The following is a 72,089-nucleotide window of genomic DNA, read 5'->3' on the forward strand; positions in this document are numbered from 1 at the left end:
TGGAGCATCAGAGATTGAGGGGTGACCTAAAAGAGGCTAATAAAATCATGAAGGGCAGGGATAGGATAAATAGACTAAGCCTTTTCCTGGGCGTGGAGGAGACCACAACTTGAGGCTGTAAGTTTAGAGTGAGAGGGGAAAGATATAAAAGAGCCCTAAGGGGCAACATTTTCGTGCAGAGTGTGATATGTGTGTGGAATGAGCTCTGAAATGACGTAGTGAAGGCTGATACTACTGCATAATTTAAAAGGCATGTGGATGGGTATATGAATAGGAAGGATTTAGTGGGATATGGACTGGGTCCTGGCAGGTGTGACTACGGATTCGGATATCTTGTCAGCATGAACAGATTGGACTGAATGGTCTGTTTCGGTGCTGTACATCTCTATGACTCTGAATCTATGACCTGGTCTGGCCTACATGTGACTCCAGACCCCCTAGCAGTGTGATTTATTCTCAATTGCCCCCTGAACAGCCCTGGCAAGCCATTCAGTTGTACCAGTCATTATAAAGACTCAAAGAAATGAAACTAGACGGATCACCTGCCACCGCCCTAGGCACCGGAAAATGCAGGAACAGCCCTGTTGATCCTGCAACGTCCTCCTTACTAACATCTGGGGGCTACTGCTAAAACTGGGAGAGCTGTCCCATGGGCTAGTCAAGCAATAATCTGTCATAGTCATACTCACAGAATCATACCTTACAGACTCTGTCCCAGTCACCACCATCACCATCCCTGAATATGTCCTGACAGACCCAACAGAGATGACAACACCATGGGGAACAGTCAGGAGAGAGTTCCCCTGTGATTCCTCAACATTGACTCCGCACTCCATGAAGTCTCATGGTTTCAAGATAAACATAGCCAAAGAAACGTACCATCTCCCTAGGCTTATGAATTGGTTCACTTCCAAGTTGAATAACACTTGGATGAAGCACTGAGAATGGCAAGAGCTCAAAATGTACCCTGGTTGGGGGATTTCAATGTCCACCATCAAGAGTGTCTCGGCAACAGTACTACTAATTGAGCTGGTTGGGTCCGAAAGGACATAGCTCTTAGACTGGGTCTTCAGCAGGTTGTGAGGGAACCAACAAGAGGGAAAAACTTACTCGACCTCATCCTAACTGTGACGAGGCTGTTCCTTTAACAAGGTGATGTTGGCCTTGGTTTTATTTTCAGGAGTTCGTAAAAACACAGATTCCGTAAAGACTGGGTTTGATGGGTTTTAGGGCCAGTTTGATTATAGCTAACAGATACTGCCTCAGGCAAAAGACTTTCAAGATTTAGAAAAATGTTCAAGTGGGAAGTGGCCAGTTCTCCAAACTCAGCTGCTCACTGATTTGGTCTGGTTTTTGGCAGCCTAGCTATTAACAGAAAGCAGTCAGGCAGGTTTAAAGCTGCTGGACCCCAAAGAAGCAGGTCCGTGCTGATCCTCCTCTCTCTCTCTCTCTGACATCTCTCTTGGAAGGCCCTGTGTTTGAGTTTGGAATAGCATCATTAAGTTAGAATAATTTGTTGGGTTTAGTTATTTGATATACTGCTATCTTTTATTTGTGTTTCATTTGGCAATCTTGTAAATAAATCCTGTTTTGTTCAAAACGATGTGATTTGACCAGTTGCATCCCTTCTGAAATATCTGTGATATACCTTCTTTAAACAACTGGCAAAATGAGGGTCTGGGCTATTTTCTTGTAATGTTTTGAGGGGATTGGGCCTGGTCTATAACAGATTGGGGCTCTTTGTGGGATTTGTTCTGCAGTTCCAGTTTGGGATAAGGGTTGTTGGTTTCGAAGACAGCGAGTGGTAGGTATTCATGCATTTTGTTCTAGGTGTTGAATTTGGTCAGGTCAATCAGTGCTTGGGATAGCAATGACTCTATCAGTCACCAAGAGGTTTCTGGGTATGGGAGAAATGACTTTGGGGGTTTTACAAGCTGCTGGAATGAGCAGACAATCTGGGGTTGGAGCTGTCTCCTTCCGTAAGGAAAGGAAAGATAATTACAGCAATTCAACACCTGGAACAGCAATAACTCAGCATTTCAATTTGCAGAACAAAAAGGAAAAGAGAGAGAAAGAGAGAACAGGGAGAAAACGAGAGTGAGAGTGAGGAAAAGTAGAAAGAGAGGGAGTTTGAACTTCAGAACATAGAACATTACCGTGCAATACAGGCCCTTCGACCCTCGATGTTGCACCGACCTGTGAAAACTATCTGAAGCCCATCTAACCGACATTATTCCTTTGACCATTTAAATGCCCTTAAAGTTGCCGGGTCTACTACTGTTACAAGCAGTGCATTCCACGCCCCTCCTACTAAAGAAACTACCTCTGACATCTAACCCTTCAATTTAAAGCTATATTCCCCCGTGCTGGAAACTGTCACTTCGACAGGAAAGTCAGTTTAAAGGGATGGTGATGAACACTGAAGGGAAGCTTGATGAGGAGGAGAGTGAGGATGAGCAAACCCATGGTAGCCAAGAGACTGGTGAGAAACTGTTTAAAAATATTCAAGCATGGCCTGAAGTTGATGAGGAGGATGAGGAAAGTTATTCCATCTCAGTTGAAAAGGTGGCGAAAAGAATGCAGTGGCCAGTGACAATGTGGGTTTTGTTGATACAAACAAAACCTATCGGTCGAGCTCTTGACGTATTTTCATAGCTATCAGAGGGGGTATCAGAGGAGGTATCTGGGGGATATGAGGAGTTATCAGAGGAGGTATCAGGGGGTATGAGGAGGTATCAGAGGAGGTATCAGGGGGTATGAGGAGGTATCAGAGGAGGTATCTGGGGGTATGAGGATGTATCAGAGGAGGTATCTAGGGGTAAGGAGGAGGTATCAGAGGAGGTATCTGGGGAGTATGAGGAGGTATCAGAGGAGGTATCTGGTGTTTAGGAAGAGGTATCAGAGGAGGTATCTGGGGGTATGAGGAGGTATCAGAGGAGGTATCTGGGGTAGTATGAGGAGGTATCAGAGGAGGTATCTGGGGGTATGAGGAGGTATCAGAGGAGGTATCTGGGGAGGTTATGAGGAGTTATCAGAGGAGTTAATTGGGGGTATGATGAGGTATCAGAGGAGGTATCAGAGGAGGTATCTGGGAGGGGGGTATGAGGAGGTGAACAAAGCCAGTTTAAGTCCATTTGAGCATGTACCAGAAGCCCACAGACAACGCTTCAGGAATCTAAGAAGGGATCCTGGTCAAACCTATACTAATTTTGAAAGGATCAAACAATTTTGATCGGTGCATTAAAAATGGAGAAAACATGCAACACTCAGAGAGAAATGATTATTTTAGAGAAGTTCAATACTTCACTTCTTGAGCGAGTGAGTACTCATGTGGAAGAGCAGAGAGTTAAAACAGCAAGGTTAGCCGCTGAAATGGCTGATGGTTATGAGTTGGTCTATGAATTAAAGTTTGGCTTCCAACATCGATATCAATCTGTGAGAGATGGAAATTGGGGAAAAGAGAAATCCTGACGTGGAAAGGGAAAGGTAGATCTCGGTGAAGATCATAAGGATAACTTACCCACAGGGTAAAAAAGAAACACTAGAAAGGGACCAAACAGCTCTGTTTTTTTCACTGTAATAAATAGACGGCATGAAATCAAAGTGTTGGTGGGTTAACAAAAGTACTGGGAAGCCAGATATAGGAAAACAGGATAAGCCAGTGAATTTTGTTGGAAAGATAACAACAAGCACAGTGGAAGACTCGAAAGTTGCACTCGGAATGTACAAGCAGGTCGGAGGTTGATTGAGGAGGAAGTGCCAGATCTTCTTCAACCACACAGCTATGAAGGTAAAGTTTACTCACATAGGCCAGGAGCAGCTGGTAAAGAGGTGACAATATTAAGAGATAGAAGATACTCTCAGTCTGCGATGATGAAAGATGAGGAGATATGCACCTATGAAGGACTATTACCAGGAAAGACACAAGTTACAGGAACTCACAGGGAGACAAGAAGCACTCAGTTTCACAAAGTGAGGTAAGTGTGTCCAGTGAAGGACGGACATGTTGTGGTGGGAGTACTGAACAAACTCGCAGCTCCAGCTTGTCCTTGCTAATGATACAGCTGTTTCACACGTAGGAGTGCTGCCTACTGTGGTTGAAAAACCAGTGGAATCTCAGGCAACTGAACTATTGCAGGACACGTATCCTGGGATTTTTCCTGACAATGTGATAACAAGGTCACAGAGTCACCAGTCGAAACAGAAGAGATCAAAGTGTAAAGATAAGAAAGTTGAAGTGGAATTAGTAGAGAACCTGTTTGATCACATGGTTGAGACAAGCCAGAATCAGATAGATGACACAGCAGATATCTTTAGCTAAGATGGATTAACAGAGTTGCAGGAGAAAGATGAAAATTTAAGGCAATTATATCAAAAAGCATACACAATAAACGAATCCCAACCTGTCCTTGAAAGTTATTATCTTAAAAATTATGTCTTAATAGGAAATGGAGTCCATCACATATTCAGGCAGATGAGAAATGGGCAGAGGTTCATCAAGCTATTTTGCCAGTGAGTTATAGAAAGGAGATGTTGCGAGTGGTGCATGAGCTACCTCTAGTGGGTCATTTAGGAGTGAGAAAAGATCACGCTGAAATACAAGAACACTTTTACATCGCCTGGACTGCACTGGTTGAATTGTGCCAGACACGTCACATTTGGCAGGTAATTGGAAAATCCCAGGCTGTAAGAAAAGCTGACCGTTTAATACCTGTTCCTGCATTTAAGGAACCTTTTATGAGAGTCATAATTGATTGTATAGGACCCGACCAAAACCAAAAAGTGGGAATCAGTATTTGTTATCAATACACGATGTGTCCACGTGATTTCCAGAGGCTGTCCCATTACGCAATATCACAGTTAAAAGGATTGTAGAGGAGTTCCCCAATTCTTTCACGAGGTATGGAGTACCCACAGAGAAAATCAGATGAAAGGCCAAACTTTACAGCATAATTATTCAAGGAGGTTATGCAGAGCTCAGGAATAAAACAATTCAAATCTACTGTGTACCATCCAATATCCCAGGAAGGACTAAAAAGATGGTATCAGACATTAAAGACCATGTTGAGGGCTTACCGTCAAAACTATCCAGATAGTTGGAATGAGGGAATTTATAGTTCTTGCAATCAGAGATGCACCAAATGACTCGACCAAATTCAATCCATTTCATAGAATCCCTATTGCATGGCAATAGGCCATTTGGCCCCATCATGTCCACACCGATCCTCCGAAGAGTAACCCACTCAGACACATTCCCCTATTCTGTATTTATCCCTGACAAATGCAAATAACCTCGACACCTGAACGCTTTGGCAATTTAGCATGGGCAATTCACCGAACCTGGACATATTTGGATTGGGGGAGGAAACCGGAGAACCCAGAGGAAATCCAAGCAGGCACAGGGTGAATGTACAAACTCCACCCAGTCAGTCACCCGAGACAGCTCAGAAGAAAGAACCAAGTCCAGAGGATTCTGAATTGGGCATTCCTCAAATTAAATTGGACAATGAGGAAGTTCTCAAAAATTGGGATAAATGATTGAGTTACCTTCCAGTGGAAAATCAAAATGACCTGAAAGTTATTGCTATCACATGGGGAGATATGTGGGAAGAAGCTGGGAAGTACTTCCCGAATTATGTATGTTGTAGATCGAGGAGATGCTGTTCCAATTAAGCAAACTCCTGACAGGAATAACCCTCTAAAGTTGGTGCAGGTTCAAAAGGAGATTGGACACATGCTCCAAGATGACATAATCGAAGCGAGTTACAGTGAGTAGAGCTGAGCCACAGTCATGGTGCCAAAACCAAATAGTACCCAATGGTAAGGTGTGGACTATTGCAAAGTCAACGCAGTTACAAAGTCTGATGTATACCCACTTCTGTGTTTGGAAGACTGTGCTGAAAGTGTGGGAGAAGGAATGTATATTTCCAAGTTAGATTGCTCAAAAGACACTGGCAGGTCGTTTGTGTGAAAGTGCAAAGACAATTTCAGCTTTCGTAACACAGAATAGATTGCATCAGTTTAAAGTAATGTCATTTGGAATGAAAATGTGCCAGTCATGTTTCAGAGACTAACCAATAATATCACTGCTGGATTACCCAACTGTGTCATATATATTGATGAACTGGTGATTTTTCGTCACATATGGAATGAACATTTGCAATGATTTTTCAGACTTATTCCATCAACTTTGGAAGGCAGGCTTGGTGATAAACCTGGTTCAAAGTAAATGGTCAAAGCCCAAGTCACCTTCCTGGGTCATGTTATTGGACTGGGACAAATGACCACATGGGATACAACAAACAAGGTAATTGGGGAGTATCCCATGCAATCGACAATAAACGCAGTACAACAATTCCTTGGATTGAAGGGACTTCACCAAATCTTAGCAGTATGGCTGCTCTCCTCACGGAATTGCTAAAGAAAGGCAAAGCATTTCAGTGGACATTGAACTGTCAGAGGCATTTGACAGCCTGATAACTGTGTTAGCTACTGTCGCAGTAGTAGCTACACCGAATTATGCAAAGCCATTCAAGGTGGAAGTGCAAGTGATGTGGGTGTTGGTACTGTGCTCTAGCAGGAAGATACGTATCTGAGACAATCATAACCCATTGAAATTTGTGGAGAAATGTAAGGGCAAAAAAAGCAGCTTCAGCTATTCAATTTGAAAATTGTGCACGTGGCAGGATGACAAAACATGATTGTGGATGCAGTGGTGAGATTTGAATGAGAAATGGAGGCATTCATGTCAGGAGTAAAATAGACTGAAACAAAATGTACCAATGCATGTTTGTGTGATTGTTGTCATTGTAACATATGTGTCTGTTATAAAGTACAAAATGTCTACAATTAAGGGGTTTTAAATTGAAGTCAGCTTTGGTTTTGTGGGTTCATTTCATTTTAGGGTGAGGTACAATGGTCTTGCTCGTTTAACAAGGTGATGTTATACTTGATTTTAGTTTCAAAAGATTGTCAAAACATACAGTCTGAAAAGTCTGGGCTTCGATGGGTTTTGGGGCCAGTTTGATTAAAAAATAACAGATACTGCCTCAGGCAAAAGGCTTTCAGCTTTTATATCAAAACAATGGAAGGGGAGAGGCCAGTTCTCACAACTCAGCTCTCAAGTGGTTTGTTTTGGGTATTTTGACAGTCTAGCTATTCAGGTTACTCCAGTGAAGAAAATCCCAGTCTTTCCACTCGATTTGTGTATCTCTGACCCTCCGAGCCTGGTAAAATCTTGGTAAATCCTTTCTGATCCATTTCCAGTTTAATAACATCCTTCCAACAACAAAGTGACATGAACTGGACACAGTACCCGGCCATCGCATGCTGCGGCTTTTTTTGTGTGGTTAGCACTGCTGCCTCACAGCGCCAGAGACCCGGGTTCAATTCCCGACTCAGGCAACTGACTGTGTGGAGTTTGCACATTCTCCCCGTGTATGCATGGGTTTCCTCCGGGTGCTCTGGTTTCCTCCTACAGTCCAAAGATGTGCAGGTCAGGTGAATTGGCCATGCTAAATTGCCCGTAGTGATAGGTAAAGGGGTAAATGTAGGGGAATGGGTGCGTTGTGCTTCGGAGGGTCGGTGTGGACTTGTTGGGCCGAAGGGCCTGTTTCCACACTGTAAGTAATCTAATCTAGTCTAACCTACTCCAGAAGAGGCCTCACCAACATCCTGTACAACTTCTACATGACGTCCTGCACTCTGCAGCAGATGTCCCTGTGTAAAGTTTCTGAAGTGCTGTTAGAAACCAAGATTCCATCAAATACTTCTTAAGTCATCCCCACGGATGTAACTTTAAGTGAATACAGTGCACAATGAAAAGCAAAGCTATGTCACAGAATAGCTACTGTAAATGTCATTGAAATCATTGCAGCAAATATTGTTTAACGTGCTCACAGCAAAGAACATTTAAACTGCTCACTCTGTGTGATATTTAAAAGCCAGAGATGACAATCACTGATGTGACCCCATTTGACCTTGCTCCATCCTTCTCAGAGGCAATTCAGCATCAGCAGCAAATACCGTCTTTACCAACGAGTGAATGTGTGTGAAAAAATCTTGAAGATGCTGTTGCATTGTTTTGAAACTTTGGGAAAAAAAGTCAAAACAAGAGCAACAAGAGCAGTTTAAAAGGGAAGAGAGCAGACAAAGGAAGCTCATGGTGTGGACAATGCAGGAGAGAGAGATAGAGAGATAGAGAGAGAGAGAGAGAGAGAGAGAGAGAGAATCTGCACAGTACCTTTGCTGTTTGAATTCGGGTATCGCTGGACATCGGAGTGCATCCAGGAATTTTTTTTTTATTTAACAAACAGTGAAATTCACAACCAGTCTTGGAGGAACTGTTGGGCGAAGGTCACAGCACAAAATCAGATAAATTAATTGTTGTTTTAAGTCTGTCCAAGAGAAAGGCTGCAGTAGTGAGTATACAGGATTCTTTCTTAATTATATGTTTTTGGAGATAAGTCTCTTGATTAAACCTAAAATATAAGAAATACCTGTTAATTTAACCTGGGGCAGTGTTTGTAGAGGAATAAGACGGTGTTATTTTCTGGGTCTGCAGATTGTGAAGGAGCAAAAATGGCCTTTGCAGTGATATGTACTTCTTGTCAGATGTGGGAGTTTAAAGAGAGTTTAAGGGTTACTGTGGATTATGTCTGCCATAAATGCTGTTGGATGCGAATCTATCAGATCGAGTGGATCGGTTGGAGAGGCAGGTAAGAGCGATGAGGAATTTGCAACAGCAACAGTATGTGATGGATGGCAGTTATAGGAACGGGGGAAAGTCTCAGATACAGTCACATGGATGGATTAACTCCAGAAAGTGTGAACATAGAACAATACAGCACAGAACAGGCCCTTTGGCCCACGATGTTGTGCCGAACATTTGTCCTAGCTTAAGCACCTATCCATGTACCTATCCAATTGCCACTTAATGGTCACAAATGATTCTGACTCTGCCACTCCCACAGGCAGCGCATTCCATGCCCCCACCACTCTCTGCGTAAAGAACCTACCCCTGACATCCCCCCCCCCACACCTGACACCCTTCACCTTAAATTTATGTCCCCTTGTAACACTCTGTTGTACCTGGGGAAAAAGTCTCTGACTGTCTACTCTATCTATTCCCTGATCATCTTATAAACCTCTATCAGGTCACCCCTCATCCTTCGCCGTTCCAATAAAAAAAGGCCTAGAACTCTCAACCTATCCTCGTACGACCTAATCTCCATTCCAGGCAACATCCTGGTAAATCTCTTCTGCACCCTCTCCAAAGCTTCCACATCTTTCCTGAAGTGAGGCGACTAGAAATGCACACAGTACTCCAAATGTGGCCTTACCAAGGTCCCGTACAGCTGCAACATCACCTCACAACTCTTGCATTCAATCCCTCTGCTAATGAACGCGAATACACCATAGGCCTTCTTCCAAGTTCTATCCACCTGAGTGGCAACTTTCAAAGAGCTATGAACATAGACCCCAAGATCCCTCTGCTCCTCCACCTTACTAAGAACCCTGCCGTTAACTCTGTATTCCGCATTCTTCTTTGTCCTTCCAAAATGGACAACCTCCCATTGACAGGGTTGAATTCCATCTGCCACTCCTCATACCAGCTCTGCATCATATCTAAGTCCCTTTGCAGCTGACACCAGCCCTCCTCACTATCCACAACTCTACCAATCCTCATATCGTCTGCACATTTACTGACCCACCCTTCGACTCCCTCTTACAAGTCATTAATAAAAATTACAAACAGCAGAGGACCCAGAACTGATCCCTGTGGAACTCTACTTGTAAATGGGCACCAGACTGAATATTTACCGTCTACCACCACTCTCTGACTTCGACTGGTTAGCCAGTTCTCTATCCAACTGGCCAACTTTCCCACTATCCCAGGCCTCCTGACTTTCCTCATAAGCCTACCATGGGGAAACTTATCAACTGGCTTACTAAAATCCATGTACACTACATCCACGGTTCTACCCTCATCCACATGCTTGATCATCTCCTTAAAGAATTCAATAAGACTTGTAAGGTAAGACCTACCCCTCACAAATCCTTGCTGACTGTCCCTAATCAAGCAGTGTCTTTCCAGATACTCATAAATCCTATCCGTCAGCACCATTTCCATTACTTTACCTACCACTGAATTAAGACTAACTGGTCTGTAATTCCCGGGGTTATCCCTATTCTCTTTCTTGAACAGGGGTACAACATTCGCCACTCTCCAGTCCCCTGGTACCACCCCCGTTGACAGTGAATGCGAAAAGATCATTGCCAACAGCTCTGCAATTTCCTCTCTTGCTTCCCACCTAATCCTAGGATATATCCCGTCAGGCCCGGGACTTGTCTATCCTCAAGCTTTTCAAAATGCCCAACACATCTTCCTTCCTAACAAGTATCTCCTCCAGCTTACCAGTCTGTTTCATACTCTCCTCTTCAACAATACGGTCCCTCTCATTTGTCAATCCTGAAGCAAAGTACTCATTCAAGACCTCTCCTATCTCTACCGACTCAATGCACAGTCTCCCACTACTGTCCTTGATCAGACTTACCCTCGTTCTCATCATTCTCATGTTTCTCACATACGCATAAAAGGCCTTGTGGTTATCCTTGATCCTACCCGCCAAAGATTTTTCATGCCCTCTCTTAGCTCTCCTAATCCCTTTCTTCAGCTCCCTCCTCGCTATCCTGTATCCCTCCAATGCTCTGTCTGAACCTTGTTTCCTCCACCTTATGTAAGCCTCCTTCTTCCTCTCTACAAGATATTCAACCTCACTCGTCAACCAAGGTTCCCTCACGCGACGTTCTCTTTCCTGCCTGTCAGGTCCATACATATCAAGGACAATTTGTATCTGTTCAAGAACACGTCGTAAGTGTTTCAAGGACACGTCGGATCTGTTAAAGTGAGTTCGGCAACTAGGACAGGAGTCTTTTGTGGATATACCCATTTCAAACAAGTATGCTGTTTTGGAAAATGTAGGGAGTGATGGATTCTCAGGGGAACGTAGCACGAACAGCTAAGTTTCTGATATTGAGACTGGCTCTAATGCAACGAGGGGTATGTTGGCTTCAAAGAGATCAATTGTGTTAGGGGATTCTGAAGTCTGAGGTACAGACAAACGTTTCTGTGGCCAGCAGAGAAAAAGCAGAATGGTGTGTTGTTTCCCTGGTGCCAGGATCAAGATTGTCTCAGAGAGGGTGCAGAATGTTCTCACGGGGAGAGAGGAGGTCATTGTCCACATTGGAACCAATAACATTGGAAGGGAAAAGGTTGAGACTCTGAAAAGAGATTGCAGAGTGTTAGGGAGAAATGTAAAATGGTGGTCCTCAAGTGTAGTAATATCTGGATTACTTCTAGTGCTATGAGCTAGTGAGGGCAGGAATAGGAGGATAGAGCAGATGAATGCATGGCTGAGGAGCTGGTGTATGGGAGAATGATCCACATTTTTAGATCATTGGAATCTCTTTTGGGGCAGAAGTGACCTGTACAAGAAGGATGGATTGCACCAAAATTGGAAGGGGACTAATATACCGGCAGGGAGATTTGCTAAGAAAGGGATCATCACCTTATTGGGATTGCATTATAGACTCCCCAATAGTCAGATGGAAATTGAGAAACAAACTTGTAAGGAGATCTCAGCTATCTGTAAGAATAATAGGATAGTTTTGGTAGTGGATTTTAACTTTGCAAACATCGACTGGGACTGCTATAGTGTTAAAGGTTTAGATGGAGAGGAATTTCTGAAGTGTGTACCAGACAATTTTCTGATTCAATACGTGGATATACTTACTAGAGAAGGGGCAAAACTTGACCTACTCTTGGGAAATAAGGCAGGGCAGGTGACTGAGGTGTCAGTGGGGGAGCACTTTGGGGCCAGCGACCATAATATTATTCATTTTAAAATAGTGATGGAAAGGGATATACCAGATCTAAAAGTTGAAGTTCTAAATTGGAGAAAGGCCAATTTTGACGGTATTAGGCAAGAACTTTCAAAAGCTGATTGAGACAGATGTTCACAGGTAAAGGAACGACAGGAAAACGGGAAGCCTTGTGAAATGAGAAAGCAAGAATCCAGAGAAAGTATACTCCTGTCAGGATGAAAGGGAATACTGGTAGGTATAGGGAATGATAGATGACTCAAGAAATTGTGGGTTTGGTTAAGAAAACGAGGGAAGCATATGTCAGGTACAGACAGGATAGATCGAGTGATTCCTTAGATGAGAATAAAGAAAGTAGGAGTATACTTAAGAGAGAAATCACGAGGGAAAAAAGGGGACATGAGATAGCTTTGGCAAATAGAATTAAGGCAAATCCAAAGGGTTTTCACAAATATATTTTGGTCAAAAGGGTAACTAGGAAGAGAATAGAGCCCCTCAGAGACCAGCCACGTGGCCTTTGTGTGGAGCCACAGAAAATAGGGAAGATACTAAATTAATATTTTGCATCAGTATTTACTGTGGAAAATGATATGGAAGATATAGACTGTAGGGAAATACATGGTAACATCTTGCAAAATGTCCAGATTACAGAGGAGGAAGGGCTGGATGTTGTGAAATGCTTAAAAGTGGATAAATCCCCAGAACCTGATCAGGTGTACCCTAGAACTCTGTGGGAAGCAAGGGTAGTGATTGCTGGGCCTCTTACTGAGATATTTGTATCATCGATAGTCACAAGTGAGGGGTCAGAAGACTGGAGGTTGGCAAACGTGGTGCCACTGTTTCAGTTGGGCAGTAAAGACAAGCCAGGGAACTATAGACCAGAGAGCCTAACCTCAGTGGTGGGCAAGTTGTTGGAGAGAATCATGAGGGATAGGATGTATGTGTATTTGGAAAGGGAAGGACTGATTCGGGATAGTCAAAATGGTTTTGTGCTTGGGAAATCATGTCTCACAAACTTGATTGAGTTTTTGAAGAAATAACAAAGAAGATTGATGAAGGCAAAACAGTAGATGTGAGTCAGTAAGGCATTCGACAAGGTTCCCCATGGGAAACTGATTAGCAAGGTTAGATCTCATGGAATACAGGGAGAACGGACCATTGGGATACACAACTGACTCAAAGGTAGAAGACAGAGGGTGGTGGTGGAGGGTTGTTTTTCAGACTGGAGGTCTGTGACCAGTGGAGTGCCACAAGGATCGGTACGGGGTCCTCTACTTTTTGCCATTTACATAAATGATTTGGATGCAAGATGTGCCAATGGGCTCAGAAGTGGCAGATGGAGTTTAATTCAGATAAATGTGAGGTGCTGCATTTTGGGAAAGCAAACCTTAGCAGGACTTATACACTTGATGGTAAGGTCTTAGGTATTGTTGCTGAACAAAGAGTTCTTGGAGTGTATGTTCATAGCTCAAGTGGAGTTGCAGGTAGATAGGAGAGTGAAGAAGGCGTTTGGTATGCTTTCCTTTATTGGTCAGAGTATTGAGAACAGGAGCTGAGTGGTCATGTTGCAGCTGTACAGGACATTGGTTAGGCACTGTTGGAATATTCCGTGTTGTAAAACGTGAAAGGGTTCAGAAAAGATTTACAAGGATATTGTCAGGGTTGGAGGATTTGAGCTACAGGGAGAGTCTGAACAGGCTGGGGCTGTTTTATCTGTAGCATTGGCGACTGAGGGATGTCCTCACAGAGGTTTACAACATTATGAGGGGCATGAATAGGATAAATAGACAAAGTCTTTTCCCTTGAGGTGGAGGAGTCCAGAACTAGAGGGCATAGATTTAGGGTGAGTTGGGAAAGATATAAAAGAGACCTAAGGGGCAACATTTTCACACAGAGGTTGGTATGTATATGGAATGAGCTGCCAGAGGCTGTGGTGGAGGCTGGTACAATTGCAACATTTAAAAGACATTTGGATGGGGATATAACAGGAATGGTTTGGAGGAATATAGGCCGTGTGCTGGCAGGTGGGACTAGACTGGGTTGGGATATATGGTCGGCATGGACATGTTGGACCGAAGGGTCTGTTTCCATACTGTACATCTCTGTGACTCTATGATTCTGTGAGCTGAAACTGACAAAACTGATAGAAACCACCTTGGTTGTATTGAGTTTACATATTTTAAAATATATGGCCCACAAATAATACCTGATACAAATAAGAGTTGGGAAAGAAAAATATTATTTGATCATTATTTGGTAATAATGAACTTGAGTATTGGTGGAAAAAGATGTCTGTTAGAGTTTTTTTTTCTCTGACACTCATCAGGACAATATGCAAGAATACAATTCAATGGGCACATTCAGATTGTTTATTCCTGATGATTGATATTTGACGTCCAGGCTTTGTTTAAATTTTAAACCAAGTAGATTGACTCTGACTAATTAGGATATTGCCCTTAATTAATGGCTGTGGTCTATTCTGTTTGAACTGAAACAGGTATGGTACATGTACGTGATTTATTCACCTATAAAAAACAGGGGTCTGTATATTAAACTATGTATCTTGCAGCATGCAAAAGCATCCTCCACTGTGAGTCCACTTGACAATCCGAACGTACATATAAACATACAAAACAGGTGCAAAAGTAGATCAATTGGCTCCTCAAATCTATATGTATCTCTGTGTGTATGTATCTGTGTATGTGTATGCTTCTCTCTCTCCCTACATATACACATATGTGTATGTGTGCAGGCCAGGGAGTGTGTATTGTTATCTCTACGTATACAAATATCTGTGTGCATGTGTGAACCACGATCTGTGTTTGTGCATAGTTATCTGTGTGTGTGCGTTTTGGTAACTATATATGTGCAACTATATATGTGCAAGTGTGTGTGTGTGTGTGTGTGCGCGTGTGCGTGCGCATGTGTGTGTGTGTGTGTGCGCATGTGTGTGTGCGCGTTTGCAGCCATCTGTTACAATGCTAGTTCGAAAAATAATGAGTGGGAATAACGAATGGTCCTATTTAAGAGAGAACGTGTTCTTTTGAGATTCAGGTATTGCAAACGCTGCCAGTATACAGAGCAGCTTGTACACAGGCTGTTCCAAAGCAGACATATGGAACAATTGGCTGTTAAATGGATACCTGAGTTTTGATTGCTGTTTTGACAACAATTCAAATTGGTTTAGAACAAATACTCAGCCCTTCAAAGCTAATCAAATTTAAATACTGATGATATTGACCCCCTGAAACCAATCTGGTGATAGGTATTTCAGGTGGAATCAGTAGAATAAAAACAAGTGTTTTCAAAAATCAGGTAAAAAGAGCAATTGCCAGCAAAAGAGAGCCAACAACTCTGAACTGCTCGGAAAGAAATCTCAGAAAGCACCCTCAGAAGGTACCAAGGAATTTTATATCAAGATACTCACAGTTAAAAAGAAAATCATTACAAAATAGCACAGGGAGAAGGATGGAAAGAAACAGCAGATTTGGAAGAGCAGAAGGAAGACAGCATGCACAACTGTATGGGCTTCGAGATATTAATTGAATTTAATGTTTAGTAACTGTGTTATTGGAGATGCATTTTAACAGGGTTGGGGTCAGATAGTCATTAATTAAGAAAAAAGAGGCTTGGGTTTGTTCATAGTTTTTGTTTAGTGTTCACAGTAAGAGTTAAGAAAATAAATTGTTACTTTTTCTTCGCACCATGAAAATCATGCGTTTTCTTTCACACCTTCACATTTTGATCAGATTACGAGGTGAGACGAGCTTCTCTGGTTGTTTCTGTTTTAATTAGAAGAGGGATTCGACCTCCATGTCATAATAGACTGGGGGCTTGGTTCGGACAGGTATGGGTGGATTTAGATGGATTTGCATAGATTAAGTATGGGATCTGAATGGATTGGAATGGATTTGGATAGATTTAAACACAGTTGGACATTAATGTCTTAGATATTTAAATAAATCTTAGGTGAGAAAATCTGTTTATTTTTGGATACTTGTCAGTGCTTCGGTTAAAAAGTGGTAGAAATGGCACTTTAAGGAACTTTGGGTGGCACATTGGTTAGCACTGCTGCTTCACAGCACGAGAGATCCGGGTTCATTTCCTGCCTCGGGCAAACTGACTGTGTGGAGTTTGCATATTCTCCCCGTGTCTGTGTAGGTTTCCTCCTGGTGCTTCGGTTTCCTCCGACAGTCTAAAGATGTGCAGGTCAGGTGAATTGGCCATGCTCAATTGCCCGTTGTGTTAGGTGAGGGGGTAAATATAGGGGATGTGTCTGGGTGGGTTGCTCTTCAGAGGGTAGGTGTGGACGTGTTGAGCCGAAGGGCCTGTTTCCAGACTGTAAGTAATCTCATCTAACTAAATGTTTTCAGGAGGTGGAAGACGTGACTTTGTGAGTTGTGGAAAAGGTAAGCAAGGAAAAGGTACTGCTATTGGCAGAAACATTGGAGCTGGAGTTGCCAAGCCAGTTCAGGGGGCAATTTAGAATCAATCACACTGCTGTGGGCCTAGAGTCAGATGTAGGACAGACCAGGTGAGGACAGCAGATTTCCTTCACAGTTGGGTATTCGTGAATCAGATGGGTTTTCCCATGGTCATCAGAACATTTTATTAATTTTTTTAATAGAGTACAAATTCCACCTTCTGGTGAGCCAGGTTTCAAACCTTGGTTCCCAGAGCATTTGTTGAGTTTCTGGATTGATAGCCTCATAATCATACCAGGTGGCCATCACCTCCCTGCCTCCACAACGGTTACAGGGTTGCACCGATGCCTTTAGCAGCCTCCAGCGTGTGAGTGGCTGTCTCCACAGGCAGGTTAGTGTCTGCCACAGAGAACGAGGTTCATAGGGTCTGCTGGATCTATGCACTACATCGACAATCCATCACTCTTACCTAAGGAGCTCACCACCAATGGCAATGCAACAGCAGATGATCAGCATTTGAGGTTCCTGCGAACAATCCCACACAGGGTCAGCCAACCAGACCCTCCAAGGGCAATGTACTCCAGTGTAGGGCAGGCTCCTTCTTCCCAGCCACAGACCCCAGGAAGGCACCTAGACCTGGTGGTAGAGCGGGAAGGAAGATGTCCTTGTGGCACAGTCAAGATGTTATTGTAAATAGGTCTCCGTGTTTATGTGTTTATGTTTTAAAACAGCTCTGTCTGAGACTGTCTGCCTGGTTGCAAATCCTTTAGGTTTTTCTGCCTCACATACTTTTCCAGTTCCATATTATTGAGTTGAAAATGTGTCACTCTATTTAACTGTGTATTCCAAATCCGAATATATTCATGTCACCTGACTATTGACTTCACTGTTCCAGCCTTCCCAATCTTTCCTCATTGCTTAACCCCTCCTGCCCAGATGACGTCCTGGTGAATCTCCTCTGTTTCATATCTAGTGCAATCACATCCTTTCTATAATGCGGTGACCAGAACTACAGGCAGGACTCCAGTTGTGGCCTAACCAATGATTTATACAGTTTCAGCACAAAACCCCAGCTCCTTTATTCCATGCCTAAGCTCATAAAAGACGAGTACCTTAATTTTTTATTTACGCTGTTATCTACGTGACCTGCTCTCATCAGTGATCAGTGGGAATGCATCCGATGTCCCTTTGATTTTCAGTCTTTTCCATGGCCCTAACATTCACAGAGCATTCCTTTACCTTGTTAGCCCCTCCTCAAAGGAAAGTGCACCCTTTTCCATTTTGAGTTCCTGTTGATCCTGCTCTGTCCAGCTGACCAGTCTATTGATATCGTTCTGCAGGTTAACAGATATCCTCCTCAATTTTCACTATCCTTCTGAGTTTTGTGCCATCTGTGAAAGTCTTTATCATATTCTCCTGAATTTAATCTAAATCATTCATCTACACAACAGACAGCAAGCTCCCAGCACCGAGATCTGTGAAATCCCACTGGAAACAGACTTCCTGTCACAGAAACATCCCTCAACCATTCCCCTCTCCCTTCTGCCTCTCAGCCAGTTTTACATCCAGCGTGTCACTTTACCTGGGATCCCATTGTCGCTGACTATCTGGACCAATCTGCTTGGGGGACTTTTGTAAAAGCCTTGCTGAGGCTTATATCAATATATTGGTACACATCAGTCATGTTTTATACCTGTTCTTGAGTGTTACCATTTGATGTCTAGGGCTTCCTTTTCATTCTCACGAATTCATTTATTAATTGATGCAGTCAACACGTTACCTGTTGTGTATGTCTTGCTGCAGTGGATATTCACAAGTGAAGATTAGATTAGATTACTTACAGTGTGGAAACAGGCCCTTCGGCCCAACAAGTCCACGCGACCCGCCGAATCGCAAACCACCCATACCCCTACATTTACCCCTTACCTAACACTACGGGCAATTTAGCATGACCAATTCACCTGACCCACACATCTTTGTGACAGTGGGAGGAAACCGGAGCACCCGAAGGAAACCCACACAGACATGGGGAGAACGTGCAAACTCCACACAGTCAGTCGCCTGAGTCGGGAATTGAAGCCGGGTCTCAGGCGCTGTGAGGTTGCCGTACTAACCACTGTGCCACCGTGCCGCCCACAAAGAAGTTCAAAGAAATAATCAATATTATCAATAACTATCAAACCACAATAAAGCGATAATGTACAGGGAAGAGATTAATTTCCTGGATGAATGCTGCACTTCATTTGGCAAAAGACCAGGCATAAATTGCAAAATGTTTTTATCCCCAAGATAACTGACACATACTTCACTATTCACAAAAAAGCTATTGCAATAAGCGTACTCCCTGTAGACTGGAGAAATGAACTTTCATCTGTTTCCACATATTTTTTATAAATTTTTAAAACTGTTTCACAATGTTGTGGCTACGGTTTTTTTTGCTGAGATGTCAGAAAATAAATGTTTACTTGTTTTTTCATTAAAACAAACATCTGAGATGTCAATTTCAGATTTAAATGTAACAATCACCACAATGTCCATTACAATAGAATCCATTGAAATCCCTCAAATAGAGTAGCTTCTGAGCATAGATGGGTTGATGCTAGATTAGATTACTTACAGTGTTGAAACAGGCCCTTCGGCCCAACAAGTCCACACCGACCCGCCGAAGCGCACCCACCCATACCCCTACATTTACCCCTTACCTAACACTACGGGCAATTTAGCATGGCCAATTCACCTGACCGACACATCTTTGTGAGTGTGGGAGGAAACCGGAGCAAACCCATGCAGACACGGGGAGAACGTGCAAACTCCACACAGTCAGTCGCCCGAGTCAGGAATTGAACCCGGGTCTCAGGTGCTGTGAGGAAGCTGTGTTAACCACTGTGCCACCGTGCCGCCCAAGAATACCACGTCCATTTACTTCATTATCTCGGTGATTTCATGTTTTCCTCATTCTTAGTTCGCTGAAGTTTCTTTTGTTAACAGCTTTGAAACTAGTCTTTGTTGTCCACAATGTCCCTCTGACTCCCACTTCATTTGCAAGTTCCCTCTCTCTCTATCTACCTCACGTAGCTTTTATCCCTCTTTCTCCCTCTCACTCTCTCCCCTGCCCCGCCCCCTAAGCTCCTGCAGTGTCAGTCTCTCTCTTCCATTCCCCTCCTTCCAGTCTCACCTGTGGCCTCTCCACGTTCCCCATCCTACTGGTTTCCCAGTATTCCCTCAGCTCTGTTGAGTCAGCACCGACTCTTAACAGTTTTCTTGTGGCCTCCCCATAATTTCTCAATCCCGACATGGCCTGTATGCCTCCTCCCAGTTTCCTTGCAGCTTCCCTCTTCCCCCTACTACACTCCTGGACCTGTCTGCAATTACAGATTTGGCTCGTCCCTCTGGCTCTCCGTCCCAGACCTGGCCTCAATCCACCTGCTCCTCGTCCTCAGCCCACCTTCCCCCAGAGAGACCCTCACTGGCAACAATTACCAAGCTGCAGGCTGCCACCGTCCCCAAACCCCAGTCACCAATCACAAGTTGTTTCTCGCTTGCGTTTGTCACTGATAGGTTTATGATGAGCCTATCAGCAGCAACCATGTAGAGAACAAACCTGTGATTGGAGGAGAAGTTGCTCTACATTCTCACCAATTCCTCGGGACTTTTGGAAAATTAAAATGAGTGCAGCTGCTATCTCATTCAGCATTTCTTTGAAAACCATTGGATGTATTTTGTCAGAACCTGGGATATATCTGATATTTCCTGAGCAACCATTCCTAATGATTATAATTGTTTTTACTTCATTCCTTCCATTCTGTTTTTTTTTATTTCAGACCTACAGCATCCACAATATTTTGCTTTAATTGTACTGTGCTCAGACTTGGATTCTATATCAACAATAAACTACCGAATTGTCAATGTCTCTTTTGCGTTATCTATATTCACTAGGAAGACCATTGTGCCATTAAATTCTCTGTTAATGTAATCTTGCTTCTGATAATGTTACTGATTCCCTGTACCTGATTAAATTATGGTTTACTTGGGATGGTTAGCCTTACTTTTATGTTTACTCTTCCCTTTCCCTGTGATGCCTCAAAAGCAATTTATTAATGATACACCAGTCTCTTCCTTCCTGTTTGTTTCCACACTATTGTGTAAGGTGAAGTAGCCTTGGGTGACAAGACAAGAGGAGATTCTCTTCAAGAGGAAGAAGGAAGTTTACTTAAATATGAGGAACCAAGGGACTGTCACAGCTTTAAAGGATTACAGGGTAGCTACGAAAGAACACAGGAGTGGACTGAGGAGAGCTAGGAGGGGGCACGAAAAGGCCTTGGAGGGAAGGATTTGCAAAACCCCTCGGGTTTTGGAAAAATTGTACACTTACCTGAGATGTAAGTGGTTGATCAGAAAGAGGGTAGGGCCGATCAGGGATAGTGGAGGGAACCTGTGCCTGGTGTCTGCAGAGGTAGAGGAGGCCGTAATAAGCTTTTTGTATTAGTATTATCGAGAGAGGGAGAGACCATTTTGATAGTGAGAACACTGTGGATGTGTCAATAGGTCAATAGGTTTAAACAGTTTGATATTACGAAGGTGCATGTGCTGGGAATTCTGGGAAGCATCAAGACAGATAGGTTCCCAGGGCAAGGCCAGATATATCCAAAGTTACTACGGGAAGCAAGGAATGAGAATTCTGCGCCTCTGGTGATGACCTTTGCATCTTCAATCCACACGGGAGTGGGATTGGATGACTGGAGAGTGGAGAATGCTGTTCCTCTGTTCAAGAGAGGGAACAGGAAAATCCCTGGGAATAACAGACCACTCAGCCTTATGTCTGTGGTAGGCAAGGTATTGGAAAGGATTCTGAGAGATGGGATTTATGACAATGTGGAAAAACATAGTCTGTTTCAAGATAGTCAGCAAGGCTTTGTGAGGGGCAGGTGATGTCTTACACACATTATTGAATTCTTTGAGGATGTGACGAGACAAGTTGACAAAGTTTGAGCAGTGGATGTGCCATATGTGGATTTCAGTCGGACCTTTGAAAAGATTCCCTACGATTGCCTCATTCAGAAGTTTAGGAGGTAAGGGATATAGGAAGATTTTACTGTCTGGATACAGAATTGGCTGACTGATAGAAGTCAGCAAGTGGTAGTGGATGGAAAGTATTCCGCATGGAGGGTCCGTGACCACTGGTGTCCAACATAAATCTTTTCTGGAGCCTCTGCTCTTTGTAGATTTTATAGATGACTTGGATGAAAAAGTTTGCCAATGACACAAATGTCAATGGTGTTCAAGATAGCATTGAGGGCTGTTGCAGCCGACAACAAGACGTTAACAGGATGGCAAGAGCTGGGCAGGGAAGTGGCAGATGGAGTTCAACCTGGATAAATGCAAAGTGATTCATTTTGGAAGTTCGAATTTGAATGCTGAATACAGGATTAAAGACAGGATTCTTGTCAGTGTGGAAGAACAGCAGCAGCTTGGGATCCGCATACATAGATCTCTCAAAGTTGCAGCCCACATTGATAGGATTGTTAAGAAGGTGTATGGTGTACTGGCTTTCATTAACAGGAATTGAGTTTAAGAGTTGTGAGGTTTTTCTGCAGTTCTTTCAAACCCTGGTTAGACCACACATTTGGAATATTGTGCCCAGTTCTGGTTGCCACATTTCTGGAAGGATGTAGATGCTTTTGAGAGGGCGCAGAGTAAATTATCAGAATGCTGCCTGAATTGGAGGTAATGTCTTATGAAGAGAAGTTTAGTGAGTTAGGCCTTTTCACAGAGGAGAGAATAAGCAAGAAAAGTGACTTGAGAGAGGTGTACAAGGTTGTGAGAGGCATAGAGAGAATAGATAGCCAGAGACTTTTCCGTAGGACAGAATTGATTGTCATGAGGGGTTATAATTATAATGTGATTTGAGGAAGGTATAGAGGAGATGTCTCAGATACGCTCTTTATGCAGAGAGTAGCGTGTGTGTGTGGAATGCACTGCCAGTTTTGATCGAAGAGTCAGAGACTTTAAGCAATTCATGGACAAGCACATAGATGGCAGTGAATTGAGAGGTCTGTCAGTCAGGTTGACCTTAGATTAAGATAAATGATCAGCATGACATCTTGGTCCAAAGGGCCTGTATTGTGCCATATATTTCTATGTTCTATGTTCTTTCAAATGCTTATTTTTGGAATGCAATTTGAGAGAGAAGCACAACATATCTGTTCAATGCATCCACTATTTCCTCATTTCCCATTATTAAATCATTACTGGATACAATAACACATCTCTAAATCTCGATAAACTTTGTAACTTATTAACTGTAACTGTAATAAGGTATAACTTTACTCAGTCAAAAAACAACATGTTCTTTTCAATTTTCCTTTCTAATAGTTAACATTGTGACAATACTGTAATTGTCTCAGAGAAAGTGTGATCTTTCTCAATGGATCACTCGTTACCTGGCAGCCATGGTAAAAGAAGTCTCACTGCTCATGATCATTGATCTGATATTGAGACATATATTAATTTTTATATAAAACTGAATTTAAATTTCTGAAGATCACTCCCGTGTGTAACAATCATGGCATCCTTCTTATTGCATCTATGGACTGCTCTGTCTGGTTCACTGATGATTTCACATTTGATCGATTTGTGGCCATCTGTTATCAAAAGATGAAAGGCGACTATTGCACTGAGAAAACAGCAGCCGTGGTTCTGGGAAGAGTAACTGTGTTCAGCTGTTTAAAGTACATTTCCTGGTATTTTATGTTAACACCTTGGTACAAGCTGAGGTATAAGCTGTATCAGTCCTTGTTTTGTTTGGCAAATGAATATGTTATGTTTTCTCCAGTCTGGGGATCAATTGAGCTTATTCCATGCATTCTGACCCCAACAACTCCCACTTGTTTTGATGCTGCTGCTCAATGCTTTCACTGGAAGGTACATCTTAATGGCCAGCAGAGCCAGCAAGAGACTCCAGTCTGACAGAAGGGGGCAGCATTCCAAGGACCAACATTTGGAGACCAGAAGGAAATCCATCTTTTTAATGTTTGTTGTCTCAGGGAATTTCATCCTGTTGTGGTCAATGTTTCTGGTGTATTCTATGTGGAGTCGAATGTATCAGTTGGTGTATAAGCTGTGTTTTTACACAACTTTTTACGAGGATTCATTCTCCAGCTCCTGAGTTCCTGAAAAAAACACGTGTATTCTAACTTTGTGTCCAATTGGCAAGCCCACTCTAAATCCCATGTGAACCAACTCCAATCAGTCTACCATGTGGAACCTTGTCGAAGGCTTTACTTAAGTCCATGTAAACAAAATCTCCTGCTCTGATTTCATCAATCTTTTTAATTACTTCCTCAAAAATTCAACCCAGCTTGTAAGACATAATTTCCCTTGAATAAAACCATACTGGCTATCTCCAATCATTCCTTGACTCTTCAAATGTATATGAATTCAGCTTTCAGAATCACCTCCAACAGCTTACCCAGCACCGAAGTCAGATTCACAGGCTGATAATTCCCAGGTTTCTCCTTCCATTCTTGTTAAACAAAGGCTTAACCTTAGCTACTCACCAGTCATCTGGCACATCACCTGCAGCGATAGATGATACAAATATTTCTACCAAATCCTCCCTAAGTTCCCTCAATGTCCTGGGATACATCTCGATCAGGTCCTAGAGATTTCCTACATTTATATTTTCTAAAATCTCTCGCACCTCCTCTGATGTAATGTAAACTGTTTCAATACATTCATTTCCCTGAGTTCTCTCACATCCATTTCTTTCTCCACAGTAAAAACTGATCTGAAATATTCATTCAACTCCTCTCCCATCTCCTAAGGTTCAAACCAAAGACGACCTCTTTAATCATAAAGCAGTAGTACTCTCTCCAGTTCATAGAATCCCAATAGTGTGGAAAGAGGCCCGTCGGCCCAACAGGTCCACACTGAGCTTCTGAAGAGTAACCCACCTAGACCGATTGCCCGACCCTATTATCTGATATTTATCCCTGACTAATGCACTTAACCTACACATCCCTGAACACTATGGGTTATTTAGCATGGTCAATCCAACTGACCCACACATCTTTGAACTGTTGGAGGAAACCCCAACAGAGACAGGGAGAATGCTCCAACTCCACCCACACAATCACCCGAGGCTGGAATCAAACCCGGGTCCATGGCACTGTGAGGCATCAGTGCTAACCACTGAGCCACCACTGCTCTCTTTGTCTTAATGGACTTGTTAAAGCTTTTTCAATTATTTTAATTTAGTTGCCAATAGTATCATCTTTGCCTTCAAGAACTCACTCTTAAGAATGCTCCTATATTCTTTATATTGTTCAAGAGTTTTATTTCAGCCCAGTTATCTGTATCTCAGACACAATTCTTTATTCTTGACTCAAACATCAATGCCCTCATTCATCAATCGTTCTCTAAACCTACCAGCCTTACCTTTCACTATCACAGAAACGTAAGGACTCTGAACTGCCTTTATATCACACTTTCGACAGCCAGTCTTCAAGAAAAAGCTAAGACACTGAATAAAGCAATGGTCCTGAAAATATTTTGTATTTGGGACATGTCTCCAACACTAGCCATGTCCTGATCTGAACTGTTCCAGTGCAGTTGCAATACTAGCAACCTCCTGAATATATAGGAATTTAAGCAGATAAATCTTTTTTTAAAAAAAATACAACAAAGCAAATCCAAATAATTCACACCCTATCAGTCTAATCACAATGAACAATGACATGGTGGAAAGTGTCATCTAGAGAGTGACCGAGCTGCACTCACTCAGCAATAACTTGTTCACTGGTGTTCAGTTCTGCATGGTTGCTCAGCACCAGACCCATAACAACAATTATCCAAACAAGGAGAAAAGAGCTGAACTCCTGAGGTGAGGTGAGATCAAAGCTGTAAGTGACCAAGTCTGACCTGAAGGAAACCTAAAATAATGCTAAATAAGATGAAACTCTCATTTGTTGGAGTCATACCTGGCACATTGGAGGATGGGTGTAGTTGTTGGAAGTCAGTTACCTCAGCTCCAGGACATCTTTGCAGGAGTTCTTCAGGGAAGTGTCCTCAGCCCAGTTAACTTCAGCTGCTTCATCATGAACAATCCCTCCATCATAAGGTCAGAATTCAGGATGGTTGTTGATCATTCCACCAAGTTGAATACTATTCTTTAATCGCCAGGCACGAGGTCCATCTATCGCAACATAAACTCTCAGACCAGTGCAGCAGGGAAACAGACGTTTTGGTCAAAGTCATCCATGCCGACCAGATATCCTAACCTGATCTAGCCATATTTGCCAGCACTTGGCCCATTTCCCTCTTTACCCTTTATTTTCATATTCTCATCCAGATGTCTTTTAAATGTTGTAATTGTTCCCGCTCCCACTACTCCCTCTGGCAGCTCATTCCATACATGTTCCACTGTTGTGGAACTGTTTGCCAAGCTGAGAATTTGTGTTGCAGACATTTCGTTCCCTATCCAAGTGATGTCCTCAGTGCTTGGGAGCCTCCAGTGAAGCGCTTCTGTGATCTTTCCTCCAGCATTTGTAGTGGTTTGAATCTGCTGCTACTGGTTGTCAGTTCCAGCTGTCCGTTGCAGTGGTTGGTATATTGGGTCCAGGTCGATGTGCTTATAGATTGAATCTGTGGATGAGTGCCATGCCTCTCGGAATTTCCTGGCTGTTCTCTCTTTGGCTTGTCCTGTTAATAGCAGTGTTGTCCCAGTCGAATTCATGTTGCTTGTCATCTGCGTGTGTGGCTACTAGGGATGGCTGGTCGTGTCGTTTCGTGGCTAGTTGGTATTCGTGGATGCGGGTTGTTAGCTGTCTTCCTGTTTGTCATATGTAGTGTTTTGTGCAGTCCTTGCATGGGATTTTGTACACTACATTGGTTTTGCTCATACGGGGTATCGGGTCCTCTGTCCTGGTGAGTTGTTGTCTGAGAGCGGCTGTTGGTTTGTGTGCTGTTTTGAGTCCTAGTGGTTGCAGCAGTCTGTCAGTTCAGAAATGCTCTTGATTTATGGTAGTGTGGCTAGTCCTTTGGGTTGCAGCATGTCATCGTTCCGTTGTCTTTCCCTTAGGCATCTGTTGATGAAATTGTCTGGGTATCCGTTTTATGGCGAGGCATGGCAATCATCCACAGATTCAATCAATAAGCACATCGACCTGGACCCAATATACTGAACACTGCAGCGGACAGCTGGAACTGACAACCAGAAGAGGCAGATTCAAACCGCTACAAATGCTGGAGGAAAGATCACAGAAGGGCTTCACAGGAGGCTCACAAGCACTGAGGATGTCACCTAGAAAGGGGACAAAACGTCTGCAACACAAATTCCCAGCTCGGCGAACAGAACCACAACAACGAGAACCCGAGCTACAAATCTTCTCACAAACTTTGAACACATGTACCACCATCTGCATGAAAAAGCTGCCCCTTAGGTCCCTTTTATATCTTTAACCTTTCACCCTAAACCTGTGCCCTCCAGTTCTGGACTCCCCTACCCCAGGAAAAAGACTTTGTCTACTGATTGTATCCATGCCCCTCATGATTTTATGAACCTCTATGTGGTCACTCCTCAGCCTCCGATGCTCCAGGGAAAACAGTCCCAGCCTATTCAGCTTCTCCTATAGCTCAAATCCTCCAAACCTGGCAAAAACCGTTTCGGAATTTTTTTTAAAAAGGCATTTTTATTAAAATCACATGGTTTCAGTGAAATGCTGGAGACATTTGTTGTTTTCTGACTAGAGAGAGCTAGTGTCTTGTTTGAACACTATTTTGAGTACAGTGGAGATGGTCTTTGTTTGCAGGTGAGGAACAGCAGGTTGGGAAAACAGCTCCTCATCTCATCTCTGTATCTCTCTGAGATATTCTTTTTATGAATCCATCGCTATCCACTATAAACCCACCGACTCCCACAGTAATCTGAATTATACATCCTTACACCCTGCTTCCTGTAGAGACTCTGTTCCATTCTCCCAGTTCCTCCCTCTCTGTCACAGGAATCCCCTGTGGCCGCTCCCCTCAATAATAAGTGTATCACTTTGGATACTGTTGGGGGGAGCGAACTACCAGGGGAAAGCCACAGTGGCCATGTCTCTGGCACTGACCCTCACGCAGTGGCTCAGAAGGGAAGACGGGAGAATGGGAGAGCGATAGTGATAGGGGATTCAATGGTTAGAGGAATAGACAGGAGATTCTGTGGGAACAAGCGACACTCCCGGATGGTATGTTGCCTCCCAGTGCCAGGATCAGGGATGTCTCTGATCGAGTCTGCAGGATTCTGAAGGGTGGCGGAGCAGGAGAGCAGCTAGAAGTCCTATTTCACATGGGTACTGATGATATCAGTAGGGAAAGGGACGCGGACCTGAAAAGTGAATACAGGGAATTAGGTTGGAAGGCAGGACCAGCAGAGTAATAATATCAGGATTGCTGCCGGAGCCAAAGTCTCAAGAGGTTGGGAACAGACGGCAAGTGCAGTTGAACATGTGGCTGCAGAGCTGGTATAGGAGGAAGGGCTTTAGAAATGTGGATCATTGGGATACATTCTGGGGAATATCGGAGGATTGAATGCATCTGAACTGGAGAAGCATTAACATCTTGGATGGGAGGTTTGCTTGACCTCTTCAGGATGGTTTAAACTAGTTTGGCAGTGAGATGGGAACCAGACCTACAGATCAAAGGATGGGCTAGCTGGTGAACAGGCAGACACAAAATGCAGAGAGTATGCAAGGAGGCATAGACAGTTGTTCTGTAAAGTTGCAGTTGGTGTGATGGGTTGAAGTGTGTCTATTTTAAAACAAGAAGTGTCTGGATGAACTTAGAGCATGGATCAGTACTTGGAGCTGTGATGTTGTGATCATTACGGAGACTTGGATATCACAGGCAGGAATGGTTGTTGGATGTTCCGGGGTTTAGGTATTTCAAAAAGAATTGGGAGTGAGATAAAAGAGGTGATGGAGTGGCATTACTAATCAGAGATCGTATCGCAGCTACAGAAAGGGAGGCCAGCGAGGAGAGTTGATCTATTGTGTTTGGATCAATGAAAAAGTCAGAAACAAGAAAGGAGCAGTCATTTTATCGGGAGTTTTCAACAGGCTCCTCAATAGGAACAGAGACACGGAGGAGCAGATTGGGAGGCAAATTCTGGAAAGGTGCGGAAGCAACAGGGTTGTTGTCATGGATGACTATAACTACCCTAATATTGATAGAATGTACTTAGTACAAATAATTCTTTTGGAGGAGTTATTGTCAGATATGTGTAGGAAGGGTTCCTGATGCAATATGTAGATAAGCTAATTGGAGGGGAGGCCATATTAGATTTGGTGCTATGCAACGTACCATGCCAGGTGTCAGATCTCTCGGTAGGAGTCCATTTGGGTGATAGTGATCACAACTCCCTGACCTTTACTATAGACATGGAACGGGTTAGGAGCAGACAGTATGGGAAAGCATTTAATTCAGGGAGGGGGATATTACAATGCTATTAGGCAGGGACTGTGGAACAGAAGTTGGGAGCAGATATTCTCGGGGAAAGGCATGACAGAAATATGGAGGTGATTCGGGGAGCACTTGCTGCAAGTGCTGGATAGGTTTGTCCAGTTGAGACAAGGAAGGGATGGTGGGGTGAAGGAACCTTGGATAACAAGCAATGTGTAACATCTATCAAGAGGAATAAGGAAGCTTATTGAAGGTTAAAGTTAAAAATCACACAACACCAGGTAATAGTCCAACAGGTTTAATTGGAAGCACACTGGCTTTCAGAGCGATGCTCCTTCATTAGGTGATAGTGGAGAGCTCGATCGTAATGTACAGAATTTATAGCAAACATTTACAGTGTGATGTAACTGAAATTATACATTGAAAAATTGATTGTCTGTTTATCCTCTCATCTGTTAGAATACAGTGATAGAATCATTTCTTTCATGTGTAAATCACAAAACCTTCTTTTTAAAAAAGTTGCATTCTCGGATTAGCTGTTATCAATGGTAATAGCTAGACAATATGTAGAAGGTGTTAGCCCCCTGAGTTCTCTGTGGATGCCATGATATTTAGATTGATTCTAATCTAAAAAGTGAGATAACGGAGTTTTACATAAATTCATGCAGTTTTTGTGCAAAGTACAATGTAACCCTGCAAGTACAAATTCACCCCACAAAGTATATGTGTGCATGTGGGTCATTGTCTGTGTGTGTGTGTGTGTGTGTGTGTGTGTGTGTGTGTGTCTGGGTTGGGGGTGTGAGTGTGAGAAAGTGTATGTGTATGTGTGCATAGTGAGTGCAGAGCGTCTTACGTCTGTGAGGGGGTGCATGTGTGAGTGTGGGAGTGTGTGTGTCTATAAGGGTGTGTGTGTGTGTGTGTGCGCGTCTTTGTGTATGTGTGTATAGGAGTGCCTGCGTGTGTGTGAGAGTCTGTGTGTGTCGGAGTATCTGTGTGTGTGTGTGTGTGTGCGTATAGTGCAATGGTGGTCACCTGTAATGTGACATGAACCCAAGGTCCCAGTTGAGGCCCTCCCTATGGGTACAGAACTTCGCTATCAGCCTCTGCTCGGCCACTTTTCTCTGCGACCTGTCCCGAATGCCATCTTGGAGGATGGTCACCCAAAGGTCCGAGGCTGAACGTCCTGGAGCACTGAAGTGTTCCCCAACTGGGAGGGAACCTCCTATCTGTTGATTGTTGTGTGGTGCCCATTCATCCGTTATCTTAGCCTTTGCTCGGTTTCCCCAGGGTACCATGCCTCTGGGCATCCTTGCCTGCAACGTATAAGATAGACAACGTTGGCTGAGTCACGTGAGTACCTGCCATGTACAAGATGGGAGGTGTCCCCATGCGTAATGATGGTATCTATGTCGGTACTCTGACACGTCTTGCAGCGCCTACCGTGACAGGGTTGAATGGAGTTGTCCAGAGAGCCGGGCTGCCTGCTACGAACAACAATCTGTTTAAGGTTTGGTGGTTGTTTAAAGGCAAGTCGTGGAGCCTTGTCACTCTGGGACAAACTGGTCCAACCTTCCTCCATTCCAAAAGTTCTCCACACCCCATGGCACCTTACCCTGCAACACTAGTTCCTTTACTCCCTCTGTCCTCACTCTCCAAGGCTCCAAGGCAAATCATGACTACTGAAGGTTAAGGAAGCAAGGGTCAGACAGTGCTCTAGAAGGTGACAAGGTAGCCAGGAAGGAACTGAAGAATGGACTTGGGAGAGCGAGAGGGCTGCATGAAAAAGCCTTGATGGGTACGATTAAGGTAAATCCCAAGGCATTCTACACTTATGTGAGGAACAAGAGGGTGGTTAGAGTGAGCACAGGGCCAATCAAAGATAGTGCAGGGAACTTGTGCCTGGAGTCGGAGGAGGTAGGGGTGGTCCTTAATGAATTCTTTGCTTCAATATTTGCTAGCGAAAGGGACAGCCTGAAACAGGCTGATATGCTCAAATAGGCTGATGTTAAGATGGAGTATGTACAGGAAATTTTGAAAAAGGATGAGCATACATTAGTCCCTTGTTCACTACGGGAAGTCAGGGAAGAGATTGCTGCGCCTTTGGTGATGATCTTCGTATCCTCACTGACCCTGGGGTCGTACCAGATGATTGGAAAGTTCAAAGTTTGTGGGAAGATTTATAGCTCGGGTGCTCGTTGTTGTGGTTCTGTTCGCCGAGCTGGGAGTTTTTGTATGCAACAAAAACTCCCAGCTCGGCGAACAGAACCACAACGATTGGAAAGTGTCAAATGGTGTTTCCTTGTTGAAGAAAGAGAAGAGGGATAATCCTGGGAATTACAGCCCAGTCAGTCTTATGTCGGTAGTAGACAAATTATTGGAGAGCATTCTGCGAGATATGATTTATTATTATTTGGAAAAGTGTAGTTTGACTCGAGATAGTCAGCATGGCTTTGTGAGGGGCAGGTGTTGCCTCACAATCCTTATTTAATTCTTAGAGGAAGTGACAAAACCTCCCACAACACTGATAGAGACCCCCTTGTCTTCAACTACCGCCCATCCAGTATCCACAGCCAGAAGATCATTAGCTGCCATTTCTACCCCCACGCCCCCCACCCCTAGCAGATACCACCACCAGACATGTTTTCACTTTTTCCTCCCTTCTCAGACTTCCACAGGGACAATTCACTCTGGGACAAAACTGGTCCAACCCTCCTCCATTCCCAAAAATTCCCCATACCCATATGGCACCTTTCCCTGCAACACCAGTCCCTTTACTCCCTCTGTCCTCACTCTCCAAGGCCCAAGACCCACCTTAAAGGTGAAGCAGCACTTCACTCAATCTAGCCTATTGTATTCGCTGCTCACAATGTGGTGTCCTCTACATTGGGGAGGTGAAGCATGGACTGGTTCACAACTTCACAGAACACCTCCGTGCTGTACACAGAAATGGCCCTGCTCTTTCTGCAACTTGTACACACCACCGCATTTCCCTGGCCAACACGTGTATCCTGGGCTAGCTGCAGTGCTCCAGTGAAGCTCAGTATGAACTGGGAGAACACGTTTCTGCTTGGGGACCCTGAAGATTTCTGGACTCTGTGTTGAGTTCAACAACTTTTGGACTTGAGCACTTTCTCCAATGTCCTTATCCAAACACCCAACACATTGAGCACTGTCATCACATGGGCTGTATTTTTGTTGGGGCATCCCATGGTCAGAGATGGCATAAAATGTCCGTCCTTCAGTATAAATATGGCTGAAATACCATAATTAGTTTGCCTGGTCCAGCATTAAATTGAGGTCATAGCGTAGCGCAGAGATACTTTTGAGAAGGAGGTAAATCATGGTAACAGGGTCTTTGCTGTAGAAAGAATCTTACAACTTAACATGAAGGGGGTCCTGGAAACATAACAACTGCAGATATCTGTAAGAGACAGCTTTAAGATTTTAACAAGCATAAGAAAGAAAAACATGACCCCACATTGATGGAGTGTGATTGAGTTTGTGATCATATTAATGACATAAACGTTGCCTTCTTAGGTAAAAGAGTTAGAGTTGAAATATTTAGAGTAGAGTCAGTAAATTCCTTCCCAGATGCCAGAATATGACTAGAATGAACTACAGTGCCGCTGTAAGAGAGAGGGGCCATGTTTATCGGACCATCCAAGATCATATGGGACAGAAGCTGCTCACAATCCAATGGCAAAAGAATTCCAACACTGTGTCTAACAAAATAACTTTATTGGAAATGATAGTACAACTTTTAGAACAATTAATAAGAAAAATTATTCTTTTGTTTGTCAAGTAATCAGGTTAATAAACTGTATAACAGAATTTATAAGGTGCTGAAGTGATAGGCAATTATAACATGGAGAGAAAGAAACTGCTTAACACCTATAAGTGAAGGAATTCTAGCAACAGGTGAGAACATACAACTTCACATCTAACTAAATGTATATGAGAACGAAGATTATGAATCTTATGACAATTAGTAGGAACTAACATTTATTTGTATCTCCGGTGATGAAGCCCAGGGAAATACAAGATGAGGAACAGAGCTAAATATGGATGTCAATGACTACAATGAATGACAGAACTCAAGGCACCCTTTGAGATATGCAAAAGTCTTTGACATGTCTGAGAAAGACTATAAGCGTTAACTTTGTAATGTAGATCAATGGGGTATGTTGTGAGAATCCAACGCCTGATGATAACGAATTCTGGTAAATATCTTGAGATCTTGTGAACCTAAGGCTGTCCATTGAGATGTCCATCATTGATCAGGTGTTTCACAAGATTGGAAGTATAGATTAAGGTGGAAGGATCACTGAAATCAGCGTTGCTTGTAATTATTGCAACACGAAAAGTACAAAAAGGTTGTATCTCACTGGGGAAGCCGGAGTATCATTGACATTGCCTCTCAACTGAGCTGGGCAAATGGGTGACTGGCCCACACGAAAGCAAGGTTTGGAGCAGTCTTTAGCTGATCCTCTTTGGCATCGCTTCCCAACAGGATACAACCACATGCAACCCATTGTCAGCCTCTCATGATCCCCATTAGCAACTATCCATTCTCCCAGACTGACTTTTACACAGACCTTTGATTGCTTTCTCTCTCTGTCTCTCTCTCTTTCTCTTTCTCTCTCTCTCCCTCCATGGGCGCTATCATAGCTCCCTACACAGCCCACCTTCAGCATAAATATGAGCCTTTTGTCATCAGCAATCAGTTTTGATGGAAAGGTCATTCACCCAAAACGATGATTCTGTTTTCACCCCACAGATGCAGCCAGACCTGCTGAGTTTTTTCCAGCAATGTCTGCTTTTGTTTCTGATTTCCAGCCTCTGCAGTGTTTTTTTTTTAATTGAACACCATCCCATAAAACAGATACATTGGTGTTAGGTTAGAAGTTTGGTGGGACATTAGTGGGACTTAACATTGCACATACATACACAGACAGACTTGAGGAGCCAAATAGTCTATATTTTCTCCGATTTCATATGTTTATATGTAAGTTAGGATTGTCAATTGGGCTCACAGTGTAGGATACTTGCGCATACTGGAAGGTACAATGTTTAATACACAGAAACCTGTTCTTTGCAGATGAAAAGAGTAGAAACATTCATTAACTCTGTTCGAATTCAGCAATAAAGCACACAGCCATTCCCAGTCTAAAGTCTGTTTGAAGATTTGTAGCTCAGGTGTTCGTTGTTGTGGTTCTGTTCGCCGAGCTGGAAGTTTTTGCTGCAAACGTTTCGTTCCCTGGCTAGGGAACATCATCAGTGCTATTGGAGCCTCCTGAGAAGCGCTGCTTTGATGTTTCTTCCGGTATTTATAGTGGTTTGTTCTTGCCGCTTCCGGGTGTCAGTTTCAGCTGTAGTAGTTTGTATGTGGGGTCCAGGTTGATGTGTCTGTTGATGGATCTTCTTGCCGTTTCCGGGTGTCAGTTTCAGCTGTAGTGGTTTGTATATTGGGTCCAGGTCTATGTGTCTGTTAATGGAGTTTGTGGATGAGTGCCATGCCTCTAGGAATTCCCTGGCTGTTCTCTGTCTGGCTTGTCCTATGATGGTAGTGTTTTCCCAGTCAAATTCATGTTCCTGGTTGTCTGAGTGTATGGCTACTAGGGATAGCTGGTCGTGTCGTTTTGTGGCTAGCTGATGTTCGTGGATGCAGATTGTTAGCTGTCTTCCTGTTTGTCCTATATAGTGTTTTGTGCAGTCCTTGCATGGTATTTTGTAAACTACGTTAGTTTGGCTCGTGCTGGCTATTGGGTCCTTTGTTCTAGTGAGTTGTTGTCTGAGTGTGGAAGTTGGCTTGTGGGCTGTTATGAGTCCTAAGGGTGGCAGTAGTCTGGCTGTCAGTTCTGAGACGCTCCTGACGTATGGTAGTGTCGCTAGTCCTTTTGGTTGTGGCATGTCCTCGTTCCGTGGTCTATCTCTTAGGCATCTGGTGATAAAGTTGCGTGGGTATCCGTTTTTGGCGAATACCTTGTATAGGTGTTCCTCTTCCTCTTTTCGCAGTTCTGGTGTACTGCAGTGTGTTGTGGCTCTGGGAATTCCTAGAGGCATGGCACTCATCCACAAACTCCATTAACAGACACATAGACCTGGACCAATATACAAACCACTACAGCTGAAACTGACACCCGGAAACGGCAAGAAGATCCATCAACAGACACATCAACCTGGACACCTCATACAAACTACTACAGCTGAAACTGACACCCGGAAGCGGCAAGAACAAACCACTATAAATACCGGAAGAAACATCAAAGCAGCGCTTCTCAGGAGGCTCCAATAGCACTGATGATGTTCCCGAGCCAGGGAACGAAATGTTTGCAGCAAAAACTTCCAGCTCGGCGAACAGAACCACAACATTCCCAGTCTCTTTATTTATAGACCAATGCTGTAATTAATCAGAGTCAATCTGCTTGGTTTAAAATTTAAACAAACCCCGGGGGGTCAACTATCAATCATCAGTGTTTGTTGCATTTTGACAGCAATGTCTCCATTAGCGATTACTTGCCAACCAATCAGCACTCTTCCCTTGTAGAGTACAAATGTTCCTGTTCAACTGTATTCAACAATTTATCCTAATGTATGTAAAAGAAAAAGCTCTGACAAAATGTCTTTTCCAGCAATGCTCAAGTTCTGTAATACCAAATCACTACCAAATAATATTTCACCAAGTACTTGCTCGTATTTTAACAGGTATTATTTGTGGTACATGAAGTTTAAAACATGGAACTGAATATCACTATGATGCTTTATATCAGTGATTATCTGCGTCAATTCTTCAAGAATGTTCACACAGACATTCACTCACACGATGTGGGCATCATTGAGAAAGACGGTATTTGCTGCTGATGCTGAATTGCCTCTGAGAAGGAAGGAGCAAGTTCAAATGGGGTCACATCAGTGACTGTCATCCCTGTCTTTTTAATATTACACAGAGTGAGCAGTTTAAATGTTCCTAGTTGTGAGCATGTTAAACAATATTTGCTGCAATGATTTCAGTAACATTTGCTGTTGCCATTTTATATCATTATTTTGCTTTTTGTTATGCACTATAATCACGTAAAGTTTCATCCGCGTTGACAATTATAGAGATATTTGCTGGATTTTTTTTAAGTGCAGTTCAGGATCTTTGCACAGGGATATCTGCTGTTGAGTATGGGGCTTTATATTGATTTTGTACAGCATGTTGGTGAGGTCCCTTCTGGAGTACTGTGTGCAGTTCTTGTTGCCTTGTTGTAGGAAGGATATTGTTTAACTGGAGAGGGTTCAGTAACGATTTACCAGGGTGTTGCTGGGATTGGAGTGTTTGAGGTATCAAAGTAGACTGGAAAGACTCGGACTTTCTTTCACTGGAGCACAGGAGGTTGACGGGTGACGTTATTGAGGTTTAGAAAATCATGAGGGACATAGACAAGGTGAATGACAATGGCCTTTTCCGAGTTGGGTGGGGGGGGGGGATTCAAATTTAGAGGGCATACTTTTAAGGTGTGCGGAGAAAGATTTCAAAATGACATGAGGGGTAACTTTTTTTACGCAGAGCATGGTTCATATGTGGAATGAACTGCCAGAGACAGTGGTGGGTGGAGGTACAGTTACAAGGTTTAAAAGACATTCCGATATGTACATGAATATGAAAGGTTTGTAGGGATATGAACCAAGTGCGGGCAGGTGTGAATATGTTAGCTTGGGAAGATGGTTGACATGGACGAGTTAGACTGAAGGGTCTGTTTCCACATTATATGACACTTATTCAACATAAGGAGAGATGCAGTATCCATAGCGGCCAACTTTTGTCACTTACTCAGGGAAAGAATTGTGTATGTCTCACTGATCCAGAAAGGTCTGATCGATTGTATTGTGTCTGTTTCAAGGATCATGGGGAGTGTTGACTGAACCTACTCTGTGTGTCTCACAGATGTCAGTGAGAGCAGATTGACCTCACTGTGTTCTTATCACTAACCCAAAGGGCCTGGATTTTTCAATTGTGATCCCAGAATGCATCAATCCATCTCATCATTTCATAAATCTTACTAAATGAGCAAAAGGCTGTTTTACCATGTTCTTCAGCTGTTCTCTGAACTTAGCCTGGGTCACGGCATATATACATGTGTTTGTACAGCAACTCAGGAGCTGGAGAATGAAGCCAATATCTCGTAAAAAGTAATGTAAAAATACAGCCTTATAACCCAACCGATATAATCGCTTCCATGTAGAATACACCACAAACATTGACCATAACAGGATAAAATTCCCTGAGATAAGAAGCATTAAAATGATGGATTTCCTTCGGGTCTCCAAGTGTCGGTCCTTGGAATGCTGCCCCCTGCTGTCAGATTGGAGTCTCCTGCGGGCTCTGCTGGCCACTAAAATGTACCTCCCAGTGAAAGCATTGAGCAGCAGAATCAGAACAAATGGGAGTGCTGGGGTCAGAATGGAGTGAATAAGCTCAATTGATCCCCAGATCAGAGATAACGAAACATGCTTTTTCACCAGACAAAACCAAGGCTGGTTTCTCAGATTATACCAAGGTGTTAACATAAAATACCACGAAATATTCTTTAAACAGATGAGCACAGTTATTGTTCCCAGAACCACGGCTGCTGTTTTCTCAGTGCAATAGTTGTCTTTCATCTTATGACAACAAATGGCCACAAATCGATCAAAGGTGAAAGCGACCATGAACCAGACAGAGCAGTCCATAGCTGCAAACACCAGGGAGGCATGGATGTTACACACGGGGATGGTCTTCAGAAATGTAAATTCATTTCTATAAATAATTGGAATGTGTCTTAACATTAGATCTATGATTATGAGCAGTAAGTCCACTGCTGCCATGGCCACCAGGTAGCAAGTGACACATTTAGAAAGACCACACTTTCTCTGTGACAGAATCACTATTGTCACTGTGTTAACTATGAGAAAGGATAATAAACAAGAAAACCATTTTGTTAAGCCAAGCGTAAAGTTACACATTAGTATAAATACAGTTAATAAGTTACAGTGCGTATTGAGATTTTCAAATGTGTTAATGTATCCAGTAATGACATCATAATGGGACATAAAGAAACAATGGATTCATCGAACATATATTTTGTGCCTGTCTTTCAAATAACATTCTAGAAATGAGTATGAATAACAAGTTGAAAGGAAGGGATGAATTAGAAACAATTACAATTATGATGAATTGTTGCTCAGGAAATTCTTAGAATCAACGGCTGACATGTCCCTGGTTCAGATGAAATGCATCCAACGCTTGTCAATAGAATGCTGGATGAGATAGCAGTTGTGTTGTTTAATCATTTTCCAAAAGTAACCAGAAGTGGGTGAGAATGGAGGTCAGCTGCTCCTCCAATCACAGGCTTTGTATGGCCATGCGTGCTACTGATAGATTTACTGATGTGCCTATCAATGATGAATGCAAGAGAGAAACCAGAGGATTACCTCGGATTACAATAGGATCTGGACCAGATGGGCCAATGGGCTGAGAAGTGGCAGATGGAGGTTAGTTCAGATGAATATGAGGGGAGTCCAGAACTAGAGGGCATAGATTTCGGGTGAGTGAGTCATTGCAGACAGGTCAAGGGTTTGGTGTATAGGCAAGAGGGAAACTGCAAGGCACCTGGGAGGAGACAATGAGGCCATGAGGGGATTCGGAAATTATGGAGAGGCCACAACGTGTCTGAGGGGACAATGGGAACCCAGTGGGATTGGGTTCATGGAGAGGTCACATGAGAACAGGTTAGACAGGGGTGGAAAAAAGAGATCGACACTGCAAGACAGTGGGAGGCAGAGAGAGATTGAGAGAGAGAGAAAGAGAGAGACGGAGAGAGAGTGAGCAAGACTGGAAAGAGAGAGAGAGGAAGAAAATAAAAATTTCAAGAAGGTGGTCGAGAGAGAGAGGTTGCAAGTGAAGTGGGAGACAGGGGAGTTTGCAAACAACAGACACTGGATTCAGATCTGTTAACAAAAGAAACTTCCACTAATTAGGAATGAGGGAAAGACGCAATCACTGAGCTAATGAATTGCTTGCAAATAGACTTTGTATTTCTAGCTTTAGTCCCTGAGTGTATGTGGCCTTCTCTTTGGGAGAATTTCAGTAGATTATATTGTCTTGTAGATGGAGCCAATTGTTACATTTAAATCAGAAATTGACATCTGATATTTTCATTTGATTGAATAATAAACAAACAAATAAATATTTATGTTCTCACATCTCAGTAAAAGGAGCTAGTAAACAAACTGGTTTAAAAACTATTCCAACTTTGTGAGTATGTGTGGAAACACATGAACAGTCACTCCTTCAGTCTGCAGGAAGCATGTTTATTATTGTAGCTTTTTGTGTCCCGTGAATTATGTGTCACTTATTTTGTGGAAAAACATTTTGCAAACTTATCCCTGTTGTTTAGTGTCAATTTGGCTACAGCATCCATCCAGGAAATTAATGTTTTCCCGAAATATTGTGGCTTTATTGTGGGTTAACATTGTGGTTATTGATAATATTAATAAGTTTCCTGAGTTCTCTTCATGAATGAAAATATCCATAAGACATACATGGAAGGTAATGCTACATGTTGACTGCATCAATTAATAAAGGAGTCAGCGAGAATGGAAGGGTAGCCCTGGAAACCAAAATGTAACACTCAAGAGGAGCTGTCAAACATAAATATTTTGTGCTTTGAGACACACATCTCTCTGATATGTATCAAATTAACTATAGAGCCCTTGAAGGTCTTTTTCATTCAAAGCACAAACACTGCACTCATGTTAACATCAGACACACTGCTTTCTCAATTAAAAAAAGCAGCTTTTCCACAACTTGACTTAAAGGCACTTTGCAGCATTCCCTTTCAGAGAACAGAGGTGAAACAGCACATTCTGTGAGATATCATCATCTATAATACTACATTCTGAAGAGACTAGAAAAAACTTAAAATATCACAGACTGGTTTGAGGCTAGCATTACTACATTAGAGCCTGTCATTGAAGGCAAGCGTTCCAATCTCATTGATTACAACAGAGATCTGAGTGAGATTTCAGAAAGAGCCATTTGAAGTAAAGTCCAAGAGAATGCTAAGCAAAGATCCAATATAACATTTCTAACCTTGCAAGAATATCCACAGTCATTCGTCATACGGAAGTGTATGGAAAAAGGGATGGGGAAGGTGAAAGATGCATGAGGAAAAGAAACAGCTCAACTGAAACAAAGGCAGGAGAGTTCATCACCCACTGTAACAAATAGTTGCAGAGATGTGGAAATCCTCACCTTAAGCTATAACATAGGGAGAACATTGTCACTGAGGAGACTCTAGACACCATTAAAAAGCCTCCCTGTTACGGCAGAGCTGGAAATCAAACTCAAAGTGCAGGGCTTTAGCAAATCTATTGACGCTCACTCACAGTTAAATCTACAGTCACATTCGATTGTCCTCATCAAACACAGAAAATCCCACTCCTGCAGCTTCTGCACTAACCTCTCTATTCCTTCTGGAGGAGGGGTCATTTCCACAGGGAGTGTGTGATTCAAGGATTGTGACCCTGTAAATGAACAAGAGCAACTGCAGAGATTGCCATAACTGTCGAGGTGTCTCTCTGCTAAGCCTCCCTGCATTGGAAAAGGATTTCCCCATGTGGCCTTGTCATGGCTGCAGACACTGGCTTAAGGCATCTACCCCCAATTCCCAATGTGGTATCCGAACTGCAAGCTCAACAACCTCGGTTCCCTTTCAGTCTCACAGCTGCAGGAGAAATACATCAACAAAGGAAACCGAAAGGACAGTGCAGGGAAACTATATCTGCAACTGAAGGGAGATTAAATCATTAGACCCAGGATTTGTTACAGGAAGTTTGTGTTTGATAACCTTTCGAGGTAGTAACCTGGTGTGTTGATGAGGGCAGTGCATTTGATGTGTTCTACGTGGACTTCAGCAAGGCTTTTGGTAAAGTTCGTCATGCAGATTGGTCAAGACAGTAAGAGCCAATGGGATCACAGATAAAGTGACATGCTGGATGTAAAACTGGCTGAGAGGCAGGAAGGAGACGGGAATGGTTAAGGGATGTCTGTTTCGAGTGGGGTTTCACAGAGCTCTGTGCTGGGAGCTTGCTGTCTGGTTTGTAAATGAATTATTTAGACTTAAATTGAGGGGAATATGATAAATAAGTTCACAAATGGCGTGAAACCTGGAAGGCTGTTTAAAAGTGAGGACGGTATCTGTAACCTGCAGGAGGATGTCAATGGACTGGGCAGTTGGGAAGAGCAGGGACAAGAGGAATTCAACCTGGAAAGTTTGCAAAGCTAAAAATCACACAATACCTGGTGAGAGTCCAATAGGTTTACTTGGAAGCACTAGCTTTCGAAGCGCTGCTTCTTCATCAGTTGGTTATGGAGCTAGATCAGAAGATGCAGAATTGTTCGCGAAAGTTTGCAGTGTCATGCGGCTTGAATATAAAATCAAACTCAGATTAAGTCTCTCATTTTTTTTTAGAATGGGTTTCCTAATTTCAGTTCATTAATAGGTAAATCCCAGAACTCCTTTTAAGTCGCATTCTCAAGATAAATTCAGATTCTCCAACAAAAGGTGTCATCTCAGCTCAGGCAATGCATTGAAGGTGTGAGGTTAAAGTCTGTCGGTGTTCCAGTATGGCTGTAGGACTGGTTCTAATTCTAAAGTGATACTCACAGCATCTTACATGGATTGACTGGAGGTTATGTGTTTTTTGAGTAAAATAGATTATAGTTCTGCAATACAGATTCACTCCATAAACTGGAAGGCGTGATTAGATTAGATTACTTACAGTGTGGAAACAGGCCCTTCAGCCGAACAAGTCCACACCGACCCACCGAAGCGACAACCCACCCATACCCCTACATATACCCCTTACCTAACACTGGCAATTTAGCATGGCCAATTCACCTGTGGACTGTGGGAGGAAACCGGAGCACCCGGAGGAAACCCACGCAGACACGGGGAGAACGTGCAAACTCCACACAGTCAGTCGCCTGAGGAATTGAACACAGGTCCCTGGCGCTGTGAGGCAGCAGTGCTAAACTGTGCCACCGTGCCGCCCACCGTGTGCATGCAGGAAAGGCAGAGTGAGTGTGTGCATGTCAGTGTAGGAAAACCATTCTAAAAGATGAAAGTCGGGGAATAGGAAATGAGAAGAATAGTAATAAAGTTAAATCATGATTCACAGAATTACTAGCCAGACAGAGACACTTACCTGGAATACCAACAGCAGCGAGAGTCGGATAGTAAATGTGTTGAATAATCCAAAGTATGTATCGGATCCGACGTTCCAAATTCATCCGTTCATAATTTGCAGAAAAATAGTCAATTGTCCCAGACAGACTCCTGCCCATTGTGGGAACATTGCAGTCTGCTCTCCTCAGATTCTGATCTGTCATCTCTCCCTGTTTCGAGGAATGTTGCAGCTGACACTCATTTATTAACAGAAGGAGGAATCCATCCAGTGACTCAGTCAGGGCCCACAGAGATTGACATTAATTACAGTCACTGAACAAACAGGTTCATTGAACTTCTTTCAATCCAGTGACTTTTTACCAGACTTTGTAAAAGTAAAACTTTTCCCTGGTCCGGATAGAATGTGTGAGGTTTGCTGAGTAAAGGAACGATGAAAATATGGGAGTGGGCCAAGAGACATGGGAGTTTGCCAATAGTGCCTCCTAGTGATCCAAGATAAATTGTGGCTTTGTTCTTTGAAGAATATTTTAACAAATGACAGGTATTAAGGACTTGTTGGAGTTCTTGGATAAAGTAACTGGAATTAGCTGAGTTTGACATATTTCATGTTATATACATCGATTTTCAAAAAGGTGAGGTACTATTTAATTGACTGATTAGGAAAATGAAAACATGCGATTGAAGGAGAAATGGCATTGACTGAGGGACATACCTCAGAGAGAAATGCTGTGCACGTAATGATTAGCAGCAGGGAGAGGGCTTTTCTGTTGCAATGATCTTATCCAAGGCAAGAGATCCTGGGTTCAAATCCCGACTGTTCCAGAGATGCGTAATAACATCCCTGAGATAGGCTGATGAGAAGGTAGAAAGACTGCAGGAAGATACATTATTCTTCTTCACTCATGGCTAGTGTTAGGACCACTGATCTTTGTAATACATACATAAATAACATAGATAAATATGTTACATAGGAAGGAGAAGGTTTCAAGTTTAGACACAAACACAGTGAACAGTGAGGAGGATAGGATCAGACATCAGAAGTTCAGTTAAAACAAAATATTGCTCATGCTGCAAAAATGAAAGAATCACAGATTGCTGCAGAAACTCAGCAGATCAAGCAGCATCCTTGTAGAGGGAAACAGAGTTAATGCTTCAGTTCAGAGCTGAAGACGGAGTGAAAATGGGTCATTTTATTGTTATGACAGAGGGAGTAGATGGGGGAGATACTGCTGAGATTCCATGTAAAAGACAAAGCCATTATTAATGGTGTTGAATGAGAAAAAGAAAAGGTGTAAAATACATCGAAATTAAGGTGTGAAAATAAGTGTGTGGTTCCACTCTACTCAGAGCAACACAAATAAGACACAGACAAGAAAGCTGTGTGCCAAACTCAGCTCAGCTCCTGTAGAAGCCAGCACGTCACCACCTGAGGGCTCAGAGGAAGGGTCACCAAGGCTGCCTTTTGTCAACCCGAGAGGCTCTGACCCTGAGACCTCGGTGGGAAGGTTAGCCTTAGAGAGTGTGAGAGCACAAGCTGGTGAGCACCTCACTGCCACAGCTCCGCAGCTGGCTGAGGAAGAAATGCCCCAGGCCGCTGGCACTCGGAGGGTCCAGCAGAGATCAGGCAGATGCTCAAACAGGAGAGGAGCCCGTGGTGTCAGCAATCAGGACCCACATCTGAATGTACAGGGAGGAGCGGCAGACGGGGAATTGGGACACAATGGGCCCCATTACCCAGAGGCTGTGGCAGGGCAATGAATCCTGAGGGTATTTGATAAAGTGTCACATCAAAGTTATGGCAGAAAAGAAAAGCTCATGGCATTGTGGGTAATGTAGTGACCTGGACTCTCTGAAGCAGAGAGTAGGAATAAGTGGATGTTTTTCAGTCTGACAGGATGTGACAGCGGTATGTCACAGCGGTCAGTGCTGGGCTCTCAACTCTTGACAATTTACAGAAATGATTTGGATTGAGGGATCAAAGGTGTGGAGCTAAATTTACTGATGACACAAAGATAAACAGGGAAGCGAGTTGTGAAAAGTACATAAGGAGCCCACAAAATGATATCAGGGGTTATGTGGCAAAGATCTGGCAAATGGAGTACAATGTGGGACATTGGGAAATTGTCCATTTCAGAAGAAAGGATAAATAAAAGTCATGATCTAAATGGAGAGTGTGTGAACAGCTCTGAGATGCACAGGGATCTGGGTGGTTTCTCAGTGAATCCCTGGATCCCATTATTGTCCATGTAAGATGAGACTGGGAATGAATTGTGTAAAAGGACTCAGTTCCTGTTCAGAAAAGAATGAGTGTATGGGTCAGGACAGCAGCACAATATAACTCTCTTGCACAATTGCATTTCCTCAGCTGAGCAGTTCCCCTCCTCACCAGCCAACTCCAGCTCCTTTTCCTCAAATGGGGAGAGGATCCTCATACCAACCAACCAGCACTGGCCACCTGGCCATGAGAGATCTCGTTCCTGCCAATGGGACTAAAGGGCGGATTGGGTCTGATGGAAGTGAAGGCACAATCAGTTCATGGTGAAGCATGAGCAGGAGAGGTGGTGAGGTGTCCCCAGTGAGTGAGTAGGAAGCACAGAGGGTGGGAATAATGTATAGTCTGGAGGATGCAGTGGGTAAGAGTCGATGAGTGGCCATGATACATATAACATTGAGAGTTGTCATCCATGAGTCTTGGTGAGAGGCATGTGCAATGGTACAGTTAGAGGGAGTGCTTACCCTGACCAGTCAGTGTGAGGTAGCAGAGAGAAGATAGTGGCACTTACACTTGCAGAGCACAGTCCCACACTGACCTTCTCCATGCACTGTTAGACATTTCCTTCAGCTCAGGTATTATGGCCCAGGCCAGACCCTCTCAAAACAGTTCAAGTAAGTAATCCAGACCCTGTTTTTTGACCAGTTATTTTAAGCAAGTGTAACGTGGATATTCCAGGAGAGATGCAGCTGACCCAACCACTTAGTTTTAAAGAAAACAGAATTTTTTTACAAGATTGCCAAATAAAACACAAACAAAAAGAAAAATAGAATACTGAATAATAACCTAACCAAAAAGCCTCATCCCAACATAATGATGCTGTTGTAAATACTTATAAAAAAAAGCTCCTCAAAACATCACTGGGCACAAAAGGTAAAATCCAACACAGGGTCTTCCAGGAGAGAAATCAGAGAGAGAGAGAGAGAGGGGGAGAGAGAGAGAGAGAGAGCGTCAGCATGGAGCTGCTTCTCTTGGGTCCATCAGCTTCACAACGTTACTGCTTACTGACCCAACCAAACCAGGAGGCTGCTGAGCTGGGAGAACTCGACACATCCCTTTCACTGTACAAGGGATTTTTTTTATAAACCTGAAAGCCTTTTTCCTGAGACAGTAGCCGTTAGGTATAATCAATCTGGTCCTAAAACCCAACTAAGCTGAGACGTTTGGGAACCTGTGCTTTTCCAACCTTCTCAAAAAGAAACTAAAAACAACATAGTCTTGTTAAAGGAGTAGCCTCATTACAGCATCTCACCTTAACTGAAATGAAACATCCATATCCAAAGATGGCTTTACTTTAAGGCATCCTTAATGCTAAACCATTTATACTCGTATACATTACGCAGACAGTAACCACACAAACATGCACGAATACATTTTGTTTGAGTCTGTTTTACTCCTGTCAACGAACACCTCCATTTCTCATTCACGTCTCAGCAATGCGTCTGTAATCATGTTTGCTAGTCCTGACACCTGCCCCATTTTGAAATTGAATGACTCTGCCAACAATCTCCATCTAAACCGTCTCACATCTTTGTCATTAAATTTCTCCAAGAATTTCAATGGGTTATGATCAACGTATATGATTGTCTCAGATTCGTTATTGCTAACACAAACCTTGAAATGTTGTAACTCCAACACCAAGCTCAAAGTCTCCTTCGCAACTATTGAATATTTCGTCTGAGGAATGTTCAATTGCCTGAACAAAGTTCAATATCACAGAAAATCAGATTATAGTCCAACAGATTTATTTGTAAGTGCCAGCTTTCAGAACACTGCTCCTTTATCAGTAAACTGTGGAGCTGCGAGAGCAGTGCCCGGTATGATTTACTATCTACTTGTCATCTTCTTGCAAGAGCACAGCTCTGATCACTGCACCATTTTTATTGATGGCCATCTTGAGTGACTTTGCATGATTAGCTGTGGCAAATATTGGACAGTCGTTCACTCGGCTTTCAAAGTTGTCAACTGCCTCTGACAGTCCGCTGTTCACTGAAATGTCTTGACTTTCTTTAGCAATTCAGTGAGTGGAGCTGCCACACTGCTAAACTTTGGTATGCAATTTCAATAAAAACCATTCAATCCCAGGAACTGGAATATTGCTCTTTTTGTTCCTGTGTGGGAACTCCCTAATTAACTTTGTTTTTGTATTCCATGGGGCCGTGTGTCAATGTCCAATAAAATGGTAATGGAAGGTTCCTTGAGCTTTGGCAAATTCACTTTACACCAGATCTATCACCAGGTTTGCCTTCCACAAGTCTGATAAATGTTGGAAATGTTCCTTCCATCTATGACTAAAAATCGCCAGGTTATCTATATATATGATACAATTGGATAATCCAGCAATGAACTTATCATTTAGAATCTGAAATGTAGCTGATGCACTTTTCATGTCAAATGGCGTTACTGTAAACTGATACAGTCCAATCAGCGTTATGAAAGCTAAAATTGCCTTCGTTCTTTCTGATAAAGTTAACTGCCAGTATCCTCTGAGCAAGTACAAATTAGTAAGTTGCCACATCTTTTCAACAGAGTCTTCCAAACATGGAATCGTAAATTCTTCAGTCTTTGTAACCCTCTGTCTGAAAATGTTGCCCCTGAGGTCTCTTTTATATCTTTCCCCTCTCACCCTAAACCTATGTCCTCTAGTTCTGGACTCCCCAACCCCAGGGAAAAGACTTTGTCCATTTACCCTCTCCATGCTCCTCATAACTGTGTAAACCTCTTTCAGGTCACCCCTCAGCCTCCAACGATCCAGGGAAAACAGGCCCAGCCTGCTCAGCCTCTCCCTAAAACTCAAATCCTCCAATCCTGGCAACATCCTTGTCAATCTTTTCTGAACCCTTTCAAGTTTCATTACATCTTTCTAATAGGAAGGAGACCAGAATTGTATGCAATATTCCAACAGTGACCTGACCAATGTCCCGTACAGCTGCAACATGACCTCCCGACTTCTGTACTCAATACTCTAACCAATAAAGGAAAGCATACCAAATACCTTTTTCACTATTCCATCTATCTGCGACTCCACTTTCAAGGAGTTATGAACCTGAACTCCAAGGTCTCTTTGTTCAGCAACACTCCTTAGGTCCTTATCATTAAGTGTATAAGTCTAACTAAGATTTGCTTTCCCAAAATGCAGCACCTCACATTTATCTGAATTAAACTCCATCTGCCACCTCTCAGCCCATTGGTCCATCTGGTCCAGATCCTGTTGCAATCTGAGGTAACCCTCTTCGCTGCCCACTCCACCTCCAATTTTGGTGTTGGTGTGCAAACTTACTAACTGTACCTCTTATGCTCGCATCCAAATCATTTATGTAAGTGACAAAAAATAGAGGATCTATCACTGATCCTTGTGGCACTCCACTGGTCACAGGCCTCCAGTCTGAAAAACAACCGTCCACCACCACCGTCTGTCTCCAAACTTAACTCACTTTGATTATGTCATTTTGCAGCATGAGTTCAACCTCTTTTTGAACCTGTGCCAACTTTAGAGGGTTATGTTCATAAGGATGGTGCTTAATCAGAGCAGCATTTTCTATATCTACCTCGTTCTTAATTTGGTTTGTATTTCCCAGCTTATTTCCACATATCTCCCCATGCGATGGTAATAACTCTTTTAGATCATTTTGATTTTCCTCTGGAAGGTAACTCAGTTCCTTTGGCTTTCCTTCCCCCTGTCAAAATACCTTTTGGGAATATTCACAGGACACACTGTCAGATTTCAGTCTTGAGTCATTATCAAATAGTTCATCTCACTCAATTTACTTTCAACTTGATATGGTCCATTAAAACTTGCTTTGAACGTTTCACTTTTCACTTGAAGTAACATGAACAATGTATATTCCTGATAGTAAAATTGTGAGTTTTTTATTTCTTATCTGCCTTCTGTTTCAATGTATGCTGTGATACTTTTAAATGTTGTCTAACCAACACCCCAGTGCTACTTAATCAATCCTGAAAATTTAACGCATTGTCCTAATATGAATTCTCATTTACTAATTTCTCCTTGATCAATTTTAGTGGTCCTCTCACTTCATACTCAAAAACAAATTCAAATGGACTGAAATTGGTCAATTCATTTGGTGCATCTCTGATCACAAAAAGCTACAAATAAAATTCCCTTATCCCAATCTTTTTTCACCGCAGAGAGCAGCGCGAGCTGGGCGGAAGTGAGTTTGGAGCACAGAGCTGGTCGGGAAGGTGAGTGATTAGTATTTAAAGAACTTACCTCGACGCCAACGGTCTTTTCACCACAGAGAGCGGCGCGAGCTGGGCGCAAGTGAGGTTGGAGCGCAGAGCTGGTCGGGAAGGTGAGTGATTAGTATTTGAGTGGGTGTGTTCTAGAATCCAGACCCTATTTCGTAGGGCCTTCCTCCCATCCTCCTCCTCTAACCTAACTTTAAAATCCACAGGTGAGCGACTCAGTGTTATTGACTCAGTGTTCTTGTTTTGGAGACAAAGTGTACAGTCATGGCAGCGCAGGCAGTGGAATGTTCCTCCTGCAGGATGTTTGAGGTAGGGGTGACCACCGATACTCCTGCCGACTTCGTCTGCAGGAAATGCGGCCAGATCCTGCTCCTCACCGAACGAGTTAGGGAACTGGAACTGGAATTGAATGAACTGAGGATTATTCGAGAGGCTGAGAGGGTGATTGATAGAAGCTACAGGGACATAGTTACGCCGGAGAACAGAGGTAGCTGGGTAACAGTTAGAGGTGGGAAGGGGAAGAAGCAGGCAGTGCAGGGTTCCCCTGTGGTCGTTCCCCTAAACAATAAGTATACAGCTTTGGAAACTGTTGGGGGGGACAGCCTTGCAGATGTAAGCTGTAGTGACGGGGTCTGTGGCGTGAGGTCTGGCTCTGAGACTCAGAATGGAAAGGGGGAGAGGAGGAGAGCGCTAGTTACAGGAGACTCTCTAGTTAGAGGGTCGGACAGGCGGTTCTGTGGACATGGGCGAGACTCTCGGATGGTTTGTTGCCTCCCGGGTGCCAGGGTCCGAGACGTCTCGGACCGTGTCTTCAGAATCCTTAAGGGGGAGGGTGTGCAGCCAGAAGTCGTGGTACACATTGGCATCAACGACATAGGTAGGAAGAGGCGTGGGGAGGTCATTCAAGAGCTCAGGGAGTTAGGCTGGAAGCTAAAAGCTAGGACGGACAGAGTCGTCATCTCTGGGTTGTTGCTGGTGCCACGTGACAGTGAGGCAAGGAATAGGGAGAGAGTACAGTTGAACACGTGGCTGCAAGGATGGTGCAGGAGGGAGGGCTTCAGGTATTTGGACAATTGGACTGCATTCTGGGGAAGGTGGGACCTGTACAAACAGGACGGTTTGCACCTGAACCAGAAGGGCACCAATATCCTGGGGGGTAGGTTTGCTCGCACTCTTCGGGGACGGTTTAAACTAATTTGGCAGGGGGATAAGATCCGGACTTGTAGTCCAGCCAGTAAGCTAGCTGTTTGTCAGGATGTCCAAGAATGTAGGGAGGCTGTGGAGAAGGTAGCACTGACAGGGAATACTTGCGGACACAGAGATGGGCTCAAGTACGTATACTTCAATGCAAGGAGTATCAGAAATAAAGTGGGTGAACTTAAGGCGTGGATCGGCACCTGGGACCACGATGTTGTGGCCATCACGGAAACGTGGATAGATGAGGGACAGGAATGGTTGTTGGAGGTTCCTGGTTACAGATGTTTCAGTAAGATTAGGGAGGGTGGTAAAAAAGGAGGTGTGGTGGCATTGCTAATTTGAAAGGGTATAACGGCTGCAGAAAGGAAGTTTGAGGGGGATCGGCCTTTGGAGGTAGTATGGGCTGAAGTCAGAAATAGGAAAGGTGCAGTCACCTTGTTGGGTATTTACTATAGGACCCCAATAGCAGCAGAGATGTGGAGAAACAGATTGGGAAACAGATTTTGGAAAGGTGCAGAAGCCACAGGGTCGTAGTCATGGACGACTTCAAATTCCCAAATATTGATTGGAAGCTCTTTAGATCAAGTAGATTGGATGGGGCGGTGTTTGTGCAGTGTGTCCAGGAAGCTTTTCGAACTCAGTATGTAGATTGTCCAACCAGAGGGGAGGCCATATTGGATTTGGTACTCGGTAATGAACCGGGACAAGTGATGGGCTTGTTAGTGGGTGAACATTTTGGTGATGGTGACCACAATTCTGTGACTTTCACCTTGGTTATGGAGAGAGATAGGTGCGCACAACAGGGTAGATTCTACAATTGGGGGAAGGGAAATTACGATGCTGTAAGACAGGATTTCAGGGGCATAAGTTGGCAGCATAGGCTGTCAGGGAAGGATGTGGTGGAAATGTGGAACTTTTTCAAGGAGCAGATACGACGTGTCCTTGATATGTATGTACCTATCAGGCAGGAAAGAAATGGTCGTGTGAGGGAGCCTTGGTTGACGAGGGAGGTTGAATGTCTAGTAAAGAGGAAGAAGGAGGCTTACATAAGGTTGAGGAAACAGGGTTCAGACAGGGCAGTGGAGGGATACAGGATAGCCAGAAGGGACCTGAAGAAAGGGATGAGGAGAGCTAAGAGAGGGCATGAAAAATCCTTGGTGGATAGGATCAAGGATAACTCCAAGGCATTTTATGCGTATGTGAGAAACATGAAAATGACAAGAACGAGGGTAGGTCCGATCAAGGACAGTAGTGGGAGATTGTGTATTGAGTTGGAAGAGATAGGAGAGGTCTTGAATGAGTACTTTTCTTCAGTATTGACGAACGAGAGGGACCGTATTGTTGAAGAAGCGAGTGTGAAACGGACTGGTGAGCTAGAAGAGATATTTGTTAGGAAGGAAGATGTGTTGGACATTTTGAACAACTTGAGGACAGACCCCCGGGCCTGATGGGATATATCCTAGGATTAGGTGGGAAGAAAGAGTGGAAATTGCAGTACCGTTGGCAATGATCTTTTCGTCTTCACTGTCAACGGGGGTGGTACCAGGGGACTGGAGAGTAGCGAATGTTGTGCCCCTGTTCAAAAAAGGGAATAGGGATAACCCCGGGAAATACAGGCCAGTTAGTCTTACTTCTGTGGTAGGCAAAGTAATGGAAAGGGTACTGAGGGCTAGGATTTATGAGTATCTGGAAAGACACTGCTTGATTAGGGACAGCCAGCACGGATTTGTGAAGGGTAGGTCTTGCCTTACAAGTCTTATTGAATTCTTTGAGGAGGTGACCAAGCATGTGGATGAGGGTAGAGCAGTGGATGTAGTGTACATGGATTTTAGTAAGGCATTTGATAAGGTTCCCCATGGTCGGCTTATGCGGAAAGTCAGGAGGCATAGAATCGAGGGAAATTTGGCCAATTGGATAGAAAACTTGCTAACCGGTCGAAGTCAGTGAGTGGTGGTAGATGGTAAACAACACACACAGACCAAGTCCTAAACTATGAAAGTAACACACACAAACGAAGCTGCACCAGGACACTATTCAAAAGAGCTACAACACACTGCAGTACACCAGAACTGCGAAAAGAGGAAGAGGAACACCTATACAAGGTATTCGCCAAAAACAGATACCTGCGCAACTTTATGAACAGATGCCTAAGAGATAGACCACGGAACGAGGACATGCCACAACCAAAAGTACTAGCCACACTACCATACATCAGGAGCGTTTCAGAACTGACAGCCAGACTACTGCGACCCTTAGGACTCATAACGGCACACAAACCAACAGCCACGCTCAGACAACAACTTACTAGAACAAAGGAGCCAATACACAACATGAGCAAAACTAATGTAGTTTATAAAATACCATGCAAGGACTGCACTAAACATTATATAGGACAAGCAGGAAGACAGCTAACAATCCGCATACATGAACACCAACTAGCCACGAAACGACACGACCAGCTATCCCTAGTAGCCACACACTCAGACAACAAGCAACATGAATTCGACTGGGAAAAAACTACTATCATAGGGCAAGCCAGACAGAGAACAGCCAGGGAATTCCTAGAGGATTGGCATTCATCCACAAACTCCATCAATAAACACATCGACCTGGACCCAATTTACCAACCACTACAGCGGACAGCTGAAACTGACACCCGGAAGTGGCAAGGACAGACCACTATAAATACCGGAAGAAACATCAAAGAAGCGCTTCGCAGGAGGCTCCAGAGCACTGATGATGTCTCCTAGCCAGGGGACGAAACGTTTGCAACAAAACCTTCCAGCTCGGCGAACAGAACCACAAGAACAAGCAACCGAGCTACAAATCTTCGCACAAACCTTGAATGTACATAGATCTTTGAAAGTTGCCACTCAGGTGGATAGAGCTTGTAAGAAGGCCTATGGTGTATTAGCTTCATGAGCAGAGGGATTGAATTCAAGAGTCGTGAAGTGATGTTGCAGCTGTACAGGACTTTGGTTAGGCCACATTTGGAGTACTGTATGCAGTTCTGGTCGCCTCACTTTAGGAAAGATGTGGAAGCTTTGGAGAGGGTGCAGAGAAGATTTACCAGGATGTTGCCTGGAATGGAGAATAGGTGGTACGAGGATAGGTTGAGAGTTCTCGGTCTTTTCTCGTTGGAACGGCGAAGGATGAGGGGTGACTTGATACAGGGTTATAAGATGATCAGAGGAATAGATAGAGTAGACAGTCAGAAACTTTTTCCCCGGGTACAACAGAGTGTTACAAGGGGATATAAATTTAAGTTGAAGGGTGGAAGGTGTAGGGGAGATGTCAGGGGTGGGTTCTTTACCCAGAGAGTGGTGGGGTCATGGAATGCGCTGCCCGTGGGAGTGGTAGAGTCAGAATCATTGGCGACCTTTAAGTGGCAATTGGATAGGTACATGGATTGGTGCTTAATCTAGGATAGATGTTCGGCACAACATCGTGGGCCGAAGGGCCTGTTCTGTGCTGTATTTTCTATGTTCTATGTTCTATGTGGTGAGGCTGGGGTTTGGTGATGCCCACACACACCGACAAAGTGTGGGAGAGGACACTGTTGATGGACCATGCAGTGAAACGGTGCTGATGGTGGAGATGGATGAAGACCTGGAGAAGCAAACAGTGAGCTCCTGCCTCCAGGTAACTGCCCAGGCATTCCTGTTGGGGACTGGCACCATCTGGTTTCCATAGGAACTGAAGGAAGGATTAGAATCTCCATAAAAATAAGGCAAGACCAGCTTAGGGACACTGATCTTTGAAATACATGTATTAATGACATTGACAAATATGTTACACATAAAGGGCATGATTTCCAGGTTTGTCGAAAACAAGACAGAGAGAAAGCCACTGATTATTAAGGAGGATAGTATAAGACATCAGGAGATCATTTGAACCAAGATATTGCTGATGCTGCAAAACCGAAACAAACAGAGAATGCTGTAGAAAAGCAGCAGATCCGGTAGCATCTGTGAAGAGGGTAATAGAGTTAATGATTTGAGTTCTCACAGAACAGATAGCAGGCCATTCGGCCCATAGAGTCCACACTAACCCTCTGATATCGGCTATCATGTTCCAACACAGCGTACTACTCTGTCCCTGTAACCCCGCATTCCCCATGGTAATCCACCTAATCTACACATCCCTAGACACTGTGGGAAATTTGACATCACCATTCCATCTAACCTGCACATCCTTGGACCATGCAAGGAAACCGGAGCACCTGGTGGAATACCCACCAAACTCCATGGCACTGTGAGACTGCAGTGTGAACCATTGAGCCATTGTGCTGTTGTGTATGACTCAGAACCGAGTTGGGGGTGGGGGTGAAATGGATTATTTTATACTTTTGACAGAGGCAGAAGAAAAGTGAAATGGTATCGAGGCTCAGTGCAAAAGAGCTGTGATTGGTGCTGGAAGAGGAAAAGAAAAGATGTAAAATGGGAATAAAGTAAATTAGGGCAGCACGGTGGCTCAGTGGTTAGCACTGCTGCCTCACAGAGCCAGGGACCTGAGTTCAATTCCCACCTCAGGCAACTGTCTGTGTGGCGTTTGCACATTACCCCCATGTCTGCGTGGGTTTCCTTCAGATGCTCTGGTTTCCTCCCACAGTCCAAAGATGTGCGGATTATGTGAATTGGTCATGCTAAATTGTCCGTAGTGTTACATGTAGAGGAATGGGTCTGGTTGGGTTCCTCTTCCAAGGGTCGGTGAGGACTTGTTGGTCCGAAGGGCCTGTTTCCACATTATAGGGTATCTAATTTAAAGTGTGAAAAGAAATGCACGGGCCCTCTCTACTAGGTGCAATGTAAATAAGACAGAAAGGAAAGCTGTGTGTGTAAAAGCGCTGTGAATATAACAACATGTCAGAGATTGCAGCAAATAAAGAAAAGTGCAGTGGAGACAAAATGCAGTCAAACTCTGAATTTGTGGAAATTAGTGTTGACACATCAAAGCTGGAAAGTTGCTCTGTGGAAAATGAGATGTTGTTCCTCAAGCTTTTGCTGTGCTTTGTTCCCACTCTCCCATTAACTGCTCTGTCAGTCTCATTCATCGCGTACCACTGCCAACCAGTGGCCATGACTCTCTCTCTCTCTCTCTCTCTGTCTCTCTCTCTATGCCTTGCGGGTACCACCAGCATCTTCACCACCCCCACAGTAACGTGGCCATTTCCCACACAAGCCGCCTCCTCCCCCTGTGAGGACGAGAGTTCTGAGGTGTAAATGGCACCCCACCAGCTCTGACCCTGAGACCTCGGTGGGAAGGTTAGCCTTAGAGAGTATGGCAGCACAAGCTGGTGAGCATCTCACTGCCATAGCTCCGCAGCTGGCTGAGGAAGAAATGCCCTAGTCCGTTGGCACTGAGAGGGACCGGCAGAGACCAGGCAGCTGCTCCGGCAGGAGAGGAGCCCGTGGTGTCAGCAATCAGGACCCACATCTGAATGCACAGTGAGGAGTGGCTGACAGGGAAATGGGTTACAATGGGCCCCATTACCCAGAGGCTGCAGGAGTGCAATGGATCCTGAGGGTACTTGATAACATGTCGCATACAATTTTATTGCCGAAAATATAAGCTCATGGTGTTGGGGTAACATAGTGATCTGGATGGAAGATTGGTTAGTGAGCAGGATGCAGAGAGAAGGAATAAGTGGGTCTTTTTCAGCCTGACAGGGTGTGTCAATGGTATGTCCCAGGGGTCAGTGCTGGACTCTCAACGCTTTACAAATTACGGAAATGATTTGGATGGAAAGACCGAATGTGTGAAGCCAAATTTACTGGTGAAACAAAGATAGAAAGCAAAGTGAGTTGTGAAGAGGAGATGAGGAGCCTACAAAGTTCTGTCAAATGGCGAAAAATGTGAGAAAGTGAGAAACTATCCATTGTGGCAGAAAGTATAATAAATAAACACCTTCTAAGAATGGTCAGAGTTTGGAGAGCTCTGAGATGCAGAGAGATCTGGGTGGCCTAGTGCATGAATCACTGAAGGGCGAATCAGAGGGCAGCTGAGAGTAATCACAGAATTCTGGGAGACATTTCCAAAGTCGGCACAACTATACAGGAGACCTTCGCAGGTCACCGTCCATGAGAAGGGTGGTGCATCTGAGGATGGCTGAGAGTCTAACATATTAAAAAATAACATGAAGTAACCAATGGGCAGTGAAGATTTCAATTCAATTGTTATCACTGAAGTGGTAATGTTGAGCAAACTTGAGGGTCAAAATGTAGATAAGTCCCCTCGTCCTGATGGAAGGCATCCCAGGGTGCGGAAAGAAATGGCGGCAGTTACAGTAGGTGCGGTAGTCGTAATTTACCAACATTCACAGGACTGTGGCCAGATCCTGGTGGATTGGATAACACTGAATGGTGTCGACAACAGGCAGGTAAAGGTAGTAGTAAACTCGCCAACTTTAAGGCCATTTAAATCGGCCAGTGTTGGGCCTGCAACTGTTCATGGAATATACAAATGTATTGGAAGAGGAGACCGAGTGTAACACATCCAAATTTGCTGATGACATTAAACTGAGTGGAAAGGCAAACTGCCCAGAGAAGGTAGAGCGTCTGCCGGGAGATTTAGATAGCTTAATTTAAGGGCAAGGGTCTGGCAAGATGGAGTACAATATTGGTCAATGTGAGGTTATCCGCTTTGGAAGCAAAAATAGTGGGTCACAGTATTGTTTAAATGGTGAAGGATTGCAGCATGCCGGTGTGCAGAGGGACTTCGGAGTGCTCATACATGAACCGCTAAAAGTTGATTTGTGGGTGCAGCACGTAAACAGGAAGGCAAGCAGAATATTGGCTTTCATTGTTGGAGAGATCGAATTTTAGAGCAGGGAGGATCTGCTCAATTGTACAAGGTGTTGGTGAAGCTGCACCTGGTGTATTGTGCTCAGTTCTGGTCTGCTTACTTGAGGAAGGATATACTGGGTTTGGAGGCGGTGAAGAGGAGGTTCACCAGGTTGGTTCCAGAGATGAGCGGGGTACTCTCTGAGGAGAGGTTGAGATGCCTGGGAGTGTACTCACTAGAATTAAGAAGAATGAAAGGGGGTCTTATAGAAACCTATAAAATTATGAAATGGCTAGATATGATAGATATGATAGGCAAGTTGTTTCCACTGGTGAGTGAGACTAGGACTAGGGGATATTGCCTCAAATTTAGGTGGAGTAGACTTTGGACAGAGATGAGGAGGAATTGCTTTTGCCAGATAGGAGTGAATCTATGGAATTGTCTGTCCAAGAAAGCAGTGGAGGCAGCATCATTAAATGTAATCAAGACAAAGCTGGATGAGAATTTACATGGTAGAGGAATGAAGGTTTATGAGGGTAATGCAGTTGGGAGGAGCTGAGGTGATGGATAGATCAGCCATGACCTTAATGAATGACAGAGCAGGCACAATGGGCCAAATGACCTCCTCCTGTTTCTGTTACTCTGAAACTGTGCTGCTATAATTAGTATGCAGGTACAGCAAGAATTCAGAAAACAAACTAATAGAATGTTCTGATTTATCATGAGGGGAACTGAATGCAACAGTATTCAGTTTATGCTTCAGTTATACAGGGCATTGGTGACCCCACATCTGGAGTACAGTGCACAGTACTGGTCACCGTAGATAACGGATGTTAACATGGTGGAAGCTGTTCAGAGAAGGTTTATTGGTCTGATACCTGGAATGTGCTGATTTCCTGATGAGGAAAGGTTGGACAGACTCAGCCTGCATACTCTGGTGTGTAGAAGACTTCTATACAGAGGTGACTTAATTGAAACATATAAGATCCTGAGGAGACTTGACCAATTCAATGTGGAAAGGATGTTACCTCTTCTGGGAGAATCTAGAACTGGCAGGGGAGGGGGTGACAGTTTAGAAATAGAGCTGCCACTTTCAGAGAATCACACACCGCAACTATTTCACTATTCTCCCTAACTTCGTATCATCATCAAATTGAGAAAGTGTGCCCTTAACTTCCATCTCCAAATTGTTTATAAAAAGCAGAAAAAAAGAAGGATCTCACCCGAAGTAGTTTTATTGTCAAGGAGAAAGTGAGATCTGCAGATGCTGGAGATCAGAGCTGAAAATGTGTTGCTGGAAAAGCGCAGCAGGTCAGGCAGCATGCAAGGAATAAGAAATTCAACGTTTCGGGCATAAGCTCTTCATCAGGAATGAGGAAAGTGTGTCCAGCAGGGTAAGATAAAAGGTTGGGAGGAGGGACTGTCACCCTGTCAAGGAACACAGTGCAGATTGTTAGATATGACCTGCCATTGACAAGACCTTGTTAACTGTCTCAAATTTATTTATTTTCCCTGTCCTTATTTAATATATCCTGCACTATGACCTCCATCAGATGGTGTCAAGCTGCTAGGTCTGTAGGCTCCTGGGTTATCATTTGCTCCTTTCTGAAACATTGATGCCACATTTTACAATCGTCCAGACCCCCAGGACTATTCCTGTACAGAGAAGTCTGGAAAATTCCTGACAATGGCTTTGCTTCCCGAACTCTCTCAGCAAACTAGATGCATCCCGCCTGGGTGTAGAAAACTCTCACGCTGAGGTGCCAGACCTTTTAGCAAGTATTTTTTATCTATCACTATACTGCTCGGTTGCTCAACATTTATATTTTAACTCAGCCATTCACACTATTTTTTTAAAGACAGAACAAAGTGCTCCTTTAGTACCTCTACCATGTCATTTCCTTCAGTGAGTAGCTTATTTTGCCTGTTCTTTGCCAGGCCCCACTCTATCTTTCATTCACCTTTCACTATTCCAATGTTTGAAGAATATTTTCCTGTTTGTTTTAGAACAGCGTGTCATCCTTTCCTCTCACTTTTTCTTAGCCTTCCTTATTCGAGTCTGAGCCTCTCTCCTGCGTTTGTGATGTTCTTCCTGATTTCCCTTGTTATTATTATTCTCGTTTGCATCATATGCTCCATTGATCTTCCTTATTTTCTTATTAATATCCTCAGTCATCCAGGGTACAACTGCATTAGACACAGGTAATTCTGCGACATCGCACGTTTCACCAACATAACTTGGCCGCATAGTGATTGGTGAAATGAGGAATGATTTTTTTTAAAAAAGGCGAACACGTTTTGGCTATCAAGCGATTCCATCCCCGGTTCCCTTAAATCCAGTCTTTGTGTTTACTTCAGATCAAGCAAATGTGGTTTGATGCCGGAGAACATTTTTTCTTTCCGTATTGTTGAAGTTTTTGAGGGTGAACTTTAGAAATGATTGCAGGGGAAGTGATGTGGATTTCAAGATTCTCCTCATTCTGGACAATGTCCCAAGCCATCCTCCCACCACTGGTGAGCTTTCTGAAAACATCAAAGTAGTATTCCTACCTCCGAAAACAACGTCTCTCATTCAACCCATGGGCCAGGATGCAATATCAGCTTTTAAAGCTGATTAGATAAGGCACACATTCTGGAAGCTGATTGCAGCTACTGAGGGGGATCATGAGGACAGTATACAGTTCGCCCCTCATGACCAGTATTAAGGACACTTTTGGAGGAGCGTTAACATTAAGAATGCTCATGACACCATGGTGGAGGTCTGGGGTGATGTCAGTAAGGACTGCCTGCATGCACTTTGGTAGAAGTTTCTCCCAGATTTTCTCCATGATTTTAAAGGCATTGAACCATCAGAGAAGCCTTCAGCAATCAATGGATATTGTGTCACTCTGACAAAGCAAGTTGGATTTGAAGAAAGTGGAGACAGAGGATGTCGAGGAGCTCCGTGAATCCCATTGTGAAGACTTCTCCACAGCGGATTTATAGACTGGAAGAGATCGAATGAATCCTTAGAAGAATATAAATGCAGTAGGAGCATAATTCAGAGGGACATAAGATGGGCAAAAAGTGGACATGAAATAGTGTAAAGGAGAATCCAAAGGGCTTTTATGAATGTGTTAAAGACAAAAGAGTAACTAAGGAGAGAACAGGACTCCTCAAAAATCAGGAAGGCAGCCAATGTGTGGAGTCGCAGGAGATAGGGTGAGATATTAAAAGAATATTTTACATCAGTGTTTACCGCTCAGAAGACCATTGAAGACATGGAATGCGGGGAAATAGATGGGGATATCTTTAAAAATGTCCATATTACAGAGGAGTAAATACTGGATGTCTTGAAATGCAAAAAGACGATAAATCCCCAGGACCTGATCAGGTGTACCTGAGAAATATGTCGAAAATGAGGGAAGCGATTGTGGGGCCCTTTGATGAGATATTATTATCATCAATAGTCACAGGTGAGATGCTGGAAGACTGGAAGTTGGCTAACATGGTGCCACTACTTAAGAAAGGTGGTAAGGAAAATTCAGGGAACTATAGACAGGTGAGCCCGACATTGGTGATGGGCAAAGTTGTTGGAGGGTATCCTGAGGGACAGGATTTACATGTATTCAGAAAGGTAAGGACTGATTAGAGATAGTCAGTGTGCCTTTTTGCGTGGGAAACCATGTCTCATGAACTTGATTGCGTTTTTTGAAGAAGAAACAAAGGAACGATGAGGGCAGATTATTGGATGTGATCTATATGGACTTCAGCAAGACATTCGAGAAGGTTCCTTATTAGAAACTGGTTAACAACGTTAGATCTTATGGAATACAGGGAGAACTAACCATTTGGATGTAGGACTGGTTCAAAGGACAGAGGGTGGTGGTGGAGGGTTGCTTTTCAGACTGGAGACCTATGACCAGTGATGTGCCACAAGCATCAGTGCTGGGATCGCTGTCTTGTGTGATTTATATACATGATTTAGATGTAAACTGAGAGGATATAGTTCGTAAGTTTGATGATGACATCAAAATTGGAGATGTAGTGGACAACAAAGAAGGTTACCTCAGAGCACAAAGGGATCTTGATCAGATGGGCCAATGGACTGAGGAGTGGCAGACGGAGTTTAACTTAGATAAATGTGAGGTGCTACATTTTGGGAAAACAAACCTGTGTATGAATTATACACTTCATGATAGGGTCCTGGACTGTGTTGCTGAACAAAGGGGACTTGGCGTTCAGGTTCATAGTTCCTTGAGAGTCGCAAGCACATTGGATAGCGGAAAAGGTGTTTGGTATGCTTTCCTTTATTGGTCAGAGCATTGAGTACAGGAGTTGGGACGTCATGTTGTGGCTGTAAATGACATTGGTTAGGCCACTTTTGGAATATTGTGTGCAGTTCTGGTCTTCTTCCTATCGGAAGGGTGTTGTGAAACGTGAAGGGATTCAGAAAAGATTTCCAAGCATGTTACCAGGTGTAATGGACTAGGCCAGAAAACTCACGACATTCTTAAGCAGGCAGCTCAGACCGTAACTTTGCAATTTGTTTATGTAAGTGTGCAGTGAAACTTATCTGGAGTATGATAGCGACATTGACTACCAGGTTTTAAAACAGAAAAATAAAATTATTGTGCAAAGCAGAAATAACAGAATATAGAATACCCGCAGACAAAAGGCTATCCAAACTTGACTGAATTATGATATTGTGAAGGTACACAAGAGTCCCAATAAACAAACCCCTTTAAACACAGAGTAAAAATGAAACAAACGCTGACAGGTCGAATTTAGAGGGCAGAAGGAGAGAGAGAGAGAGAGTCGAGCAGCCTGTTTCCACCCAGGCCACTGCTGAACTGACTCGAAAACTACTTCAGATTTTAGGACTGACCACTCCCATTTCATTACACAGGTTACTTCGAAAACATGAAAGCTGTGGCCTAAAGTCTCATATGTTTATGTATTAAACAAATAGCCTCTCAATACTCTCTGGAACAGCACAGCCAATTCAGAGCTCAGACTGTTTTACAACCCCTCTGTGAAAATCAAGGACACTGTATCCTTGAGAAAAGGAACAGCTTTTAGAAAAAGCATCAGTTTTGTGACACCATGGTTGGAGGATTTGAGCTCGAGGGCGGGGCAGAATAAGATGGGACTGTTTTCCCTGGAACGTCAGAGTGTGAGGAGCATGGATGGGATTATTATACAAGGTCTTTTACCTGGGGTGGTGGAGTACAGAACGAGAGGGAATTGGTTAAGGGTGAGAGGACAATGACTTAAAAGGAACATAAGGGGCAACCTTTTGACATGGGGTTGGTACGTGTATGGAATGCGCTGCCAGAGGAAGTGGTGGAGGCTGGTACAATTACAACATTTATAAGACAGCTGGATGGACAAATGAATAGGAAGGGTAGAGGGATACAGGCCAAGTGCTGGCAAATGGGATTAGATTAGGTTAAAATATCTTGTCAACATGGATGCATTGAACCAACGGATCTGTTTCCATCTCTATGCCTTTATGACTCGATGACTTGTTGCTGCAGGGGAAGATGAAGTTGGAGATGAAGGCGATGAAGTCCAGGATCCAGCCCCATGAGAACTTTCCACTTCCCTTTTGTCTTCCATCCTGAGGGAAGTTGAGAAACAGCTGCAGCTTAGGGAAGACAATGACTACAATGCAGAACACAGCAGGATAGCGGTTCATGGCATAAACTCCATCAAAGAAGAAAGATGGCAAAGCAGCGAAACCTAAATGTCTATTTTAAGCCAAAACTCAAGAAACACTCTGAGGACATGAAGCACAGCCATCGACTTCTGGACTAAATGTATTCTTTCATCCTAACGCTGTACCCGGAATGGCAACTGAAGGAATGATGATGCTGATGATAGCCCCCAGCCCCTGTTTTATTATGGTACTATAACTCAGCAAATTCAGAAACTTCCTACAGTTTTAAATTTGTTATATTATTCCATTAAATATAAAATGTTAACATTTACTTAGGCTCTGCTACTGTTTGAGCTCAGTTAAATACTATTCTTGTTTTGATTTTCACTTTTATATTTAGTTGGTCGCCCCGAACCACGTTTTTCCCATCGGCTTCATTATTTCTAATGGACGATTTTCTGTAACATGTGGTTGTATGAAAACACAACTCCTGTTTTATATCAGAACAGACTGTACCGTGTATGTATTGCTCCTGGGTATATACCGAACTTGCACCCTATTCATCTCTCCAGTGAAATTCTCTCATTTTACATCCTCTGTTTAATCCACAATAATGTGTTTAAAACAACTGCTCCAGTTTTACTTTTAGACCTCGACAATCTGTCTTTTTCCAATGTGGAATCATAAAGATTGATTCTTTTTTAAATCATTTTCAGTATAATATTGAACTTTTTTATATTATGATCACGATTTCCCAAAGTCTTTTTTTATTATGAGATTAGACTTACAGTGTGGAAACAGGCCCTTCGGCCCAACAAGTCCACACCGACCCGCCGAAGCGCAACCCACCCATACCCCTACATTTACCCCTTACCTAACACTATGGGCAATTTAGCTTGGCCAATTCACCTGACCAGCACATCTTTGTGACTGTGGGAGGAAACCGGAGCACCCGGAGGAAACCCACGCAGACAGACTGCTTCTACAGACTGCTGCTCCCACTTGGTCTGCTTCATTCCTAGGACCTAATCCAGCACAGCTCCCTCCCTGGCTCAATTGGAAATTACTTTTCAAGAAGGTTCTCCTGGACACATTGCAGGAAGTTCTTCCCATTCATCCCATATGCTCGATCAGGAACAATCAGGGAGAGCAGAGGGAACTTGTGCGTGTAGCCTGAGCAGATAGGGAAAGCACGAAATGAGTTTTCTTCGTCTCAATTTTCACGAAGGAAAAGGACCTTGTTGTGAATAAGAACATTGAGGAGCTGGAATATGGGCTTGAGCAGATCAAGATTGATGTAGTTGATGTGTTGGAAATTTTGCAAACATTAAGATTGTTCCCAGGGCCAGACCAGATTTGTTCTAGGTTATTCCGGGAAGTGAGAAGGGAGATTGCCAAACCACTGGTGAAGATCGTTGCTTCCTTACTCTTCACAGGAGTCATACTGAAGGATTGGAAGGAGGCGAATGTTGTTCCTCTTTTCAAGAAAGGTAATAGGGAAATCCTGGCAATTACAGAGCAGTCAGTCTTACATCGGTGGTCAGCAAGGTTTTGGAAAGAATTATGAGAGAAAAGATTGATGACTATTTGGAAAAGCATAGCATGATTAAAGGCAGTCAGCATGGCTTCGTGAGAGGCAGGTCGTGTCTAACTAATATTATTGATTTCTTCCAGGAGGTGGTCAATGAAAGTCAGGCAGTAGCTGTGGCATATAGGGAAGTCAGCAAGGGACTTGATAATGCTCCCGGTGGTAGGCTCATTCATAAGTCAGGAAGTATGGGATACAGGGAGATTTGGCTATCTGGATTCAGAATTGTTTGGCTAATGGAAAGCAGAGAGTGATTGCAGATGGGAAGTATTCTGCCTGGAGGTCAACGTTGAGTGGTGTCCTGCAGGGCTCTCTTCTTGGTTCTCTGCTCTTTGTAGTTTTTTATAAATGACTTGCATGAGGAGATTGAGGGATGAGTTAGTAAATTTGCAGACTTCACAATGGTTGGAGGTGCCGTTAATAGTATTGAGGGCTATTGCAGAGCTGAGCTGAGAAATGGCAGTTGGAATTCAAATTGGATAAATGTGAAGTGATGCATTTTGGAAGGTCGAATCTGATTGCTGAATATGTGATTAAAGGCAAAGTTCTTGTCAGTGCGGAGGAAAAGGTGGATGTTGGTGTCCAATACTTAGATCTCTCAAAATTTGCTACCCAAGTGGATAGCGTTGTTAAGAAAGCATATGGCTTTCATTAACAGGCTTTCATTAACAGGGGCGATTGAGTTTCAAAGCTGCAAGGTTTTCCTACATCTCTACAAGTCCCTGGTGAGACAACACTTGGAATGTTATGTCTAGTTCTGGTCGGCCTGAAGAAGGGCTCATGCCCGAAACGTCGAATCTCCTGTTCCTTGGATGCTGCCTGACCTGCTGCGCATTTCCAGCAACACATTTTCAGCTCTGATCTCCAGCATCTGCAGTCCTCACTTTCTCCTCTAGTTCTGGCCATCTTCCTATCAGAAATACACAGAGGCTTTGGAGAGGGTGCAACGAAGTTTTACCAGAATGTTGCCTGGACTGGAGGGCATGCTTTATGAAGAGAGGTTGACGAAGCTTGTACTTTTCTCTCTGGAGAGAAAGAAGAAAAGAGCTGACCTGATCGAGGTATAGAAGGTAATGAGAGGCATGGACAGAGTCAACAGCCAGAGACTTTTCCCCAGGGCACAATTGACTTGGACAAGGAGTCATAGTTTTAACATATTTGGAGAAAGGTATAGAGGAGACGTCAGAGTAGTTTCTTTACACAAAGAGTTGTGAATGCATGGAATGCGTTGCCAGTGATGGTGTTGGAGTAGAGTCATTAGGGACATTTAAGTGCTTGCTGGACATGCACACAGATGGCAGTGAGTTGAAGATTATTTTATTTTAAACTAGGATTAATCCTCGGTATAACAGCGTAGGCCGAAGGGCCTGTTCTGTGCTCCACTTTTCTATGTATTATCTTATACCTAGTCTGCCTCAGTTATTGAAATCACCATTTATCACAACCCTTCTTCTCCTGCAAGTGTACATAATCTGCCTAGAAATGCTCTCTTCTACTTCCTGCTTACTTGGGTCTCCACAATAAACACCCAACAAGATCACTGCTTCCTTCCTGTTTCTGACCTCCAACCATACAGATTCGAATTCAGGAACTGTATCCAATTCAGGGGCTATGTTACTGTCTTTGACCAATATTGCTCCATCTCATTTTCATCCCCAACCTGTTTGCAGTTCTGTTCTGGCTGAGTCATGTTTCCATCAATGTTGCTGTGTCACATCCCCAGAGATCGAACCTGAATAAGCTGCAAATTGCTTTCCAACTTCCCTCAGGAAAGAAGCCAAAAGAGAAGTGGAGCTGGATCCTGCATATCATCGTATTCATCTCCACCTTCGATTTCAACCTTCTTTATCTAAGAAAAGTCACAATTTGTTTAACTTTAGTAGTGAGTATTAACCAAAACTATGAACAATTTGAATACTCTTTCCACCAACCAACCCGTATCTCTTAGCTGACCTGAACTTTATGAATATGCTTTTCCATTAAATAAATGATTAAACCTTACATTAATATGATCTGTCAAAGGCCATGCAGTTCCAGAAGCTGTCCTCCTTCTAATCTTCCAATTCTGTGGTCTGCTACCTGGGCCGTCTTCTTACTTCTAACTGCTTTTACAGGAAAATGAACTTTTAATGGATATTCCCTTCTGAGATTTCATTGGAAGCAATGTCTTTTTTCTTCAGATGTCACTTGTTCTTTGACTCTATGGCTGTGCCTCTGACCGTTTTTCAAACTACCTTCGTGTATTATATTCCCCAACATTGTACCCGCTCATTGGTACGATGTTGTCAATACAATAAATTCAAATTCAGTTGGGTATTGTTATCCTGGACATAAGTAAAATTAATGTTTGCATTTGAATTGTTGACAAAACAGCAACAACTGAAGTATCAGTTAAATAGCCACTTGTCATATGTATCTATTTTTGAATAGTCCGTATCCCAGCTGTTGTCTCTACTGGCAGCAGTGTCTGTGATTTAAATGCAGAAAAAACTTTCTATCTTAAAGTGACCATATACATTGTAACACCTCCCCACCACCCCCCCATCCCTTAAGAAAGAATTAACTATAATAATTTAACGATGGTTCATTTTTGTTTCTGTATCTTAAAGCTATTATTATTAAATACATATGCGATTAATATAAATTATTCCTCTCATATTAATTCTGTGCATTTATAAAACATTGGAATTGATGTAGTCCAAACTTATCTTTCCATTTTCTTTTAATTCTGTGATAACACGTCTGCAATGACATTGTATGAGCCGCAACATGTATCATTTATTAATGAGAAATCTGTGACATACGTCTCCAATGAAATAGTCTCATATTTTTATCTTTTAAATCTTTCCAAAGTTGTGATCCTTATACACAACCATCTCTAAAATATTATTCGTCACAAAAATATTAAAATGTTGTAAATTCAAATTCAATAAATCTTTCTCAATGGTGGGACATTCTCTCTGTTGGATATTGAGTTTTTTTCAAACATAGCCAATCGGCTGTTCAATTCCATCTTCATCTTCCTGCATCAAGATTGAGTTGATTCATTTGTTTATCTCTAATGGCAAACAAAAGGAATGAGATACCTTTAGTCCAATCATTCAGGTAATCCTGGTTGTAAGCTTTTAAGATTGGCTTCAGGGTCTGATGCTATCTTTCCAATGCTCCCTGGGATGCAGGATGGTCTACACTTGATTTGAAGTGCTGTGTGCCAACGTATCCATGGCTTCCACAAATAGGTTAGCAGTAATGTTCGACCCTTGCTCTGAGTGAATATCCCTGGGTAGCCCATACCCGATAAAGAAAGCTATCAATTCCTCCACCAACCTTTTAACCTTAATACTCTATAATGGAATTGCCTCCAGAAACCTGACAGACATATCCATTTTGGTTAGCAAATACTGTTTCGCACTTTTAATTTTATGGAGGGGACCTACACGATCAATCATAACCCTCGTGAAAGGCTTTTCGAATATGAGAAGTATCAACAAAGGGGGCTGGGTTTATTACTGCCCATGGCTTAACTACCATTTAGTCCGTATGACATGTACAACAAACTGGAACCACATGCTTATGCTGTCCAGGCCAACGGACGTAGTTTTGTATCTTAGCCTGGATCTTCCTCACACTAGCTGACCTCCTACAAGTAATTCATGTGCTAGCCAAAGCACTTCCTGTCTGTATGCAACTGGCAAAATAATCTAGTCCACTTCCCCATTACTCTGCTACACTAACCTGCCATGGTCTCCATTTTCGCCTTTGGATTCTCTCCTTAAGAGAATAACCCTTGGGAATACTTCATTTCCATTACTGAGTATGCATCATGATATAGATATTTTATCGCAACATCTTTCATTAGTCTTTCAGGATTAAGCACCTCTCCCTGACCCTCTGTCTGTTCAGGGTTTCTCTGCACCATTACACCAAACAGACTGTCAGCGAACTGAAGCTCAACTCCTTCATCTTTCTCTTTAGTGTTTCCTTCGTGCTGTAACTAGTGAGAGTGAGATTTTTTTTATTCCACAGTCTGGAAAAAAAATCCAAGGTATATTTTTTAAAGACCTCAGTTCCCTGGTTCTCCTTCAGCTTCTGCACACAAGGGGAATCACTGCCACCTTGGATCCTACTAGGTTATTTCTCAGAACAAAAAGTATTCCTGGAAGTAACAATCTGTCAGTAACTTCCACTATCACTTACCCAAACTTGATTTTACACAGAGGAATGCAAATCTTCAGTCCATCGATTCCATAAATTACCGCTCTTGTCGGAAACTGTTCAGAAGGAGTGCAAATACTTTCATCTCTGAGTATTAGACACTCACCAGATCCTGTATCTCTTGAAATTGCAATTTCTTTCCTTTCTCCCCCAGTTGTTCCTGAGTAAACTTTACCCACAGGTGTGAAAACTTCATTGAGATCAGGCACTAACTCAACACGTAGTCCCTGTGTATTCTGTGCACTCTCCTGCAGCTCCTTGACCTCTATTGAGGTTCACTTTACTACTTCCACTAATACTACCAGCTTTGCCTCTTTCACCACATCTGGGTGACAGAAATCCACTGATTTCCACTCTGTAAATAAAAACCTTACCATTCAATCTTCTAACTCAATTTAGTGAACACCAAACAAAAATGATGAACAAACCCAATCCCGTTTTCCCTGTCTGATCCCAATCCAATTAAAATGCTGCTTCAATGACACAATTATGAAACATTAAATTAATTTCATCTCACAAAGTCCATACAGCAGGAAATGTTGCTTTCCTGCTGGTCTTCTGAATGTGCTGGTTACTTCCATCCTTTTAATTCTGCTGTTTCCCACTGAGCTGTTTGAACTGTGAGTATCTTAGTATAAAATTCCTTTGTACCTTTGATAATGGGTACGTTCTGAGATTTCTTTCAGAACTGTTCAGTGTTGTTGGTTCACTTTCTCCTCAATGTTGAAAGACAATTGTTTTTATCCCTTGATTCCACCTGAAATTCCTATCATTGGATTGGTTTCAGGCTGTCAATATCATCAGATTTTAAATTCGATTGGCTTTGAAGGGCTGAGTGTTTGGTCTAAATTGATTGGTCACAGTTGAATTGTCATCAAAACAGAAACCAAAACTCAGGAGGAAGTTATGATGAACTTTAATTAACGTTATCGTTATGTTAAGGTAATTGGTTTAAAGAATAGAAAAATAAAGCCACTTTTTCATTTGTTTTCTTCAGTGGGGAGGTGTTATGAAGGTAAAAGGGCTGATGTATCTTTAAGAGAGCTATTCTCCGTGCAGTCTGCATATGTTGGTGTCTTGGCAGTTCTCCTCTAAATGTTCATTTTTTTTCAGGTTTTATATTCTGAAACATAGGATCGTTTCATGTGTGCTAATATTGTCAAAATGCTAATGCAAACTTGATTGGAGATTGGTATTTTGGAGAATGATTTCAAAGGATTGGCTGAATTTGAATTTGTTTTGTCATCTCCAGGTACCTTAACTAATCTAGAAGCTTGACCCAATGCTACATAGGTATCTTGGTGCTGGGTTAGGTAGTTCTTAAGGCAATTAACCCTCTTAAAGATACAGTCTCTGATCTTGTTTTTGGGATCCTTCCGGGGGAGGGAGAGCAGAACCAAGTCATGGTCCATATTGGCACCAGCAACATAGGTCAGAAGAGAGATGGGGACTTGAGGCAGAAATTCAGTGAGCTAGGTTGGAAGCTTCGAACTCGGACAAACAGAGTTGTTTTCTTTGGTTTGCTGCCCGTGCCACGTGCAAGTGAGGTGAGGAATAGGGAGAGAAAGGAGTTTAACATGTGGCTACAGCAATGGTGCAGGAGGGTGGATTTCGGGTTTGTGGATAATTGGAGCTCTTTGTGCAGTAGGTGGGACCTCTACAAGCAGGATGGTCTTCATCTAAACCAGAGGGGTACCAATATCCTGGGGAGGGGGGCGGAATTCGCGAAAGCTATTAAGGTGGATTTAAACTAACACAGCAGGGGGATGAGAGTAGGGAGTTCCCAAATCAAGTGTCTGACACTGGCAAGCGAGAACCTGGTTTGAAGTGTGTGTACTTCAATGTGAGGAGCATCCGAAATAAAGTGGGTGAACTGGCAGCATGGGTTGGTACCTGCGACTTCGATGCTGTGGCCATGAAGGAGACATGGATAGAGCAGGGACAGAAATGGCTGTTGCAGGTTCTGAGATTCAGATGTTTCAGTAAGAACAGAGAAGATGTTCAAAGAGGGGGCGGTGCGGCATTGTTGGTCAAGGACAATATTACAGTTGTAGAAAGGATGTTTGGGAACTCGTTAATTGAGGTAGTATGGATTGAGGTTAGAAACAGGAAAGGAGAAGTCACCATGCTGGGAGCTTTCTATAGGCCTCGAAGGTCACAGAGATGTAGAGGAAAGGATAGCAAAGATGATTCTCGATAGGAGTGAGAGACACAGGGTAGTTGTCATGGGGGACCTCAACTATCCAAATATTGACTGGGATCATTACAGTATGAGTTTTTGTCCAGTGTGTGCAGGAGGTCTTCCTGACCCAGTATGGAGACAGCTGAAGATGTGTTGTTGGAAAAGCGCAGCAGGTCAGGCAGCATCCAAATAACAGGAAATTCGATGTTTCAGGCATAAGCCCTTCTTCAGGAATGAGGAAAGTGTGTCCAGCAGGCTAAGATAAAAGATACGGAGGAGGGACTTGGGAGAGGGGCGATGGAGATGCGATGGGTGGAAGAAGGTCAAGGTAAGGGTGATAGGCCGGAGTGGGGTGGGGGCGGAGAGGTCAGGAAGAAGATTGCAGGTTAGGAAGGCGGTGCTGAGTTCGAGGGATTCGATTGAGACAAGGTGGGGGGAGGGGAAATGAGGAAACTGTAGAAATCTGATTTTATCCCTTGTGGTTGGAGGGTTCCCAGGCGGAAGATGAGGTGCTCTTCCTCCAACTATCGTGTTGTTATGGTCTGGCGATTGAGCATGTCCTTGGTGGAGTGGGAGGGGGATTTAAAGTGTTGAGCCACGGGGTGGTTGGGTTGGTTGGTCCGGGTGTCCCAGAGCTGTTCTCTGAAACATTCTGCAAGTAGGCGGCCTGTCTCCCCAATATAGAGGAGGCCGCATCGGGTGCAGCGGATGCAATTGATGATGTGTGTGGAGGTACAGGTGAATTTGTGGCTGAGATGGAAGGATCGCTTGGGCCCTTGGAGAGAAGTAAGGGAGGAGGTGTGGGCACAAGTTTTGCATTTCTTGCGGTTGCAGGGGAAGGTGGCGGGAGTGGAGGTTGGGTGGTGAGGGTTGTAGACCTGATGAGGGAGTCACGAAGGGAGTGGTCTTTTTGGAACGCTGATTGGGGAGGTGCGGGAAATATATCCCTGGTGGTGGTGTCTGTTTGTAGTTGGTGGAAATGACGGCGGATGATACGCTGTATATGGAGGTTGGTCGGGTGGTAGGTGAGAACCAGTGGGGTTCTGTCCTGGTGGCGGTTGGAGGGGCGGGGCTCAAGGGCAGAGGAACGGAAAGTGGAGAAGATGCGGTGGAGGGCATCGTCGGTCACGTCTGGGGGGAATCTGCGGTCCTTTGAAGGAGGCCATCTGGGCTGTACAGTATTGGAACTGGTCCTCCTGGGACCAGATGCGGCGGAGACGAAGGAATCGGGAATATAGGATGGCGTTTTTACGGGGGGGGCAGGTTGGGAGGAGGTGTAGTCTAGGTAGCTGTGGGAGTCAGTCGATTTATAGTAGATGCCCGTGTCAATTCGGTTGCCCGAGATAGAAATGGGAAGGTCTAGGAAGGGGAGGGAGGAGTCTGAGAAGGTCCAGGTGAATTTGAGGTCGGGGTGGAAGGTGTTGGTAAAGTGGATGAACTGTTCAACCTCCTCGTGGGAGCACGAGGCAGCGCCGATACAGTCATCGATGTAGCGGAGGAAAAGGTGGGGTGTGGTGCCAGTGCAGTTGCGGAAGATGGACTGTTCCACATATCCTATGAAGAGGCAGGCATAGCTGGGGCCCATGCCGGTGCCCACGGCAACTCCTTTGGTTTGGAGGAAGTGAGAGGATTGGAAAGAGAAGTTGTTCAGGTTGAGGACCAGTTCAGTCAGTCAAAGGAGAGTGTCAGTGGAAGGGTACTGGTTGGTACAGCAGGAAAGGAAGAAGCGGAAGGCTTTGAGTCAGTATGTAGACAGGCCAACAAGGGGCGAAGCCACTTTAGATTTAGTACTGGGTAACAAGCCAAGCCATGTGTTCGATTTGGTAGTAGGTGAGCACTTTGGAGACAGTGATCACACTTCTGTAGGGTTTACTTCAGTGATGGAAAGGGATAGGTGTACTACACCTAGCGAGAGTTACAGCAGGAGAAAAGGCAATTACAATCCAACTAGGAAAGATTTAGGAAGCGTAGAATGAGGAAGGAAACTGCAGGGGATCAGCACATTAAAAATATGGAGCTTATTCAAGGAAAAGCTCCTGTGTGTCC

The sequence above is a fragment of the Hemiscyllium ocellatum genome, chromosome 12, assembly GCF_020745735.1.
Source record: "Hemiscyllium ocellatum isolate sHemOce1 chromosome 12, sHemOce1.pat.X.cur, whole genome shotgun sequence".
NCBI lineage: Eukaryota > Metazoa > Chordata > Chondrichthyes > Orectolobiformes > Hemiscylliidae > Hemiscyllium > Hemiscyllium ocellatum.